Genomic DNA, 72,089 nt, shown 5'->3' with positions numbered 1-72,089 from the left:
CGATATGGCCAAACAGAACAATGGAAGCAAAACAATATAAGTCAATGCCTGTATAGGAACCTAGAGAAAAACACAAAAATGTACATTACCAGAAAAAATATGCAGTGAGGGTCAGTAGTGCATCCTAGTTAAGGTTGAGCATGGAGAATAACAGTCTGGAGACACACAGGAGCAAGATATGCTCTGAGAGCAGACTGCAATACCAGTCGATCGACACATAATGTGCATACTATTAGCAGGGAGAAACAGTGTAAATGAATAATTAGCACAGACATGGAAAGAAAAACAAATAACATGGCAGTTCAAAAGTCTCACCCCGATGAATCAGAACTAGAGAGAGTAGAATAATCTCAGGAGAAAGCAGACTGGAAACAGTACCTGAAAATCAGTCAGCAAACCTCACATATTGTGTCTATGCAGCCACTGGCAGGGGTCCAAGGAGCAGCATAAACTGGGAGTAGGAAGATGTTCTCTGAGGAAACACCTGAGAGAAAAGGAAAAAGATCAAATGTCACGGGCACTAGGAGTCTTTACCCAGGTATCACCAGATGATGGACTTACCAGAGCAGTATAGGTGGTAATATGGTACTCTGGTAGCGGGGTGATCACGGAACAGGAGACAGCAGATGTTAAGAGAATGCTCGTGGAAAGTCTATGACTAGCAGCACTGGTAATATATAGATAACAGTACACGAGGAACTGGATGGACAAGGAAACGTGAGGGTAGTCAGTGGTCTGCGGGTAGCAAGTTGTACCACTGCTATAGTGAGGAGGAATGTCCAGAAGTAACGAGGAGGTGATGAGAGTCAGCGGTCTGCGTATAGCAAGTTGTACCGCTGTCTAGGTGAGGGAATGGAATCCAGGTGAAGGTATCCGGGAAGTCAGTGGTCTGCGTTAGCAAGTTGTACCACTGCTATGTGAAAGGATACTGGAAACAGGTGACTCAGGAAACAGGGAACAGTGGTCTGCCTCTAGCAAGTTGTACCACTGAAATATATATGTGAGGAGGAGCACGGGGAGATAAATGCAATGCAGAGTATACACGGGCACACTGAACTTGATCCCACGATGATATGCACAAAATAGTAATAACTGAGCAGCACTGCACAAATATACAAAGTCACAAGAACTATCCAGGCTAAAAGGTAACACAGTCAAATGATGGCAATAGTCTCAGTGGATAGGAAACTCCAGAAGAGAATAACTCAGTCCAGCTAGATATGCAATACACCAGCACAGTCAATGAGAGGTATGCATACCGTGGTTCAGGAGAGCAGGCTGTCAGAAAGAAGTGCAGGGATCAGGAGGCCGGCAGGATACGAAGTCCCAGGAGGGTGGAAGCGGTAACCAAGTAGGTGCAGCGCACAGTAGGTAGACCAGCAAGGATATAAACAATACTCAGGAAGCAGTAGTATATAGAACTGGACACCAGGAGAACACAGGAGAGTAGAGGCGGTCTAGCCGAGATGAAAGCAGCGGAGCGTTGATCCGATGCAGACAGGCGAGTTGACACAAGCAGGAACACTGTAGAAGCACGGGACAGCGGATCGGCTGGCTGCAGACACGAGGAGTACTGGAGGGTTGTGATGAGCAGGACACTGCAGATACACGGAGGCAGCGGATAGGAATCAGCTGGTGCAGTCACGATGAAACACGGGAGAGTTGAGGTGAGCAGGATACTGTAGATACACGGAGGCAGCGGATAGGAATCGGCTGGTGCAGTCACGATGAAACACGGGAGAGTTGAGATAAGCAGGATACTGTAGATACACGGAGGCAGCGGATAGGAATCAGCTGGTGCAGTCACGATGAAACACGGGAGAGTTGAGGTGAGCAGGATACTGTAGATACACGGAGGCAGCGGATAGGAATCAGCTGGTGCAGTCACGATGAAACACGGGAGAGTTGAGATAAGCAGGATACTTTAGATACACAGAGGCAGCGGATAGGAATCAGCTGGTGCAGTCACGATGAAACACAGGAGAGTTGAAGTGGTCTGGAAACCACAAACGAACAACAGGAATCAGCAGGAGCTGAATACACGAGGAAACACAGGAACACCTTCAGAGGCTCATGGGGAATTACACTCCAAGATCAGGCAACGAGGTATTGACCACAGGTGCTTTAAATAGGGAGTGTTGCCTGATCAACCAATTAACTAAAAGGAACATGTACTGAAGGAATGAAAGGGCTGCACATGCGCAGATCCTCAGGATGGTGGACGGCCACTGTTCCTAAACACACGAGAAGTAGCACTCACAGTCCGGTGAGTGACATCAAAGAGTCTCAAACAACCACTAATCATGGTAAGTCTTTTCCCACCGTCGACCACTTAGGATGGATCCAAAGTGACGCTTGAAAGTACTAGGGGCACAGATAATGTCCCAACTTTTCAGGATTTGTGCACTCTCCTCCGAGGAAACAATAATGTGTGTAGAGTTGTTCTTCTGTATGATGAACTTCACTGGGAAACCCCAGCGGTAAAGGATGTCATTCTCCCGCAGCACTGTGTTGACCACATGGAATATTCTCCTCTTGAGGATACTGGCAGTGGAGAAATCAGGGAACAATTAAATGTCAGAGAACCTCTGTGTTCAGCTGCTATAGCTGCTCTCAAAAACTTCTTTCACATGTCAAAAATGCATCCTAAGGAGTGTATCTCTGGGGAAGGATCAGTATCTTGGAGGAACAAGGCTTAGAATTATAGTGTATGAGCTGTTAAGGAATCAGGCTGCCATCGTGGGCAGCAAATCTTCCTAAATAGTGTAGTAATTGAAGCAGTACAACAACTGTAATGAATGTGATGAGCAATCTCCAAGCATGGTACCTAAGATGTCCACAGTGGGCCACATCTATAACCAGTGTCCAGAGGGCAGTGTGAGCTGCTGGATAGTTGTAATGGCGCGAGGTCAGGGCACCTGAGAAGCAATCTGTGGCCGACAGCAGGCACTCAAAAGCGTCCACTTCTACACTAAGAGTGACACAGCTCTGTGAATGCAATTGTACAGGCCACTGGGTGTCCAAAATGGTGGCTGGCAGTGGTGGCAAATCTCCTTAGTCTGCAGTATAGACGTCATACCTGGACAAGGCCGCTGAGAGGGGGGGAGGCGGTTACATTTTACCCGGGCCCTCGCTGCTATTTTAAAAATTTTCTTTTTCTTTTTCATTTTTTATTTTGCGATCTTTTCCCGTTGGTGGGGGGAGCTGGAAGAAAAAAAAATCCATACTCACGTGATCGCGGCTCCACATCCTTCCTCTCCTCTCATCTCCATTCACACTGACTGTCGGGCTTGACGTCATCAAATCACGCCCGACAGTCAGTGAGGAGCGCCGCAGCCAGGACAAAGCATGAAGAAAGAAGAGAAGACAGAAGAGAAGAAGAGAAAAGAAAGAAGCTAACAAAAGGTAAGTAAAGAAACGGAGAGGCAAGGGGGGAAACAGAAAGGGACAGTACTATAAAGAAAGGGCACAGAGAGGAAAAAGGGAGAGAGGCACAGAGGGAAAAAAAAAAGGGGAGAGAGGCACAGAGGAGAAAAAAAAGTGGGAGAGAGGCACAGAGGAATAAAAAAAAAGGGGGGGAGAGGCACAGAGGAATAAAAAAAAAAGGGGAGAGAGGCACAGAGGAGTAAAAAAAAAAAGGGGGAGAGAGGCACAGAGGAATAAAAAAAAAAAGGGAGAGAGGCACAGAGGAATAAAAAAAAGTTAGAGAGGCACAGAGGGAAAAAGGAGGGAAGGCAGCATGGAGGGCGCAGTGTGAGCATCAGGGTGCACAGTGTAGTTGTGAAGAAGGGGCACAGTAATGTGTGTGTGTGATGGCACAGGGGGCTTGTTGCAATATAGTGAGTGTGAGGTAGGTGGTGGCTAATTAATGGGTGCTATTTTGTTTGTAGGGTGATGGTGAAGCAATTTCATAGTGGGGACTATTAATTTAAGATGGGGTGGTTTGGGGGCTATTGAATGTTGGGGTGAGTTTGGGGAGAATGAGGTCTATTTATTAAATGTGACTATGAATTATTTAATGGCAGTGATGGTTTGGGGAAATAGGTATTGCTGGAGCTGTTTGCAGGAAGGGAAATAGGTTTATTTATTAAATGTGAATACTATTATTTTAATGTTGGGGCTGGAGAAAGGCCTAATTATTAATCGTGGGTGCTATTGATTTAACGCCGGGGCAGGCTGTAATCTTCTAAATGTAGCCATCTTTTTTCCCAAATAGGTCCTCCAACATTCCAGGATCCGGACAAGCCACAACTAAAGAAACCAGCAGCCACAGTTGGTGAAAGTGAGAAGAACAGGTAGGACAGAGCAGTGTATGAAATGTTGTGATTCTAGTAGGGACAATGCCAATGTTTAGTGAGTGTTTGGTGAGCCCAGTGGGCGCAGACCAAGACTGAACTCTTTCTGTACACACTGCATTCTTCCTATACTACACAAGGGTGCTAGATGTCCTAAAAGTTAGGAGTGCTTTGAAAAATGTCACGCTCCAGTGAATTCAGGACCTAGTGATTTTGATGTGCTAGCCACTCCCCAATTGCGCATTGGCACGCCCCCAATCGTGTGACCACACCCCTAAAAAAATTGCTTACTCAACTATAAGGGGGCCCCATGAATTTGTTATACCGGGGCCCTGAATTCCTCTTGGCAGCCCTGCACCTGGAGACAAGTGTGCTGGTAAAGGAGTGGGCAAGGAGTGTGGCAATGAGGCATATTTGTCACAGTGCCCCTATAAGATAATAGGTACAACCACAGCTAGTCTGCAGAGATCCTCTTTCAGCACATACACATACAGGTGTTCCACATGGATGTAATTGGTTTGTTTTGCTGTGATTTGATTGTAGTGCTTGGGTGGAGGATAAAGACACTGGGCCTGATTCATTAAGTATCTTAAATGAAGAGGTATCTTATTTCAGTGTCCTGGACAAAGCCATGTTACAATGCAAGGGGTGCAAACTAGTTTTCTGTTTTGCACATAAGTTAAATATTGACTGCTTTTTCATGTAACACACAGATATCAACTTTAAATTTCAGTGTGCAAATAAGCTATCAAGTATTTGTGTGCTACATGAAAAAACAGTCAGTATTTAACTTATGTGCAAAACAGAAAACTTGCATTGTAACATGGTTTTGTCCAGAAGACTGAAATAAGATACCTCTTCATTTAAGATCCTTAATGAATCAGGCCCACTGTTTGTATTTGTGGGTGGGACAACCGATGCCAGTAAGTGGCCGGCTAGTAGTCAGGGAACTATTGTTAAGCCAGATGTAGGTGGTGGGAGATTTTGTGATACTTTTGCTGGGTATGACTGCTGTACCATCGCTGAAACTGTTTAGCCATCCTGACAACTGTTAATAAACAATGAAATAGTTTAGCAAATCTATGTGAGGCTCCAGTGAATGCCGCAGTTTATCACTATATATATATATATATATATATATATATATATATATATAAATAAAATATATTCATACATAAGCAATATAAAATGTGGCATTGTTGCGCCAGATATATAGAACAGAGAACATATCTGTGTAGCAAAACACAATGCACTTTACAGCAAACTTCACTCCTGACACCAAGCAGCAGAGGAGGCTGCAGTTAGCTGACAAATTCCGGCATTCTAGAAGTTCTGGCTTTTACCTAATCAATGGCATTTCTAATGAGTACCATCCTTATGCCCTGTTCTGTAAAATCTTACCTTTCTGTATGAGCTATCCTCCTGTGAAAACGCCTACAGACATTTGTAACAGGCGATCACACAGGATCTTTGGAGATCCACTGAGCATGAGGGAAATTTTGTTTTTAGGCCATCATGAGCTGACATTTGCCTAAGTAGAGACCCTCCTACAGAGTTTTCATCTGATGTTTTTGTCAGGAACCCCTCCAGCCAGTACAACAACACCCGGAGCCTGCTCTGACAGTCTGGTGTTCACTGGAGCCCCTAGTGGTGGGGACAGACTTGGCCACAGACTACAGAGGGTCATGTGATGTGTACCAGCTGTGGAGAACCCAGGAGCAGAGGGTTATGGCAGACAGCAAATCCAGAAAACAGGCCGAGGTCAGGGGTCACTTGCTAGATAGAATCGTCAGTAAACACGCCAGGGGTCGGGGTCACGGGCAAATCAGCAGAAAAGGAGATACAAGCCAAAAGGTCAAGGGCACAGACAAAAAGACAAATCCAGGGTACAGGCAGGGGTCATACACGGCAAACAGAGGTCCAAAGGTTTAACACCAACCGCACAGCAGCAGGCAGTAACACAGAGGTCTGGAAGCTATAACCGGCAGAGAGGCTAAGCCCTCCCTGCCTTAAATAATAAGTGTGACCAATCATAGCCTAGCTCTGAAATTACCCCCAGCCTATGCCTAATAAGTAATGAATTAATAATCAGCCCACAGGCTGGTAAATCTACTGCGCACGCGCCCGGCTGCCCCACAGTGCTGGGACGTGGCGCTGGAGTGATTAGAGTCCGACCGTTGCTAAGGCAACGGTCGGGCTGGCCCCGGAAGGGACGTCCCAGTCGTCATAGCGACGGCCGGGACGGAGGAAGGAGAGTCGCGGCGGCTGGGCACCACCACGGCTCGTAACAGTAGTCCCCCCTTGAGGAGGGGTCAAGGAACCCGGACATCCAGGTTTTCCAGGGAATTGTTTGAAGAATCCCTCTATGAGATTGCGAGTGTGCAGGCACCTCCATGGAATCCAGGATCTTTCCTCCGGGCCACGATCTTTCCACTGAACTAAGAGATGGATCTGCCCCTGGACCTTTTTGGAGTCCAGAATCTTCTCCACCAGGAATTTCTTGTGACCTTCCTGGGATGACAGGTTGAGATTTCCATAAGTAATGGAGCCTAGACTTGCGTGCAGGGATAGCAGACTTCAGGAAAGAACAATAAAAGGTGTTCGGCATCCTAAGTGAACGAGGAAGTTTTAGTCTGAAGGCGACAGGATTGACCTGTTTGGTGATCAGGAATGGACCAATAAATCTAGGGCCCAGTTTTTTGCAGGGATGCCTGAGCTTAATATTGCGGGTGGATAACCAGACTTCTTTCTCCACCTTAAATGAACAGTCCTTCCGATGACGGTCTGCAAATTTTTTAGACTGGAAAGAGGCCCGTACTAATGCAGCATGCACTTTTTTCCAAACAGACAAGAGGTATGAAGCCGTGGAACGGATCTCCGGAAGGCCAGAAGAGTTGAGCAAGGACAAGGAATTGGATCTTGGATGGAAGCCAAAATTACAGAAAAAAGGAGAGGTTTGAGTGGAGGAATGAGAGGTGTTATTATATGCAAACTCAGCCAATGGAAGCAATGATGACCAATTGTTTTGAAACTCAGTAGTGTAGAAACGTAGAAACTGTTCCAACGATTGGTTCACTCTTTCAGTCTGTCCATTGGATTGAGGGTGATAGGCTGAAGAGAGACTGATGTTAATCCCAAGGATGCTACAGAAGGACCTCCAGAACTGCGCAACAAATTGGGAGCCCCGGTCCGAAACGATGTCAATGGGTAAACCATGAAGACGAAACACATAATGTACAAATAGCACAGCCAGATCCTGAGCGCTAGGGAGCTTGGTCAGAGGAACAAAATGGGACATTTTACTGAAACGGTCCACTATTACCCAAATAGTGTTGTTTCCTGAAGAGTATGGCAGATCCACAATAAAATCCATTGACAGATGTGTCCAGGGTTTCATAAGTGTAGACAAAGGCATAAGTGGACCTGAAGGAGAGATTCTGGAGGTTTTGTTTCTTGCGCAAGATTCACAAGTGCGGACAAAGCTCTCAACATCCGAGGACAGTGAAGGCCACCATACAGAACGTGCAAGAATTTCAAGGGTTCTAGAGATACCCAGGTGCCCAGCCGATTTGTTCTCATGGGCCTCAGAGAGAACAGCTCTACATAGATGCACCGGCACAAAAAGACGTCCCGCGGGTGTTTCAGAAGGGGCTTTTTTCTGAAATTGACGTATGGTGTTTCCTAAGTCCTGAGTCAAGCCGGAGTGAATGATAGAAGCCGGAATGATAGGTGGTGGTTCACCAGTGGGTAATTGATGAGGTAGAAAGCTCCTGGACAAAGCATCCGCCTTAGTATTCTTAGAACTAGGTCTATAGGTTAGGACAAAATTGAAACGGGTAAAGAATAAGGCCCATCGAGCTTGTGTGGAGTTTAACCGTTTGGCAGAATCAATGTACGACAGGTTTTTATGATCGGTGAAGACTGAACTGTGAACTGCTCCCTCAAGCCAGTGACTCCACTCCTAGAACGCCCACTTAATTGCCAGGAGTTCCCGATTGCCCACATCATAGTTGACTTCGGCAGCCGAAAACTTGCGTGAAAAGAAGGCACATGGATGTACTTTATGATCACCGGGGTTCCTCTGGGATAAGAGAGCACCAGTGCCTACTTCCGAGGCATCCACTTCCAGAATAAATGGCAACTGCGGATTAGGATGCTTGAAGACCGGAGCAGTAATAAACGCATTCTTAAGAGCTTCGAATGATGCAATGGCCTCCGGTGACCAATTACAGGGATCCGCCCCTTTGTGGGTAAGAGCAGTGATGGGAGCCACTAGATCAGAAAAAGCCTGAATGAATCTCCGATAGTAGTTTGCAAAGCCCAGAAAACGTTGGATCGCTTTCAGATTCGTGGGACGTACCCACTCCAGGATGGCTTGTACTTTACTAGGATCCATAGAAAATCCATCGGGAGAAATTACGTATCCTAGGAATGATACTTTCTTGACATCGAATTTGCACTTTTCAAGTTTGGCGAAAAGATGATGCTCTCTGAGTTTAAGCAGGACCTGTTTGACATCTTACCCGGAAAGTGGCGGATCAAAGTAATTGGTCACCGGAGGCCTTTGCATCTTTCGAAGCTCTTAAGAATGCGTTCACTACTGCTCCGGTCTTCAAGCATCCTAATCCGCAGTTGCCATTTATTCTGGAAGTGGATGCCTCGGAAGTAGGCACTGGTGCTCTCTTATCCCAGAGCGACCTCGGTGATCATAAAGTGCATCCATGTGCCTTTTTTCACGCAAGTTTTCGGTTGCCAAAGTGAGTTATGATGTGGGTAATTGGGAACTCCTGGCAATCAAGTGGGCGTTTGAGGAGTGGCGTCACTGGCTTGAGGGAGCAGTTCATACAATTTCAGTCTTCACTGATCATAAAAACCTGTTGTACATTGAGTTTGCCAAACGGTTAAACTCCAGACAAGCTCGATGGGCTTTATTCTTTACCCATTTCAATTTTGACCTAACCTACAGACCTAGTTCTAAGAATACTAAGGCGGATGCTTTGTCCAGGAGCTTTCTATCTCATCAACTACCCACTGGTGAACCACCGCCTATAATTCCGGCTTCTATCATTCACGCTGGGTTGACCCAGGACTTAGGAAACACCGTACATCAATTTCAGAAGATAGACCCTGCTGAAACACCTGTGGGGCGCTTTTGTGCCAGTGCATCTTCGTAGAGCTGTCCTCGCTGAGGTCCATGAGAACAAATCGGACGGGCATCTGGGTATCTCTAAAACCCTTGAAATCCTTACACGTTCTGTATGGTGGCCTTCTCTGTCCTCGGATGTTGAGAGCTTTGTCCGCACTTGTGATGATTGCGCAAAAAACAAAACCTCCAGAATCTCACCTTCAGGTCCACTTATGCCTTTGTCTACGCCTATGAAACCCTGGGCACATCTGTCAATGGATTTTATTGTGGATCTGCCATACTCTTCAGGAAACAACACTATTTGGGTTATAGTGGACCGTTTCAGCAAAATGTCCCATTTTGTTCCACTGACCAAGCTCCCTAGCGCTAAAATTCTGGCTGTGCTATTTGTACAGCATGTTTTCCGTCTTCATGACTTACCCATTGATATTGTTTCGGACCAGGGCTTCCAATTTGTTGCGCAGTTCTGGAGGTCCTTTAGTACCATCCTTGGGATTAACATCAGTCCCTCCTCAGCCTATCACCCTCAATCCAATGGACAGACTGAAAGAGTGAACCAAACGTTGGAATAGTTTCTACGTTTCTACACGACTGAGTTTCAAGACAATTCGTCATCATTGTTTCCGTGGGCTGAGTTCGCATATAATAACGCATCTCATTCCTCCACTCAAACCTCTCCTTTTTTTTGTAATTTTGGCTTCCATCCAAGATCCAATTCCTTGTCCTTGCTAAACTCTTCTGGCCTTCCGGAGATCCGTTCCACGGCTTCATACCTCAAATCTGTTTGGAAAAAGGTGCACACTGCATTAGTACGGGCCTCTTTCCAGGCGAAAAAAATTTCAGACCGTCATCGGAAGGATTGTTCATTTAAGGTGGGGCAAAAAGTCTGGTTATCCACCCGCAATATTAAGCTCAAACAACCCTGCAAAAAACTGGGCCCTAGATTTATTGGCCCATTCCTGATCATCAAACAGGTCAATCCTGTTGCCTTCAGGCTGAAGTTTCCTCATTCACTTAGGATGCAGAACACCTTCCACTGTTCTCTCCTGAAGCCTGCTTTTTCTGCTCGCGATTCCAGGCTCCGTTACTTACGGAAACCTAAGTCTGTCAACTCTGAAGGTCATCGGGAATTCATGGTGGAGAAGATTCTGGACTCTAAAAAAGTCCAGTGCCAAATCCATTTCCTAGTTCAGTGGAAAGATTGTGGCCTGGAGGAGCGATCCTGGATTCCGTGGAGACGTTTGCACACCCGCAAACTCATTAAAGAATTTTTCAAGCAATTCCCTGGAAAACCTGGATGTCGGGGTTCCTTGACCCCTCCTCAAGGGGGGGGTAGAGGTACGAGCCATGGCGGTGCCCAGCCACCGCGACTCTCTCACAGGCGTCCCGGCCGTCGCTATGACGACCGGGACGTCACTTCCGGGGCCGTAGCAACGGTCAGATGCTATTCAGTTCAACGCCGCGTCCCGGCACTATGAGACAGCTGGGCGCGTGCGCAGCAGTCCAGCAAGCCTGCGGGCTAAATAATATAATTATGGCCAGTCTGAGCACAACAAGGCAGGGAGGGCTTAGCCTCCAGATTTCTGTTTGCTACCTGCTGTTGTGTTTTTGGTGTAAAATCTTTGGACTTTCGTTTTAACGTGTATGACCCCTGCCTGTACCTTGGATTTGCCTTTTTGCCTGTGCCCTTGACCTTCTGGCTTGAACCTTGGATACTGCTGATTTGCTCGTGACCCCGACCCTTGGCGTGTTTTCTAACTATTCTACCAAGCAAGTGACCCCTGACCTTGGCTTGTTCTCTGGATACGCTCTCTGCCATAACTCTGTTCCTGGGTTCTCCACAGCCAGTACACATCTCACGACCCTCCGTTTGTCTGCAGCCAAGTCTGTCCCCACCACTAGGGGCAACAGTGAACACCAGACTTTCAGAGCAGGTTTTGTTGTACTGGCTGGAGGGGTTGCTAACAAAGAATACATTACATGCTCACATAGCTCACCTTTTTTACAGTTCTGACATAACTCCTAGCACAGGTAAGCCAGCTCCTTGGACCTAGCTGGTTACAACCAGTCTAGAATATTCCCTCAGATCTCAGGATGTAATCTAATTTTGCATCTAATAATTAAACTTCCATATCAACTTGATTTCCATCAGATCTCAGGATATAATCTAGTTTTGCATCTAACACAATTTAACTTCCACATCCCCCCTTCAGATGTTCTGTCTCCATTGGTTAGTGTTCCTGTCTGTCTAACAGGACCTGCGTTCAACAGGCCCCCCTGTTGTGCATTCAAGTGTTTGTCACTCACATTGAATAGACTTAATTAGCCTTAATGAGGACATCCTCCAGACTACACAACAGACTTACAAATGCTTATCAGAAATCAAACATATATCTTAGACACTAATGCATTTCCAAAGACAGGTACAACAAAGCATTTCCTTGCACCAAGATATGCAAAAGGCTTTCAAAACAAAGACTTATTGTATCAGATACACATCAGAAATAAGGTGTTTGCTTTTGAAAGGTTACAACAGGAAAACCAAATTTTCTACCCTGGTCTCAGAAATAATGATTTCCTACCTCACAATATACACAATATCAAAAGTAAGTGCACATGCAAATACATAAATAAGTGCCCTGCGCTATTTGCTTTAAATAAATTTTTACCAAAAGTTATTTAATAGTGATCCAGTCACACTACTCATATAGCCGAATTGTCAAGCAGCTGCAATATAAGGTGCATGCAAACCAAATGGAAAAAAACCCAACACATACAAATAAAAAAATAAATTGTAGTGCTAGAAACCTCACAGGCTGTAATAAATAAAATAGTACATTATATAAATAAATTATGAAAAGTAGTCACAAATCACCGTAAAAAATGTTTATTAATAGCAATATATAACCAAAGATTATTGTAGAATGGATGTTGATATACCTACAATAAACCAGCTAAAACACACAGATATTATGTAATGTAAAACACTTCAAATAAATAACGACTACTATAGTGGTAATTGGCACAGTGCACTGTGATCGAACTAATCACATATCATATAAATACATCGATCCCCTCTACTCGCTACCATGTAAAAAAAGATATCTTACTTCCCCTCCGATAAAGTTACTTTGTAATGAAACGCGTTAGTTTTTTGCTACTTTTTATGACAGCTATCTATTATGAGAAAGTTTTGTTTGTGTTAAGGCATGTGGAAAGTGAGGTTTCTGGGGGTTTTTCAGTCTTATTTTGTTTAGCTGCCCTTGTCTTTTAAAGTGAACAATATAGGACGAATGCAGTTAATATCATGTGGGTGAGTGACAGAAGTACTCATCCAATCAAGCTAGGTCTTCAGCCATAGCAGCCAATAAGGGGGAGTTTACTAGGATTCAGTTTTATAACTCCTCAGCTCCAGCAGAGAACCCTCTGATGTCCTGTATCAGGTTTGCTGACTGGTCTCCATGTGCAGGCTTAATATCCTTGTCTTTTACAAACCTTGTCTTTAAGCCATTTTTTCTCTTTTCAGCTTTTCATCCTTCCTAGAGTTTCATTTTTCCCCTCCTTCGCTTTACCCTCTTCCCCTTTTTTATTTCATTTCCCCCCTCTCTTCCTTTTCCCTCCTCTACCCCCCTCCCTCCCCCTCATTTTCTGTATTCGTCAGTTTTACATCTCTTCCTCTCCCCCTCTCCATCTTTACTCTTTTTCTCTCCTCCCTCCCCTGCCATTTTGCACACTTACCTGTTCTTATGTCCCGTCCGAAGAGAGCTAGGACTGTGCCAGCCCGCTGCTTAGATCCCCCCTCCACTATCCCTTCCGTTTGTTCCGCGTATCTGTCCCCATCATTTCGGTTCCAACTTTACTACCCCCCGGTACATCGCCCGTACCCATGGCCAGGTGTAGCTAGGGAACTTGCGCTCAAACCCCTGTCCATTTTGAGTTCCCCCAAGAGGTTGAGACCTCAAACTCCAAGGTTTTTACCCCATGCATTAGTTCCAGCACAGGGGCCGCCTGCGCCCCATCCATCTTTCCCTACTTCGCGCTCGCGTCACATTCCACCATTTACCGCTAGCATGTCTTTGTCTTCAGATCTCAGGTGCCAGCATCCAATCTCGGGGATCGTGTTCTTCATAAGGAAGGTACCCTCCAGATATCAGAAAACATACAGTAGGAGTCTTCTTGTCCAGCAGCAGCAGTTTCAGAGCCCATGCAGGACGTGCAAACCTCTGCAGATGGTGCTAGTGAGTATGCTGTTACTTCTTACACACCCATCCCTACTTCCCCGATATACACCACTAGCGGCGACTCCTCCTCTTCCTCAAGACAGGGCCCATGTAAGCTCATAAAAATCCTCAACTCACACTTTTGGCACAATAAGAGTCAGAGATCCAGGCGGTTAGGGCACAAACATCCTCCTCAGTTCACATGTTTCGATGTGAGAACACGACCCTTCTGTCCGGCATTAGAGCCAGTGTTAGGGATAAAATTAACAGGGGGTTGTATGTAGACATGTTGAACTCACGGTTTCAGCAAAGAAAGATTTAGATGCAACCTGCGCCAAAAGTGGCGTAGGGGAAGAGGCCCATAAAAACTTTGCGAACTGGCTCAACAGATATTGCGTATTTTCAGCATGCTATCTCAAAACTAGACCAGAAGAATCAATAGATGTGTGAAAATATCTTAATTTTATTAATTAAATGCACAATTGCGATCACCCTGGGAACTGGCACTCATATGATGAAAGATTGAAGGAGTAAGTCAGCGAGTGTAAGTCCCAGGGCTGGATTTACCGCTAGGCAACCTAGGCATCTGCCTAGGGCCTAGTGGCTCTCAGGGGGCCCAGAAGGGGGGGGCAACAGAAAATAGAAAAAATAAATAAATAAATAAATAATAATTTTGTGGCCCCTCCCCCGACTCGCTGCAACCTCGCGCGGGAGGGGGGGGTGCCACGATTCGGGGAAGGGGGGAGGGTCGGGTGCCACGAGAGGGGGAGGGGCTAGTGTGGTGGCTGGTCTCCTCCCTCCCTTCTCTGTGTCACATGGGACTTGTACCACATGACAGATGCCGTCCCATGTCAGAAGACTGCAGAGCGCGGCGCGGATTGAACAAGGTAAGTGCGGGGGGGTTGGAATATTGTGTGTGTGTTTGTCAGTCAGTGTCAGTATATTGTGTGTGTCAGTGTCCGCATAGTGTGTGTGTCAGTGTCCGCATATTGTGTGTGTCAGTGTCTGCATATTGTGTGTGTCAGTGTCTGCATATTGTGTGTGTGTCAGCCAGCATATTGTGTGTATATATATACCCTATTTGCTGGCGTATAAGACTACTTTTTTGCCCTGAAAAACATGCCTCTAAGTGGGGGGGTCGTCTTATACACCGGGTCCAGTATCGCGCGGTATCCAGTGCGGCCGCGGCGGGTCATCAGCGTGGCTGCGGCGAGCATCAGCAGCGATACAGGGGTGCCAGCCTTTTCGGCGTGACCAGCCCGTTCTGCTGACAGGGAGGGCAGACAGGGAGCAGGGACCAATTCAATCAGGCTTTGTATACAGCCAACAGCCAACCACAGTACTGCACCATTGTACAGTACAATACAGCATAGAAAATGTCCAGCAGTCAAACCCCTATCAACCCTATCATGGCACCAGCAAAAAGAAAAAAATATGATGCAAGTTTAAAACTTTGCCATGGAACATAATGATTGTGCTGCTGCAAGACAATATGGAGTAACAGAAAAGATGGTTGGGACTGGAAATCAAATGAAAAAGCATTAAAGATTATGCCAAGGGGTAAGTGTGCACTTGCTCTCTCCCTCTATTTGTTATCTCCCTTCTATCATTGACTAGTGAATTAAGTTTAATAAACTTGCACTGTTTTATGTTTACTGTACATGTTTGATAACATACAGCCTTGTGACAGTTTTCCTGCATGTCATAGGCATTCGAATATAAATGAACATGTTAAAAAAATCTAATTTGATGTTCTTTTACGTTTTATTTGGTGTGTGGAAGGTGTGCGGAAGAGGGGGTAGTCTTATACGGCGAGTATATAACAAACTCTATATTTTGAGTGGAAATGTTGGGGGTCGTCTTATATGCCCAGTCGTCTTATACGCCGGCAAATACGGTATATATATATATATATATATATATATAAGTATGGGGCCAATATATTGTGTGTGTAAGGGGCCAATATATTGTGTGAGTGAGGGGTAAATATATTGTGTGCGTGTCAGCCAGCATATTGTGTATATATATTGTCGAAGTCAGCAAATTGGATAAAGTCATTTCAATTAAAGTCTAGCAAACTTGGTTGTCTTTGTCTGAAAAGATGCGTACGGTATGCTATGACGTACAAGGGCACGCTACGGCGTGAAAGGGCGTACGCATCCACTACACGTGGCAGCAACAGTAATCGGTCTTTTACCGTACATTCGCACAAACACGCATACTTATAAAATAGTACACATTAATGGTAGTTGCAACACATAGTCAGTTATGTCGAAATATAGTAGTATTTATATGATATATCAGAGTTACATGCATATTAGTGAAATACACGGAATGGGTTAAAGGAATAACATCATGAGTGGTATCATAATGAACCTTATTACATATCCTACTGTTTGGTTCACTCTGCGAGGGAATCGCAGCGTGCATACGCAAGTTATGAATGATAGGAAATTATGAACTACTTAAGACTAAGGAATCCGGGCGGGAAGAGCAGAGCATACCCCCTGCAGAGATGACCCCCTCCTTTGGATTCCTTAGGATGAACCAGCCAATGATTGACGACCCCTTGGACATTCCTGAGACCCGGACCAATAGATGCAAGCTATACCATCTTCATTGTATTACTGTATTTGATTGTGTATATAAGCAGCAGCTTGTGATCCAGAGTGCAGACATCTTGTCCCCAGACTTCAGGATTGAATGACTGCACTGGATCCAGAGCGCCTGCGATAAGTAACGGCTGTATTTACTATTACTTCGCTTGAGCATATTATTCTACTTATTTGCGAATAAATCTTTGTGCTTTGGAAACACAAATCGAGGTTCGACAATCGTTATTGGTTAGCGACAATACGCACATAACAATTTGGGGGCTCGTGAGCTTTGGAGGTTTCGTTGCCGATGATACGCAAGACCAACGGATTTCGGTTCCTCAACAAAGGGTGGAGACGCGTCATAAACGGGTAAGAACGCATGGTGTTCAAAACCTGAATTTTACTCTGTGTTGCGAAACCGAATGTCCGTTTTGCATTATCTAGGGCACGCTAACTAGAACCTAGGGACAAAAGAGAAAACTGTTTCTTTTTTTTCTGTCATTGTGCGTTTTAACTGTATTACATTGCTTAGCGTATGTGTATTTCCTGCTGTGCGTACGCGAACTTCCGGTAGATTTGCCACGTGGTTAAACAATCAATTTGATAGTTATACATGCATAGTATAAATCACTTGTGAAAGTCTCTGAAACACTATCACTATTGTTGGGAATATTGTTGATTTTCTGCGCAGAAAACTAAGGTGTATGTGTTTTGTGATTGTATGATTTTGAAATGTGAAAGTTGATTTACTGTCAAAAAGACAGGGATATCGGTTGCCGCTTGACGAGGCGGAAGTAGGCGTGACGAAAAGCGCGCGCAAGGCGGATGTAATCGTTGCGAAGCGTGGCGAACTCAGCGCAAGCGCGCCCCCGCCACCTTATGTGGCGGGAGGGGTAAGTACAGCCGTTGTTAAAACTGAAAATAGAAAGATTGCTAAGTTGTACCCTGTTTTAAGCCAGTTTCAACCAAGTGTATCTGAAACTGAAGATGAACCCACTGTGATTTCGGCCATTGCCCATGCTGTTAGTGTACTAGAGGCTCAGCGCAAGTATGAGAAAATGGCTGAGATAGGTGAGAGTAGCGTGATCACTAGAAGTGAAAGCGTTTTAAATCTAGAACTAGCAAATCCTGTAGTGTCCCCTGAAGTCAGTGTACCAGAAGGTGCGTTCCCAGTCCGCACAATATCAGTTCCCAATGGGAAACCGGACAAGGATGGTGTAGTTCCTTTAAGAAATGTTACAATGCATTGTCCCTGGACTAGATCAGAATTACGTTCCATTATGACTGAATTCCCAGATCCTAGAAAAGAGTTGGCTAAGTGTCAGAAATTTGTTAAAGACTTAGGAAATGCCCACGAACCAACCAATAAGGATTGGCGTGTAGTGTTGAGGGCGTGTCTTCCTCCCAATACTAACATACAAAAATTCATTGAAGATTGTTTGTTGAAGGAAGATGACACCTTGACTGATGAGATTAACCAAAAGAATATAGAACAAATTGTCAAACATTTAGCCATCTATTTTCCAGTAGTAGTAAATTGGAGTAAGATTTTCACCATTAAGCAAAAGGATAGTGAAACAGCAGCAGACTATTTTTCTAGGGCGCTAGCATCAATAACACACTTTACCGGAGTAACTGACATAAGAGAGGATCCACATCACAGGGAAGTAGCTGTAGGAGTGTTAATGGATGGTCTTAGGGAAAATTTAAAAACAAGGGTACAAACCTCATTACCTAACTGGAGAGGTATCACAGTAGACTCTCTTAGGGAGTCTGCTGTGGAACATGACAAAAATATCTTTAGGAAAAAAGAAGAGAAAGGTGATAGGTTGATGACGGTGAGTATTCAGGCTTTAGAAGGAATACACACACAACCACAATCATACCAAGCATACAACTCAAGTAAAAAGGCCATGGTATGTTTTCGCTGTAAGAAAGAGGGACACATAAGGAGATTCTGTCCAGAAGCAAGGAAAGAAACATCAAGGGGAGAATCACTTAGGTATCCTCCACGAAGAAACACACATAGGCAAGAGAACACACAGCTACCCGCGCATATTATAGCAGCAAATGCTGCGTGAGAAAATAATAGTCAGCGCTAGGGGTCAGGTCATACCTGTAGTCTACAGCCAGTGAGGTTAACTGAGAGTCAGAGTGAAGAACCAACAATGATAGTTGACATAGCTGGTAGGAAACAAACTTTTCTTGTAGATACAGGGGCGGCCCGATCTGTGATAACCTCTCCTTTCAATCTACAGGTGACCAGTAAAACCATTCCAGCTATGGGGGTAACGGGAAAAGTGTTACATTATCCTCTAACTAAACCCGCTGAAGTTACTATCGGCCCTCTGCATACTAAGCATTCGTTTCTCTTAGCTGCAGCGGCTCCTACTAACTTACTAGGGAGAGACTTGTTATGTAAAATGGGATGTGTCATATACTGTACTTCAGATGGTGTGTTCCTAGATATACCCGAGAAGGTTGCACATGAGGTACAGGACATATTGGACACCCCTCAAAGGTTAATGTTACACTCTCCTGTTATAGAACAAAGTCCACCTCAAGTAAAGGGGATGTTGCTGGAAATACCAGGTTCCCTATGGACCAGAGATGGACAGGACACTGGACTGATGGCAAACGTAGCCCCTGTCATGGTCAATCTAAAAAGTGGTAGGATAGCTCCAAAAATCCCACAGTATCCATTAAAACGGGAGGTGGAACTAGGGGTATATCCTGTTATTGAGAGGCTGTTACAACAGGGGATTTTAATTCGTACAGCCAGTACAGCAAATAGTCCCATTTTCCCTGTGAAGAAGAATAGGGGGAGGGGCTATAGATTAGTCCAGGACTTAAGGGGAATTAATAAAGTTGTTGAGAGCCAATTCCCCGTAGTGCCGAATCCAGCTGTCATCCTCATGCAGATTCCACCGTCTGCCAGTCATTTTACTGTCATTGATCTATGTTCTGCTTTCTTCTCAGTCCCTCTTCACCCTGACTGCCAATACCTTTTTGCATTCTCCTACAGGGGAGTGCAATACACATGGACCAGACTACCCCAGGGGTTCATTGACAGCCCCAGTATTTTCTCCCAAGCCTTACATGACTGTTTGCAATCCTTTCAACCCCACAATGGGTCTGTTCTAATTCAATATGTGGACGATTTGTTGTTGTGCTCTGATTCTTTTATGTCATGTTTACACGATACTAAATTGTTGTTGCTTCATCTTTCACAAACAGGGCACAAGGTGGCAAAGGATAAATTACAGCCATGTCAGACTAAGGTCAAATACTTAGGACACTGCCTCACTAAGGGGCTAAGACACCTGACAACCGACAGAATTGAGGCCATACAACACAATACCCTGCCGCAGAGCCAGAAGCAGATTCGTACTTTCTTGGGGATGTGTGGATACTGTAGGTCCTGGATCCCAGGTTTTTCTATTCTGGCATTACCATTGCAGGAGCTAGTCTCTTCCTCAAAACCAGAACGTGTCGTACACACAGAAGAGTCAGAGCAAGCGTTCTTTAATCTTAAAGATAGTCTGACAAGAGCACCTGCATTGGGAATACCTGATTATGAAAAGCCTTTTGAGCTATATTGTACAGAAGCTGATGGCTGTGCAGCAGGTGTCCTCGCACAGAAACATGGTGACGCTAGCAGACTGGTAGCATACTACAGTGCACAATTAGACAATGTGGCAAGATCACTCCCAACATGTCTCAGAAGTGTAGCAGCAACGGCCCTTCTAGTAAGTAAGAGCGAGGATGTAGTATTAGGACATAATTCAACCATCTATACACCCCATGCTGTATCAGCTCTGTTAAATTCAGCCCAAACCAGACATGTTTCTTCAGCTAGATTCACAAAGTGGGAACTAGCCCTGATGGCACCCTCAAACATCACCATCAAACGATGTAACACCTTAAATCCAGCTACATACCTTCCGTATGTGTCTCAAGAGACACAAAGGGTGGGAGGTGAGGAGACCCTGGTTGATGATGAGTTAGGCAAGAATACTGACACGCATGACTGTATGGAACACCTGAATCAGACCTTTACTGCAAGGCCCGACATACGTGACACCCCCTTAGAAAATGTAGATTTTACGTTTTATACAGACGGAAGTTGCCATAGACAGACAGAGACAGGAGAGCTATGTACTGGTTACCCTGTTGTAGACGATCAGGATGTGGTAGAAGCTGAACCCCTTGGTCCACCTCACTCAGCCCAGGTGGCGGAACTAGTAGCACTAAAGAGAGCGTGTGAACTGGCAGAGGGTAAATCAGCCAATATATATACTGACTCTAGGTACGCCTTCGGGGTAGTGCACGATTTTGGGGCCCGTTGGCGTCTTAGAAACTTTACGACAGCAGCAGGTACACCAGTGGCACACTCACAACACATAAAATGACTTCTGACAGCGATACAGTTGCCCATACCTTTGAAGAAGACCCAGTGTCATTGGGCAACAACAGGGCAGACGAAGCTGCTAAATGGGCAGCAGGGCAACCTATGACTGTATCGACCGAGACTATGATGGTTTTTCAGACATTAGACATGCAGAAATTAATTGAAATGCAAGATTTGTGTTCCCTGCAGGAGAAGGCGGTCTGGAAGGCGAAGGGATGTGGTCAAGAGTCCTCAGGACTCTGGAGGGATGGACAAGGTAAGCCTGTAGCTCCCCGAACATACTATCCAAGCCTGGCTGAGGCAGCACACGGCCTGACTCACCTGGGTAAAGAAGGTATGTGCAAACTGGTGAGAGCATACTGGTGTGCTCCCGGATTTTCCTCTCAGGCTGGTAAGAAAGCAATGTCATGTCTTACTTGTTTGAGGAAAAATGTTGGGAAAACTATTCCAACTGAGCCATCCCACATCCCTCCTACCGACGGACCTTTTCAGGTAATACAAATTGACTATATCCAATTACCACCGTGCAGGAATCTAAAGTATGTGTTAGTGTGTATTGATGTGTTTTCCGGTTGGGTAGAAGCATATCCGGCAGCCACTAATACTGCTGTGTTCACTGCAAAGAAAATTGTACAAGACTTTGTGTGTAGGTTCGGTATCCCTAGAATCATTGAAAGTGATAGGGGTACCCATTTCACTGGTGATGTCTTCCAAAATATGTGTAAACTCATGGGAATCAGTAGCAGACTTCACACCCCTTACCGACCACAAGCCAGTGGTAAGGTGGAAAGAGTAAATGGTACTATCAAGAACAAACTAGGTAAGATAATGGCTGAAACTGGGTTGGCATGGCCTGAGGCTTTGCCGTTGGTCCTCCACAGCATTCGAACCACTCCTAGACCTCCTCTTAATCTGTCCCCCTTTGAGATACTGTTCGGACGACAACCTCATTTGATCGTGAGTCCACAAGACGACTTAAAGTGTAATAATTAAGTGACTGTACAATATCTTATAAGAATGAGTAGACAGCTGAAACAACAACAACAAAAACTAAAAATGCTGTCACCTGGCATGCCAGAAACGAACTGTCATGATGTTGAACCTGGAGACTATGTTATGATCCGCAATTTCTTACGTTCAGGTTGTTTAACAGACCGTTGGGAAGGCCCGTACCAAGTGCTGCTGACCAGTACTACATCACTGAAGGTTGCAGAGAGAGACACTTGGGTCCATTCCACCCTATGCAGGAGAGTCCATAATCCGGAGAAAGTGCAAGACAAGACTCAGACCGACGACATAGAGCTGTCACTTGTGAGCCTGTTCCGGGAGACCTAAAGCCTGCAGTTGAGACACCTGAACCAGAGACGTTGCCTCAGAACTATCTTTCCAGCGATGGAGTGGCGGTTTTTGTTTTTCTTTTGTTCCAGGATTTTCCTTGTTTTTACTTTTTCTAGGACATTCTATTTTTGTGAAGGAGGATGGAGGACGGAGGAGAGTTCTGGGAGTGATACGGATGAAATAGAGGCCGAAGAAAAGTTAATAGGATATCCTGAGCAGCCCATTATCAAACTTGGTCCAGGGGTTATGAAAAGGTCTGCTAGCTCAGGAACTCGGAGGTAGTGTGAGGGGCTATTGTCTGATGAGTATTGTATCTGCAAGTTCTGCAACTCCCTAGTTGACGAGAGATGCATCCAACGATGCCAGTCCCCCAGTACTCTGAATATAGGCGGGCATCCTTTGGAGGATTATCACTCCCTGGTGGGTAAGGTGCTAAACCAAACTGAGTGTTGGGTGTGCTCTCATGTGCCTCAAGGGCAGCATAACATAGGACTAGTGCCATTCCCGCTAAACATATCCGAAGTACTCGAATTAAGGGGTGGGAGGCCCATAGAAGGGAGGTACAATAACACTAGGTCCCCTAGTCTGACGCTTCGACAATACTCCATAGGCAGATCTTTGCTGTGCCTAAATATATCTCATGCAAAGCGCCTGGAGAATTGGGAGGCTGACCTATCAGATCAGACAATGGCTCGCCACACTCATTTTAGAGAGAGACTCACAAGGTCACTACTAGGCAGGAATGCTGATGGAAGTCACAAGTTAGGGCGTATAACCAAACATAAGAAGGTATCTATTGGAAAAGTCTCTACAGATAAATGTGAAAATATCATTAATGCCGACACGTGTCTAGAGCAGATGGAGACACTAGGCATGGGTAGTTTTATCAAAACTCTGTGTGATATAATTCATGGGCATACTGTTCCTTATGTTCTCCCTGATGATGTGTATTTTGTTTGTGGGAGGAAAGCTTATTCCTGGGTGACTCCGAGTTCCAAGGGCTTGTGTTTCTTAGCTAAACTAGTTCCTGAAATCATGACTATTACTCATGAAGAAATGGTAGATATTCACAAGACTACATCACCACCATACATACACACACAGTATGAACACCGTGGCAAGAGAAATATGATTCCTGGTGAGGAACCCATAGCTACAAAATTGATTAGTGAAACTGCTGGTTTCCAAGTTATGGTGGCTCTAGATCTCACCAGGACCGCTCGGGGAACATTAAACTTTAAATATATCCAAGACCTAGCTAAACTAATAGATAATATCACCGAGATGTATGATGACACTTTCAGGTATACTGGAAGGGAGCTACAAGCATACAAGAAGGAGTTGGTGCAACATAGACTGGTACTAAATTATCTCACCTCTATTACTGGTGGGTACTGTGTGACACTGGCCACCCAGTTCGGTGTCAAATGTTGCACGTACATTACTAATAATACGGAAGACCCTAAAGAGGTTATAGACCGGAAGATGGATGAAATTTTGCAGCTGAAATGGGAATTTCGAAAGAGCCATAATTCTTCGTTATATGAGGTCGGGGAAAAGGTGGCGGGTTGGTTCTCATGGTTGAACCCAGCAAAATGGTTCTCCGGTCTGAGGGAGTGGGTACAGGAAATGATTGCGAGTGTAGGTAAGCTCCTTCTCCTTATACTGGGTGTCATCTTAGCAATTGGTTTAGTTGTCAAATGTGTTCCTACTGTGTTGAAGTGTGGAAAACGGTCTCATGGGAGTAACACTGAGAAAGAGACTGAAAGGGTGGTACCAGATACTGAGATCATGGTCTGTGAAGAAGTATTGTATAATCCTGAACTTGAAACGGTGATTGGGTGATAGTTTATTACACTATCAAAGGGTGGAACTGTCGAAGTCAGCAAATTGGATAAAGTCATTTCAATTAAAGTCTCGCAAACTTGGTTGTCTTTGTCTGAAAAGATGCGTACGGTACGCTATGACGTACAAGGGCACGCTACGGCGTGAAAGGGCGTACGCATCCACTACACGTGGCAGCAACAGTAATCGGTCTTTTACCGTACATTCGCACAAACACGCATACTTATAAAATAGTACACATTAATGGTAGTTGCAACACATAGTCAGTTATGTCGAAATATAGTAGTATTTATATGATATATCAGAGTTACATGCATATTAGTGAAATACACGGAATGGGTTAAAGGAATAACATCATGAGTGGTATCATAATGAACCTTATTACATATCCTACTGTTTGGTTCACTCTGCGAGGGAATCGCAGAGTGCATACGCAAGTTATGAATGATAGGAAATTATGAACTACTTAAGACTAAGGAATCCGGGCGGGAAGAGCAGAGCATACCCCCTGCAGAGATGACCCCCTCCTTTGGATTCCTTAGGATGAACCAGCCAATGATTGACGACCCCTTGGACATTCCTGAGACCCGGACCAATAGATGCAAGCTATACCATCTTCATTGTATTACTGTATTTGATTGTGTATATAAGCAGCAGCTTGTGATCCAGAGTGCAGACATCTTGTCCCCAGACTTCAGGATTGAATGACTGCACTGGATCCAGAGCGCCTGCGATAAGTAACGGCTGTATTTACTATTACTTCGCTTGAGCATATTATTCTACTTATTTTGCGAATAAATCTTTGTGCTTTGGAAACACAAATCGAGGTTCGACAATCGTTATTGGTTAGCGACAATACGCACATAACAATATATATATATATATATATATATATATATATATATAAGTATGGGGCCAATATATTGTGTGTGTGAGGGGCCAATATATTGTGTGAGTGAGGGGCCAATATATTGTGTCAGTGTCAGCCAGCATATTGTGTATATATATAAGTATGGGGCCAATATATTGTGTGAGTGAGAGGCCAATATATTGTGTGTGTGAGTGAGGGGCCAATATATTGTGTGTGTGAGTGAGGGGCCAATATATTGTATGAGTGAGGGGCCAGTATATTGTGTGTGTGTGAGTGAGGGGCCAATATATTGTGTGTGAGTGAGGGGCCAGTAAATGAATGTAGTGTTTGTGTGTGTGTGGGGGGGGGGCAGTAAATGAATGTAGTGTGTGGGGAGGCAGTAAATTAATGTAGTTAGTGTGTGGGGAGGTTCTTAATACAATGTGGGAGGTAGGCTATTAATTTAATTGTGGAGTGCAGGTGGGGACTAATTATTGGGTGCTATTTTATTTGTGGGGTAATGGTGGGGCAATTTAATTTAATAGTGGGGCCTATGAATTTATAATGGGGTAATTAGACCTTTAATTTAATGCTGGGGTGGTTTGGAAGTTATTTATTGATTGTGGGTCTGTTTGTGGAAAATGAGGTCTATTTATTAAATGTGATTATGTATTTTTAATGCCTGTGATTGTTGTGGGAAATGGTAATATTTGTTAAAGGTAATTGCTATTTAAATTATTGCTGGGTCTGTTTGGAGGGAGGGAAATAGGTTTATATATTAAATGTGTGTGCTATCTAATGTCAGGGTTGGTCGGAGGGAAAGAGATCTATTTAGCAAATGTGAATATTATTTTAATGTTGTGGCTGGAGGGAAGCCTAATTATAAAATGTGGGTGCTATTGATTTAACACTGGGACTAGTTGGAGTTTTCTAAATTTTATGTACCCATTTTTTCCAAATAGGGCCTCCAATATTCCAGGATCAAGACATCCAGCAAATGAGCCACAAGTGGTGACCATGACAAGAACAGGTGGGAGAGAGCAGGACAGTCTGCCAACTGTCCTGAATCTGGTGGGTCAGTCCCGAATTTGGGTGACTGTTTCACTTAGGAGAGTTGGGAGGTATGTCCCGCTTCACCGTGTACTGCTTGTGAAGACAGAACTGTGTACACCTAACAGTAGTACACACAGTATTGCCTGTGTATGTGTCTAAAATGATAACCATGTTACATCATAGGGAGTTAACCTGTCTAAAGTGCCCAAGCCCCCCAGAGCCTTAATCCAGCTCTGGGCCTGGGCATAAATATATATATATGGATTAAGTAACACTAAAATAGTCTCTTTTTATATAGATAAATATATATTGTACCAAAAACCACCCTTTAAGGATGGGCCGCTACTTATGGGCCAGTGCTATGTGCTTCCCCCCCCCTTGGCTAAAGTCTGCCAGCCCTCCCCTGCGTGTGGCCACTGTGTGTGTGTGTGTGTGTGTGTGTGTGTGTGTGTATTATGTGTGTGTGTGGCCACTGTGTGTGTATTATGTGTGTGCAAGGGGCCACTCTGTGTGTGTATTATGTGTGTGTGAGGGGCCACTGTGTGTGTGTGAGGGGCCACTGTGTATGTGTATTATGTGTGTGTGAGGGGCCACTGTGTGTGTGTGTGTGTGTATTATGTGTGTGAGGGGCCACTGTGTGTGTGTGTGTGTGTGTGTGTATTATGTGTGTGTGAGAGGCCACTGCGTGTGTGTATTATGTGTGTGTGAGGGGCCACTGTGTGTGTATTATGTGTGTGTGAGGGGCCACTGTGTATGTGTATTATGTGTGTGTGAGGGGCCACTGTGTGTGTATTATGTGTGTGTGTGTATTATGTGTGTGTGAGGGGACACTGTGTGTGTATTATGTGTGTGTGAGGGGCCACTGTGTGTATGAAAGGGGGGCCCAAACCAATATCTTGCCTAGGGCCCCATGAGGTCTAAATCCGGCTCTGGTAAGTCCATACCATGAGGTTTCAAGGATGTAGAAATTTGGATGGCACTTAACTGTGCATCCTTGTACACTTTACAAGTAGGTCACACATCCAGGTTTCAGTAACTGGGAAGGCGAAGCGCTCCCCAGTACAAAAAGAACAGATGCTTCGCATTTAATAATGCATCTTGCGACAGGGGGTAGTCCTGTCTGTATCGTCACACCTGCTCCAATAGTCGGGACCACACCCAGTGAAAGAATGTCCAGAAATGCACACTCCGCTATCAACCTCTCTGTGCTCGAAAGATGGGTCAATTTTTACCCTGATGCTTCCCAGGCTTCCTTCCTCCGCGAAGGTTTGTGTTCAGGTTTTCGTCTTCCCATCCAGTCAGAGGTCATAGCCAGCGCTACGAAGAACCTTCGTACAGCTCTTACTCGCACTGATATACTGCTCAAAAAAATTTGTAAAGAGGTCAGCCTGGGTAGCATGGTAGGACCTTTCCCTTCTCCTCCCATTACTAATTTAATCATCTCTCCGGTAGGGGTAGTTCCAAAAAGCACCAGGTAAATTTCGGCTTATACAACACCTATTGCACCCTTTAGGTAGTTCAGTTAATGATAATTTTTATAAAAACGTCATTACAGTAGTATACCAATATTTGGAAGATGCCCTATCACTAGTTAGAGAATTAGGACCAGGAGCTCTAATGGCAAAATTTGATATAGCATCTGCTTTCAGACTCCTTCCTCTTCACCCAAAATCATTTAGTTTCATGGGTTTCAAAATACAAGATGGATATTATATTGATAGATGCCTGCCCATGGGATCTTCAGTCTCTTGCGCCTTTTTCGAGGCTTTCAGCTCGTTCCTGCACTGGTGTGTACAGGCGGGGACCTATCTTGATGACTTTTTGTTTCGTGGGTCCCCCGAATTCAAGCATATGCCTCGACACATTGTTTGCTGCTAAAGCACTTTTTTCCATGTACGGCGTTCCAATAGCTCAAAAGAAGACAGAAGGGCCTTTAGCGCAAATATCTTTTCTCTGGAGAAATTGATACGGTAGAAGGTTGTTGTTGTTTACCAAAAGATAAAATTAAGAAATTAGAATTCCATAAATACTGTCCTCCCGCTCCAGCAAATTACGGCGGGTTCAGTCGCTTATGGGTTCTTTGAACCTGTAGGGTAATACCCAGGGGTAGGATATTCTGCAGAAAATTGCAACTAGCCACATCAGGTGTGAATCGCCCATACGCCCACGTACGCCTAAACGAGGAAATAACACGAGACTTGAGGGTTTGGCTATGTATCCTTCGAGATTTTAACAGTAGTAGGATCTGGCCCATCCCCAAAATATTTACCAAAGAGATGGACTTAAACACAGACGCATCAGGAACTGAAGGTTTTTGGGGCATTCTTCCAAGGCAAGTGGTGTGCCTCACCATGGCCTCAGTCGTGGAGGGTTAACGGCCTGGTATGCAACCTCCTAACTCTGGAGTTATTTCCCAACATTGTGGCCTTGGAATTGTGGGCTCACCGACTCAGCGGGCACAACGTAATGTTCTTGTGCGACAATCTTGACGTATTTCAGGCAATAAACAAGCAGAGCTCCTCATCACCACCTGCAGTTAACTTGCTCCGTGTGCTGGTACTTCATTGCCTTGAACACAACATAAACTGCTGCGCCCGACACGTTCCTGGAGTAGACAACGGTATTACGGATGCGTTATCAGGTTTCAATTGGCGTCGCTTTAGAGCACTGGACCCTCACACACGGCCAAACTGTATTACACGTCCATTTTGCTTTTGGCAGATGGTCGAGCCAGCTTAATTATCCTTGCATAAACGTCCTTGGCCCCGTCTACCAGAAAAAATTACTGCTTGGTGTGGCAGTGATGCTCCCTTTTCTTATTATCTCAATTCAACAATGCTTTTGTTCAGTCTTCCTGCATGATGGAATTTATGTGGAGGCAGTATGTAGAAGGGTTACCAAAACATCTATGGCATCCATGCTCGCAGGCATCTCGTTTATGGCAAAATTGCAGGCGGTCCAAGATCCAACAAAGTCCTTCCTTATAACAAAAGCTCTAAAAGGTTGGGCCTTCTACCGTGGGTCTCAACCCACGGTAGAAGACCGATAGACCCCAAGCATACCACGGCATTCCATGGCATACCACAGGGCTTTCAGAGTTAGCAAAAAGGGACGCCCAATCCAGTGATTTCACGGGTTCCCCTCCTCTAGCTAAACATACCGTGCTCCACTCTGAGTCCAAACAGTGTAAAATCATCAAGTCTATCCCCTCAAGCTGAGAAGTCCATTTGCCCCGTGTCCCTGTGTCAAAGATTGGCTAGCATACATCCCAGAAACGGTGATCTGTGGCTGGTACACTTAGATGGTTCTCCTTTAACGAAATTCCAATTCCAACCTCTGCTCAAATGTTCACTAGTTCAGGTAGGTTTAGATCCCACATTATATGGTACACATTCTTTCCGAATTGGGGCAGCTGCCGCTGCAGCAGCCGGAGGCGCCTCTGGTACAGAAATTCAAAACCTTGGGAGGTGGAAGTCGGGCATTTACAAGAAATACATTGGACCCGATAAATAAGCACTCTATGTTTCATTTCCTTTCTTTCCCTACACACTCCTCCTCCTCATCTCCTTTCCTGGCGGTGGACATAGAGCTCTGCTGCTTACCGCTTTTAGCGGAGACATGAAGGGATTTTCTCCTGTATTCCCCACGGATCAAGGCCTGATTAGTGGTGTGCCTCCAGGGTTCTGCGGGTTTTTTACCTTCACCTGGGTTGCCGCCTTTTCCCCTCCTTTGGTTCTTATTGTCTATCTTTCTCTACTTGTATGTCTCATTATGTACGCATGTGTTAACATTTGGTTATACATTTGACTGCTGTCACGGGCACTAGGAGTCTTTACCCAGGGATCACCAGGTGTTAGGCTTACCAGAGCAATGTAGATGGTATTAGAGTACTCTGGTAGCAGGGTGATCACGGAACAGGCAATGGTAGATGATGAGATGCTCAGGAAAGTCTATGACTAGCAGCACTGGTAATATGGAGGTATTAATACACGAGGAACTGTATGGACAAGGACACGTGAAGGTAGTCAGTGGTCTGCAATAGCAAGTTGTACCACTGCTATAGTGAGGAGGAATGTCCAACAGCAACGAGGAGGTGATGAGAGTCAGCGGTCTGCGGAGAGCAAGTTGTACCGCTGTCTGAGTGAAGGAATGAAATCCAAGTGGAGGTATCCGGGTGGTCAGTGGTCTGCGATAGCAAGTTGTACCACTGCTATGTGAGAGGATACTGGAACAGGTGATACAGGAAACAGGGATCAGTGGTCTGCCTTCAGCAAGTTGTACCACTGAATATATATGTGAGGAGGTGTACGGGGAGAGACTGCAACACAGGATGTACACGGGCACCTTAAACACGATCCACAATAATATGCACAATATATATATAAATGACTGAACAGGTCTGCAAATATAGAAAGTCTCTTGAAGTAATCCAGCACAAGATAACACAGTCAATGATGGCAATAGACTCAGCGGATAGCAGACTCCAGAGGAGAACCAACACAGTCCAGCAAGGTATGCAATACACCAGCACAGTCAATGAGAAGTATGCATACCGTGGTTCAGAAGTAGGCAGTCAGATAGGAGTGCAGCGATACCTGAGCGGCAGGAGGCCGGCAGGATGAGAAGTCCCTGGATGGATGAGGAAGAGTCTAGTAGGTGCAGCGCACAGGTAAGCAGACCAACAGGGACACGAATCCACAGGAATCAGCAACGTGGAACTGGACTCATGGAGGACCCAGGAGAATGGAGATGATCTAGCAGAGGAGTAGCTGATGAGATACGAATCCAATGCTGACAGGAGGGTAGAGACCAGCGGGACACAGGAAGGCGTGGAGAGCGGATCAGCAGCGGATGGACGATAGCGCTGGCAGCAGCAGCAGGGCTCTGCGGACACACGGAGGTAACCGGTAGCAACCAACAGGTACCAATAGCGATGGAACACGGGAGAGCAGAGTAGACCAGGAGCTGTTGATCACGAAGAGAAGCAGATGGTAAATAATAGCAGCAGTCTCGAGGAAACACGGGAGAGATGAGATGAGGCTGAGGTGCACAGGAGCAGCGGATAGGAATCAGCTAACAGTCACGATGATGAACACAGGCGAGTTGCAAGCTGGAGACTGTAGTGCACGGAGGCAGCGGATAGGAATCAGCTAACAGTCACGATGATGAACACAGACGAGTTGCAAGATGGAGACTGTAGTGCACGGAGGCAGCGGATAGGAATCAGCTCACAGACTTGATGATGAACAGGTGAGTGGATGTGGAGAGAAGGCTGTAGTGCACAGAGGCAGCGGATAGGAATCAGCAAACAGTCACAATGGAATATGATAGCGTTGAAGTGGTATAGAAGACTGTAGTGCACGGAGGCAGCGGATAGGAATCAGCAAACAGTCACAATGGAATATGATAGCGTTGAAGTGGTATAGAAGACTGTAGTGCACGGAGGCAGCGGATAGGAATCAGCAAACAGTCACGATGACACAGTTGATGGTAGAAGTGGTATGGGAACCACAGTAGTAGAAGTGGTTTGGAAACCACAGGAATCAGCAGCGCTGAATACACGAGGAGACATAGGAACACCTTCAGAGACTCATGGGGAATGAGACTCCAAGATCAGGCAACGTGGTGTTGACCACAGGTGCTTAATATAGGGAGTGTTGCCTGATCTGCCAATTGGGTTAAAGGGACATACACTGAAGTATAGGAAAGGGCTGCACATGCGCAGACCCTCAGAATGGAGGACGACCACGGTTCCTAAATGTCCGGGAAGAAGCACTCACAGTCCGGTGAGTGACAACTGCTTCTTTACATGGCGTAGGTGACGTGGTTTGGCTTCAGGGACCTGGGTAATTTCTAACGCAAACAGTACAGTGAGCTACAAGGATTATATAGACGCAGTGCCTGTTTATTTAATTTATTTGTTATATGACATGGCCTCTCATATGTTTCTATTTTAGGTGTTATTAAAGTAATTCTATCGTTTTCAAATAAGCATTGCATATGCGATTGTATTGTGTTTCTAAAGCACAAAGTGATTTATTTTAGCAGATGTAAATAGTCAACAATTCAATACATTATTATATAATGATACAGTACAGTACAGCCAATACCAAAAGATACATACATACCGCTGCGCTAAACACAGGCCCAGTGGACAGTAATTCAGCCTTGAATACTGGTTCAGAGTAGACTGAGGCTGGTGGGGGGTGCAGCTATGATTATATATACAGTACAGTGTTACAGAGTGAACAATAGAGATGACGTAGCTTGTTTCTATAGGTCCAGACGTTGGGTGGGTCCAGGGTAAACAGGTCATAGGCTGATTCAATCTAAGGAATCCAAAGGTGGGGGTCGTCTCTCCAGGGGATGTGAGCATTTCATAACCAGCATCATACAAAGGTTTATTCCCTAATATCAATAACTAAAGTATGCAATGTGCGATCTCTTCGCCGACTGCACCGGACAGCTGCTGTCAGGATATCATTTTCCTCACATTCTCTTAATCAAGATAGGACGTTGCCGTCCTACTAGCTTGAGACAAAATGTCTGGTGCACCCCAATATACTCTTACCAGCTTGCACATACCTTCTGTACCCAGCTGAGCCAGACCATTTGTTGCCTCCTCTGGGTCTGGGAGATACACTCTGGGAGCTACTGGTGCTCCATCTCTCCAGGGTCCGCCAGACTCCTCACCACATCTCTTCACCTTCCAGACAGTTTATTCCTCAGGTAACACAAATCTTCATATATTAACCAATATTTGTATGTGTGCATGTGTGTGTGTGTGTGTGTATTCACATTTTAAAACTAAAACAATACAATGAAAAACAAAACAAAACATAGATTTGTTAGCTGTCACATAAAACCCTGCTGTCTATTTGGCTGTACTAGACTAGAAAAATGCTGAAGATCACTGTATATCAATAAATTTTCCCTCTACCAACTCACATGCCATTCTCACTACCTCACATTCAGCTACTTGAGTATGTGAGAAAGACAAACGGGTCTATTTCTATAACATTTTCTTCAAATATAACAGTATCCAGTACATATCTGTCAAACAGTGAAAAATATAAAACACGAAAATTCTACATTTTCTAGGGTTTCACATTATGTCGTATCTTGTGGTAAAAATCCTACTCCAATTTTCTATACAGAGATGCATATCTGTATGCCTATCCTCTAGCAATCTTCTGTCTCCACCCTTTGTGCATCCATATAAAGGCACATTTTTGTACAGGAGGCACGAACCACAAAAACAAAGAAAAAAAAAACAAAAAACAAAACAGATATGCAATCTATAAAACATGAATCGTATTTTCACAACAGAACCTTTCTGCTTAAAATCAGCAGTTTCTAAACAAAACCCCTGACTGTTTCTGTGACTCATGTCAATCTAGTGTGTGTATCCCTGAATTTGTCTTATGTAAAAAAAATAAAAAGAAATATGTCTCAGCCCCATTGATGAGACTGTGTCTGTTTTTATCTCTACCAGAGCAGAGAGAGAGAGAAAGAGAGAGAGAGAGAGAGAAAGAAAGAAAGATAGAGAGGTACTAGCATAGATGTAAAGAATGAGAAATAAGAAAGCAATGAATAATAGGAATACAAAGATTTGAAGACAAACATACATGCAGAAAGAGAGATTTTACAACACAAATGACAGCTGGATTGGACTCTATGGGAAAATGGCTGTATTCAACCCCTTAGCTATTTGCTAACTATGACCCCTCCCCATACTTGACTAGGGGGTCTTAAACCAACCGTGCAATCCAGTGTCGTCCGTCATTTGTTCATTAAGAACTAGGTATCACATTGACTACATACCTTTTCAACGGACTTCCTAATTTATGGCAGAGAAATATAGAAGTTAACTCTTAATGATTCATCTGAGATACATAAAACGATATTTTTGGAGAAAAGTATGTACATACTTCATTTTTGGATAATGATTCTCAGCCAAACAAATTATCATGAGTCACTGGAGCCTGAAACAAAGAGTGTTCCAATGATCCATTGTTAATTAGTCTTTCAAGAGTAATCTTTCTATATCTCTACCTCACCCCTTTAAACACTACGTCTATATTTCTTCTGTGTACTCTTTATCTGTGAGAGGGAAACAATAAAGATTACCTTTTAAATCAGTTTTTTTTTTCTTTCTAAACCTGCTCACCAATACTTACCACAGATTAACTCTAGAGTCGGCTATAGTTCTCCCCCAAAGTATTAGTTGCTATGGGGTGTGCAATGAATTGTTGGGGAACCTCTGAAACTTGTGTACTCCTCCTTTGTGGGTGTCTATGTGGTTTCCAACCCAGGTATCCCTTTTTCTCTCTACACAGTTCCTACTCATGTGTCCCTTAAGGCAGTAAAAACACGTCCTTGTCATGTCTGCACAATCTTTTGCTAGGTGTCCTATTTTATTGCATTGAAAACACTTCCTCAACTCATGTTGTTTCTTTTCCTTAAACCAGGTGTTATTATACTGTGGTCGTGTGTGCAGTCCCTCTGGTGCTGAGTTACTTACCATCCTTAGCCTATCACTTAGTGTCTCTTTCTCTTTACATATATTTTTATCATGTCCTATAACTGACTCCCTGAGAACACTTACAGTAATTCCTCTCCAGTGTGGTAATGAAGTTTGCACCCTTCTTTTTAAGCTTTCCCTGAGGCCATCCATTAGAACTTTAACAGCAACCTCTCTGTAGTGTACATTATCTTTTATGTCTGATACCCCAGTATATTTCGCCATCGCTATTAGAGCCCTGCAAAAATAGTCTGTTGCATTTTCATTGTCCTTTTGTTTGATAGTAGAAATTTTACTCCAGTCCACTATCATGGGAAAGTATATAGCCAATTGTGTGATTATTTGTCTAATATTGTCCTGATTATCATCCTCAGTTAAGGATTCATCCTCCTCCAACATACAATCCTTAATGAACTTTTGTATGTCAATATTGAGAGGAAGACAAGCTCTAAACAACACTCGCCAATCTTTATTAGTAGGGTCATGTGCATTACCAAAATGTCTAATAAATTTCTGACTCTTGGCCAAATTATTTCTAGGATCAGGGAAACCAGACATAATTGAAAATATTTCAGACCTAGTCCATGGATCATGTTTTACTAAATCACTACATTCTGAACTAGTTGCTGGAATGGCTGTTGCAGCCTAAAGAATGTCCCCCTTTCTATTAATTTCCATATTATTCTTCACCGATTTCAGACGCTGCCCCTGCTGGTGGGATTGTTCCTTTTCCTTGTCCGTGTGGTGCCCCCTACATATTACCAGCATGAGCAATGACCGAAATGACGGTGGGTACATTTCTTTCTTCTGAAACATTACTCTTAACATTACTCTTAACATTACTTAAAACAACATACAAGTTACTAGTTTCAGTATTCACATTTTTGGTTTCAGTTCTCCACGCTTTGCAATGCACACTTCCGGAACGCTCATTTCCGATACGCTGATATCCGCTGTGTGCGTACTTTTCGCCACACTTACTTCCACTGTGCATTTGCTGCTCTGCCACGTGTTACCTTCCATTTGCCACGACTTTAAACAATCATCATGTTTATTTTTCACTTCCGTTGACTTAATCAACCATACTTTATCTTTTAAGTTATTTATTACCTCTGCATTAAAACTCCCTATTTTTGGGAAAGGTCTAACACACTCTTTGGTCATCTCGACCCCTGTGTCGCAATAAGCCGTTGCGTATGCACCATATTTATTACACATACAAAACCTTGCTGCATCCCTAAGGCCTTCTTTAGGCAGTACATTGGCCATCTCTAGCGTATGCTTAGCACCCATGTTGAACAGTAGGGTTTCAGGAATATCACACTATCCTGCCACAATATAGGGTCCCAGGAATATAATAATATCCTGCCACAATATTGGGTCCCAGGAATATAATATCCTGCCACTACTTTCAACACTCTGCCACCCGCAATCTACCGCTAGAGATATTTTACTGGCCCGTGGACGTATTTGCTACAAGCCGCGTCCACTCGCTTCCTCTTGTCTTAGACAAAAACCCCTAATACAGAAATATCAACGGACTAAAGGGTTATCAGCTCCTCGATTACCCCTGACTCTCCAACAAAATCTGCTGAGTTTACACAATTTTAGACAAGGACCCCTAATACAGAAATTATCACTGTGGGACCCAAGGGCTATCAGCTCCCCGATGCCCTGGCTAAACCACAAAAATCTGTTTAGTTTATTATAACTGGGAGAACAAAGTCGATACAATCAACCAGCCTTTCCAACATAATTCCTCCTAGCTGCTTCACCAATTCGCACTAACGGTTGTCGTGCGGTTAGATCGCACCGCCTACCAATACTAGTTATTAGCAAACCTTGCGATCTATTGGTAGCGCTTTGCGAAAACCCAGTTTTCGCATTCGGTATACCTGCCCTGTATACCGTCCTTCAGTTGGGCAACCCGCCTCGTCAGACAGCAACTGAGCACAATGAATAATAAACAGTGTATCTAAGTTATAAAATCACACACCATACACCTTTTCTGCGCAGAAAATCAAAAGTTCCCAACAATAGTAATAACGTCATAGAGGCTTTCACAAGTAATTATACTATGCACATATAATAACTATCAAAACGATTGTTTAACCACGTGGCAATATTACCGGAAGTACACATACTCAATGCAGGAAATACACATACTCTATGCAATGCAATACCCTTTAAAATGCAAAACGACAATAAAAAGAAACATTTTTCTTTCTTGTCCCTAGATTCAAATTAGCGTTCCTTCACTCTATGAGAGAACGGACATTCGGTTTCGCAACACAAAGTAAACCACAGGTCTTAAACACATTGCGTTTTTTCCCGTATGAGCTACGTCCATCAACCCACCCTTTGTTGAGGAACCGAATATCGTAAGCATTGCATACCTGCCGATAACGTAACTCACCTCCGAGCCCCCAAATTATTAAAGTAATTCTATCGTTTTCAAATAAGCATTGCATATGCGATTGTATTGTGTTTCTAAAGCACAAAGTGATTTATTTTAGCAGATGTAAATAGTCAACAATTCAATACATTATTATATAATGATACAGTACAGTACAGCCAATACCAAAAGATACATACATACCGCTGCGCTAAACACAGGCCCAGTGGACAGTAATTCAGCCTTGAATACTGGTTCAGAGTAGACTGAGGCTGGTGGGGGGTGCAGCTATGATTATATATACAGTACAGTGTTACAGAGTGAACAATAGAGATGACGTAGCTTGTTTCTATAGGTCCAGACGTTGGGTGGGTCCAGGGTAAACAGGTCATAGGCTGATTCAATCTAAGGAATCCAAAGGTGGGGGTCGTCTCTCCAGGGGATGTGAGCATTTCATAACCAGCATCATACAAAGGTTTATTCCCTAATATCAATAACTAAAGTATGCAATGTGCGATCTCTTCGCCGACTGCACCGGACAGCTGTTGTCAGGATATCATTTTCCTCACATTCTCTTAATCAAGATAGGACGTTGCCGTCCTACTAGCTTGAGACAAAATGTCTGGTGCACCCCAATATACTCTTACCAGCTTGCACATACCTTCTGTACCCAGCTGAGCCAGACCATTTGTTGCCTCCTCTGGGTCTGGGAGATACACTCTGGGAGCTACTGGTGCTCCATCTCTCCAGGGTCCGCCAGACTCCTCACCACATCTCTTCACCTTCCAGACAGTTTATTCCTCAGGTAACACAAATCTTCATATATTAACCAATATTTGTATGTGTGCATGTGTGTGTGTGTGTGTGTATTCACATTTTAAAACTAAAACAATACAATGAAAAACAAAACAAAACATAGATTTGTTAGCTGTCACATAAAACCCTGCTGTCTATTTGGCTGTACTAGACTAGAAAAATGCTGAAGATCACTGTATATCAATAAATTTTCCCTCTACCAACTCACATGCCATTCTCACTACCTCACATTCAGCTACTTGAGTATGTGAGAAAGACAAACGGGTCTATTTCTATAACATTTTCTTCAAATATAACAGTATCCAGTACATATCTGTCAAACAGTGAAAAATATAAAACACGAAAATTCTACATTTTCTAGGGTTTCACATTATGTCGTATCTTGTGGTAAAAATCCTACTACAATTTTTTATACAGAGATGCATATCTGTATGCCTATCCTCTAGCAATCTTCTGTCTCCACCCTTTGTGCATCCATATAAAGGCACATTTTTGTACAGGAGGCACGAACCACAAAAACAAAGAAAAAAAAAACAAAAAACAAAACAGATATGCAATCTATAAAACATGAATCGTATTTTCACAACAGAACCTTTCTGCTTAAAATCAGCAGTTTCTAAACAAAACCCCTGACTGTTTCTGTGACTCATGTCAATCTAGTGTGTGTATCCCTGAATTTGTCTTATGTAAAAAAAATAAAAAGAAATATGTCTCAGCCCCATTGATGAGACTGTGTCTGTTTTTATCTCTACCAGAGCAGAGAGAGAGAGAAAGAGAGAGAGAGAGAGAAAGAAAGAAAGATAGAGAGGTACTAGCATAGATGTAAAGAATGAGAAATAAGAAAGCAATGAATAATAGGAATACAAAGATTTGAAGACAAACATACATGCAGAAAGAGAGATTTTACAACACAAATGACAGCTGGATTGGACTCTATGGGAAAATTGCTGTATTCAACCCCTTAGCTATTTGCTAACTATGACCCCTCCCCATACTTGACTAGGGGGTCTTAAACCAACCGTGCAATCCAGTGTCGTCCGTCATTTGTTCATTAAGAACTAGGTATCACATTGACTACATACCTTTTCAACGGACTTCCTAATTTATGGCAGAGAAATATAGAAGTTAACTCTTAATGATTCATCTGAGATACATAAAACGATATTTTTGGAGAAAAGTATGTACATACTTCATTTTTGGATAATGATTCTCAGCCAAACAAATTATCATGAGTCACTGGAGCCTGAAACAAAGAGTGTTCCAATGATCCATTGTTAATTAGTCTTTCAAGAGTAATCTTTCTATTTCTCTACCTCACCCCTTTAAACACTACGTCTATATTTCTTCTGTGTACTCTTTATCTGTGAGAGGGAAACAATAAAGATTACCTTTTAAATCAGTTTTTTTTTTCTTTCTAAACCTGCTCACCAATACTTACCACAGATTAACTCTAGAGTCGGCTATAGTTCTCCCCCAAAGTATTAGTTGCTATGGGGTGTGCAATGAATTGTTGGGGAACCTCTGAAACTTGTGTACTCCTCCTTTGTGGGTGTCTATGTGGTTTCCAACCCAGGTATCCCTTTTTCTCTCTACACAGTTCCTACTCATGTGTCCCTTAAGGCAGTAAAAACACGTCCTTGTCATGTCTGCACAATCTTTTGCTAGGTGTCCTATTTTATTGCATTGAAAACACTTCCTCAACTCATGTTGTTTCTTTTCCTTAAACCAGGTGTTATTATACTGTGGTCGTGTGTGCAGTCCCTCTGGTGCTGGGTTACTTACCATCCTTAGCCTATCACTTAGTGTCTCTTTCTCTTTACATATATTTTTATCATGTCCTATAACTGACTCCCTGAGAACACTTACAGTAATTCCTCTCCAGTGTGGTAATGAAGTTTGCACCCTTCTTTTTAAGCTTTCCCTGAGGCCATCCATTAGAACTTTAACAGCAACCTCTCTGTAGTGTACATTATCTTTTATGTCTGATACCCCAGTATATTTCGCCATCGCTATTAGAGCCCTGCAAAAATAGTCTGTTGCATTTTCATTGTCCTTTTGTTTGATAGTAGAAATTTTACTCCAGTCCACTATCATGGGAAAGTATATAGCCAATTGTGTGATTATTTGTCTAATATTGTCCTGATTATCATCCTCAGTTAAGGATTCATCCTCCTCCAACATACAATCCTTAATGAACTTTTGTATGTCAATATTGAGAGGAAGACAAGCTCTAAACAACACTCGCCAATCTTTATTAGTAGGGTCATGTGCATTACCAAAATGTCTAATAAATTTCTGACTCTTGGCCAAATTATTTCTAGGATCAGGGAAACCAGACATAATTGAAAATATTTCAGACCTAGTCCATGGATCATGTTTTACTAAATCACTACATTCTGAACTAGTTGCTGGAATGGCTGTTGCAGCCTAAAGAATGTCCCCCTTTCTATTAATTTCCATATTATTCTTCACCGATTTCAGACGCTGCCCCTGCTGGTGGGATTGTTCCTTTTCCTTGTCCGTGTGGTGCCCCCTTCATATTACCAGCATGAGCAATGACCGAAATGACGGTGGGTACATTTCTTTCTTCTGAAACATTACTCTTAACATTACTTAAAACAACATACAAGTTACTAGTTTCAGTATTCACATTTTTGGTTTCAGTTCTCCACGCTTTGCAATGCACACTTCCGGAACGCTCATTTCCGATACGCTGATATCCGCTGTGTGCGTACTTTTCGCCACACTTACTTCCACTGTGCATTTGCTGCTCTGCCACGTGTTACCTTCCATTTGCCACGACTTTAAACAATCATCATGTTTATTTTTCACTTCCGTTGACTTAATCAACCATACTTTATCTTTTAAGTTATTTATTACCTCTGCATTAAAACTCCCTATTTTTGGGAAAGGTCTAACACACTCTTTGGTCATCTCGACCCCTGTGTCGCAATAAGCCGTTGCGTATGCACCATATTTATTACACATACAAAACCTTGCTGCATCCCTAAGGCCTTCTTTAGGCAGTACATTGGCCATCTCTAGCGTATGCTTAGCACCCATGTTGAACAGTAGGGTTTCAGGAATATCACACTATCCTGCCACAATATAGGGTCCCAGGAATATAATAATATCCTGCCACAATATTGGGTCCCAGGAATATAATATCCTGCCACTACTTTCAACACTCTGCCACCCGCAATCTACCGCTAGAGATATTTTACTGGCCCGTGGACGTATTTGCTACAAGCCGCGTCCACTCGCTTCCCCTTGTCTTAGACAAAAACCCCTAATACAGAAATATCAACGGACTAAAGGGTTATCAGCTCCTCGATTACCCCTGACTCTCCAACAAAATCTGCTGAGTTTACACAATTTTAGACAAGGACCCCTAATACAGAAATTATCACTGTGGGACCCAAGGGCTATCAGCTCCCCGATGCCCTGGCTAAACCACAAAAATCTGTTTAGTTTATTATAACTGGGAGAACAAAGTCGATACAATCAACCAGCCTTTCCAACATAATTCCTCCTAGCTGCTTCACCAATTCGCACTAACGGTTGTCGTGCGGTTAGATCGCACCGCCTACCAATACTAGTTATTAGCAAACCTTGCGATCTATTGGTAGCGCTTTGCGAAAACCCAGTTTTCGCATTCGGTATACCTGCCCTGTATACCGTCCTTCAGTTGGGCAACCCGCCTCGTCAGACAGCAACTGAGCACAATGAATAATAAACAGTGTATCTACGTTATAAAATCACACACCATACACCTTTTCTGCGCAGAAAATCAAAAGTTCCCAACAATAGTAATAACGTCATAGAGGCTTTCACAAGTAATTATACTATGCACATATAATAACTATCAAAACGATTGTTTAACCACGTGGCAATATTACCGGAAGTACACATACTCAATGCAGGAAATACACATACTCTATGCAATGCAATACCCTTTAAAATGCAAAACGACAATAAAAAGAAACATTTTTCTTTCTTGTCCCTAGATTCAAATTAGCGTTCCTTCACTCTATGAGAGAACGGACATTCGGTTTCGCAACACAAAGTAAACCACAGGTCTTAAACACATTGCGTTTTTTCCCGTATGAGCTACGTCCATCAACCCACCCTTTGTTGAGGAACCGAATATCGTAAGCATTGCATACCTGCCGATAACGTAACTCACCTCCGAGCCCCCAAATTATTAAAGTAATTCTATTGTTTTCAAATAAGCATTGCATAGGCGATTGTATTGTGTTTCTAACTCACAAAGTGATTTATTTTAGCAGATGTAAATAGTCAACAATTCAATACATTATTATATAATGATACAGTACAGTTCAGCCAATACCAAAAGATACATACATACTGCTGCGCTAACCACAGGCCCAGTGGACAGTAATTCAGCCTTGAATACTGGTTCAGAGTAGACTTAGGCTGGTGGGGGGTGCAGCTATGATTATATATACAGTACAGTGTTACAGAGTGAACAATAGAGATGACGTAGCTTGTTTCTATAGGTCCAGACGTTGGGTGGGTCCAGGGTAAACAGGTCATAGGCTGATTCAATCTAAGGAATCCAAAGGTGGGGGTTGTCTCTCCAGGGGATGTGAGCATTTCATAGCCAGCATCATACAAAGGTTTACTCCCTAATATCAATAACTAAAGTATGCAATGTGCGATCTCTTCGCCGACTGCAGCGGACAGCTGCTGATGAATAGGGTTTTAATATGATACTAGATATGCCACCTTTCCTATTATCTGAACCATATATATCACTGAGTGCAATCGGCCAATAAAACAATATTAACCAATATACTTTCGTTCATCCAATTATACGAGTTCGACAGTGTACACAACAAGAAGACCCAAATATGGGTAGTGGGACATTCCTACATTGTTTGGGTGAGCAAGCACGAATTGGCCCATATTTAGTCTTACTTTTCACACCCGGTGCATGTTCGGTAGCTAGGAAAAAGGGGTTTGAAATGGCCCTCCCTTTTAACACTGCTGACACAGGAGATAGAGGCCCATGGCATCCCGGATATATTGGTCATACACCTAGGTGGCAATGATGTGCGGGTGGGCAAATCGCTAGATTTAATTATACAAATAAGAACAGACATGAACAGGATGATGCAAAGTTGGCAGCCAGTTAAGTTATGTTAGTCCAATGTAGTTTCCCGTTTGGCATGGAAGACTTAGCATTTCCATGGTGTCCCTTGTGAGAAAAATTAACCAGTCAGCTGAAAAGTTACAAGATCATTAGGAGGTACAGTCATAGATCACCCTTTGCTGAAAGTAGACGCAACACACTTGCTTAGACCAGACGGTGCACATCTAACTGAGGAAGGCTTAAGGTTTTTCATTGATCAGATATTGTGGAAATTAAAAGCTAAAGTCAGGTGAGTTAGTGGCGGGTTGTGAGTCTGTTAGAGGATCACAGCGGTGGGTGGGAGAGCATCGCAGTCAGCAGCTGATTAGCATGTGGTGCCGCCATAGAATCTCTGAAATCAAAAGGAGAGTGAAGGAGAAGATGGCAGAGGAGAGGCAAGCGGCTGCAGAGACTGATGGTGGGCCCGCTCTAGTGATAAGATCAAGCAGCTCACCTCAATTGAGCTCCTCAAGGGAATTAACAGACAGAACTGTGTGTCAAACTCAGTCTGGTGAGTAATGTATAATGGTGCAAATGTTAATCCTTTATGTTCAAAAAGTAGTCCTGCAGCATGTAAATGTTTTATTTTTCTGCACATTGCAAACAGAAACCTGAACAGTTTACTATTTTTTGGGGGTGAATATTTTTTGCACATGAAAAATATATTAATATCAGACATTGCAAATTCTTCTTCACACAGCCTCTGCCCAAAAGCAGACACCACCAGCACAAGCAGTTGCAACCCAGAAGGAGGATAATCCAGCACAAGATAACACAGTCAATGATGGCAATAGACTCAGCGGATAGCAGACTCCAGAGGAGAACCAACACAGTCCAGCAAGGTATGCAATACACCAGCACAGTCAATGAGAAGTATGCATACCGTGGTTCAGAAGTAGGCAGTCAGATAGGAGTGCAGCGATACCTGAGCGGCAGGAGGCCGGCAGGATGAGAAGTCCCTGGATGGATGAGGAAGAGTCTAGTAGGTGCAGCGCACAGGTAAGCAGACCAACAGGGACACGAATCCACAGGAATCAGCAACGTGGAACTGGACTCATGGAGGACCCAGGAGAATGGAGATGATCTAGCAGAGGAGTAGCTGATGAGATACGAATCCAATGCTGACAGGAGGGTAGAGACCAGCGGGACACAGGAAGGCGTGGAGAGCGGATCAGCAGCGGATGGACGATAGCGCTGGCAGCAGCAGCAGGGCTCTGCGGACACACGGAGGTAACCGGTAGCAACCAACAGGTACCAATAGCGATGGAACACGGGAGAGCAGAGTAGACCAGGAGCTGTTGATCACGAAGAGAAGCAGATGGTAAATAATAGCAGCAGTCTCGAGGAAACACGGGAGAGATGAGATGAGGCTGAGGTGCACAGGAGCAGCGGATAGGAATCAGCTAACAGTCACGATGGTGAACACAGGCGAGTTGCAAGCTGGAGACTGTAGTGCACGGAGGCAGCGGATAGGAATCAGCTAACAGTCACGATGATGAACACAGGCGAGTTGCAAGCTGGAGACTGTAGTGCACGGAGGCAGCGGATAGGAATCAGCTAACAGTCACGATGATGAACACAGACGAGTTGCAAGCTGGAGACTGTAGTGCACGGAGGCAGCGGATAGGAATCAGCTCACAGACTTGATGATGAACAGGTGAGTGGATGTGGAGAGAAGGCTGTAGTGCACAGAGGCAGCGGATAGGAATCAGCAAACAGTCACAATGGAATATGATAGCGTTGAAGTGGTATAGAAGACTGTAGTGCACGGAGGCAGCGGATAGGAATCAGCAAACAGTCACAATGGAATATGATAGCGTTGAAGTGGTATAGAAGACTGTAGTGCACGGAGGCAGCGGATAGGAATCAGCAAACAGTCACGATGACACAGTTGATGGTAGAAGTGGTATGGGAACCACAGTAGTAGAAGTGGTTTGGAAACCACAGGAATCAGCAGCGCTGAATACACGAGGAGACATAGGAACACCTTCAGAGACTCATGGGGAATGAGACTCCAAGATCAGGCAACGTGGTGTTGACCACAGGTGCTTAATATAGGGAGTGTTGCCTGATCTGCCAATTGGGTTAAAGGGACATACACTGAAGTATAGGAAAGGGCTGCGCATGCGCAGACCCTTAGGATGGAGGACGACCACGGTTCCTAAATGTCCGGGAAGAAGCACTCACAGTCCGGTGAGTGACAACTGCTTCTTTACATGGCGTAGGTGACGTGGTTTGGCTTCAGGGACCTGGGTAATTTCTAACGCAAACAGTACAGTGAGCTACAAGGATTATATAGACGCAGTGCCTGTTTATTTAATTTATTTGTTATATGACATGGCCTCTCATATGTTTCTATTTTAGGTGTTATTAAAGTAATTCTATCGTTTTCAAATAAGCATTGCATATGCGATTGTATTGTGTTTCTAAAGCACAAAGTGATTTATTTTAGCAGATGTAAATAGTCAACAATTCAATACATTATTATATAATGATACAGTACAGTACAGCCAATACCAAAAGATACATACATACCGCTGCGCTAAACACAGGCCCAGTGGACAGTAATTCAGCCTTGAATACTGGTTCAGAGTAGACTGAGGCTGGTGGGGGGTGCAGCTATGATTATATATACAGTACAGTGTTACAGAGTGAACAATAGAGATGACGTAGCTTGTTTCTATAGGTCCAGACGTTGGGTGGGTCCAGGGTAAACAGGTCATAGGCTGATTCACGCTAAGGAATCCAAAGGTGGGGGTCGTCTCTCCAGGGGATGTGAGCATTTCATAACCAGCATCATACAAAGGTTTATTCCCTAATATCAATAACTAAAGTATGCAATGTGCGATCTCTTCGCCGACTGCACCGGACAGCTGTTGTCAGGATATCATTTTCCTCACATTCTCTTAATCAAGATAGGACGTTGCCGTCCTACTAGCTTGAGACAAAATGTCTGGTGCACCCCAATATACTCTTACCAGCTTGCACATACCTTCTGTACCCAGCTGAGCCAGACCATTTGTTGCCTCCTCTGGGTCTGGGAGATACACTCTGGGAGCTACTGGTGCTCCATCTCTCCAGGGTCCGCCAGACTCCTCACCACATCTCTTCACCTTCCAGACAGTTTATTCCTCAGGTAACACAAATCTTCATATATTAACCAATATTTGTATGTGTGCATGTGTGTGTGTGTGTGTGTATTCACATTTTAAAACTAAAACAATACAATGAAAAACAAAACAAAACATAGATTTGTTAGCTGTCACATAAAACCCTGCTGTCTATTTGGCTGTACTAGACTAGAAAAATGCTGAAGATCACTGTATATCAATAAATTTTCCCTCTACCAACTCACATGCCATTCTCACTACCTCACATTCAGCTACTTGAGTATGTGAGAAAGACAAACGGGTCTATTTCTATAACATTTTCTTCAAATATAACAGTATCCAGTACATATCTGTCAAACAGTGAAAAATATAAAACACGAAAATTCTACATTTTCTAGGGTTTCACATTATGTCGTATCTTGTGGTAAAAATCCTACTACAATTTTTTATACAGAGATGCATATCTGTATGCCTATCCTCTAGCAATCTTCTGTCTCCACCCTTTGTGCATCCATATAAAGGCACATTTTTGTACAGGAGGCACGAACCACAAAAACAAAGAAAAAAAAAACAAAAAACAAAACAGATATGCAATCTATAAAACATGAATCGTATTTTCACAACAGAACCTTTCTGCTTAAAATCAGCAGTTTCTAAACAAAACCCCTGACTGTTTCTGTGACTCATGTCAATCTAGTGTGTGTATCCCTGAATTTGTCTTATGTAAAAAAAATAAAAAGAAATATGTCTCAGCCCCATTGATGAGACTGTGTCTGTTTTTATCTCTACCAGAGCAGAGAGAGAGAGAAAGAGAGAGAGAGAGAGAAAGAAAGAAAGATAGAGAGGTACTAGCATAGATGTAAAGAATGAGAAATAAGAAAGCAATGAATAATAGGAATACAAAGATTTGAAGACAAACATACATGCAGAAAGAGAGATTTTACAACACAAATGACAGCTGGATTGGACTCTATGGGAAAATGGCTGTATTCAACCCCTTAGCTATTTGCTAACTATGACCCCTCCCCATACTTGACTAGGGGGTCTTAAACCAACCGTGCAATCCAGTGTCGTCCGTCATTTGTTCATTAAGAACTAGGTATCACATTGACTACATACCTTTTCAACGGACTTCCTAATTTATGGCAGAGAAATATAGAAGTTAACTCTTAATGATTCATCTGAGATACATAAAACGATATTTTTGGAGAAAAGTATGTACATACTTCATTTTTGGATAATGATTCTCAGCCAAACAAATTATCATGAGTCACTGGAGCCTGAAACAAAGAGTGTTCCAATGATCCATTGTTAATTAGTCTTTCAAGAGTAATCTTTCTATTTCTCTACCTCACCCCTTTAAACACTACGTCTATATTTCTTCTGTGTACTCTTTATCTGTGAGAGGGAAACAATAAAGATTACCTTTTAAATCAGTTTTTTTTTTCTTTCTAAACCTGCTCACCAATACTTACCACAGATTAACTCTAGAGTCGGCTATAGTTCTCCCCCAAAGTATTAGTTGCTATGGGGTGTGCAATGAATTGTTGGGGAACCTCTGAAACTTGTGTACTCCTCCTTTGTGGGTGTCTATGTGGTTTCCAACCCAGGTATCCCTTTTTCTCTCTACACAGTTCCTACTCATGTGTCCCTTAAGGCAGTAAAAACACGTCCTTGTCATGTCTGCACAATCTTTTGCTAGGTGTCCTATTTTATTGCATTGAAAACACTTCCTCAACTCATGTTGTTTCTTTTCCTTAAACCAGGTGTTATTATACTGTGGTCGTGTGTGCAGTCCCTCTGGTGCTGGGTTACTTACCATCCTTAGCCTATCACTTAGTGTCTCTTTCTCTTTACATATATTTTTATCATGTCCTATAACTGACTCCCTGAGAACACTTACAGTAATTCCTCTCCAGTGTGGTAATGAAGTTTGCACCCTTCTTTTTAAGCTTTCCCTGAGGCCATCCATTAGAACTTTAACAGCAACCTCTCTGTAGTGTACATTATCTTTTATGTCTGATACCCCAGTATATTTCGCCATCGCTATTAGAGCCCTGCAAAAATAGTCTGTTGCATTTTCATTGTCCTTTTGTTTGATAGTAGAAATTTTACTCCAGTCCACTATCATGGGAAAGTATATAGCCAATTGTGTGATTATTTGTCTAATATTGTCCTGATTATCATCCTCAGTTAAGGATTCATCCTCCTCCAACATACAATCCTTAATGAACTTTTGTATGTCAATATTGAGAGGAAGACAAGCTCTAAACAACACTCACCAATCTTTATTAGTAGGGTCATGTGCATTACCAAAATGTCTAATAAATTTCTGACTCTTGGCCAAATTATTTCTAGGATCAGGGAAACCAGACATAATTGAAAATATTTCAGACCTAGTCCATGGATCATGTTTTACTAAATCACTACATTCTGAACTAGTTGCTGGAATGGCTGTTGCAGCCTAAAGAATGTCCCCCTTTCTATTAATTTCCATATTATTCTTCACCGATTTCAGACGCTGCCCCTGCTGGTGGGATTGTTCCTTTTCCTTGTCCGTGTGGTGCCCCCTTCATATTACCAGCATGAGCAATGACCGAAATGACGGTGGGTACATTTCTTTCTTCTGAAACATTACTCTTAACATTACTTAAAACAACATACAAGTTACTAGTTTCAGTATTCACATTTTTGGTTTCAGTTCTCCACGCTTTGCAATGCACACTTCCGGAACGCTCATTTCCGATACGCTGATATCCGCTGTGTGCGTACTTTTCGCCACACTTACTTCCACTGTGCATTTGCTGCTCTGCCACGTGTTACCTTCCATTTGCCACGACTTTAAACAATCATCATGTTTATTTTTCACTTCCGTTGACTTAATCAACCATACTTTATCTTTTAAGTTATTTATTACCTCTGCATTAAAACTCCCTATTTTTGGGAAAGGTCTAACACACTCTTTGGTCATCTCGACCCCTGTGTCGCAATAAGCCGTTGCGTATGCACCATATTTATTACACATACAAAACCTTGCTGCATCCCTAAGGCCTTCTTTAGGCAGTACATTGGCCATCTCTAGCGTATGCTTAGCACCCATGTTGAACAGTAGGGTTTCAGGAATATCACACTATCCTGCCACAATATAGGGTCCCAGGAATATAATAATATCCTGCCACAATATTGGGTCCCAGGAATATAATATCCTGCCACTACTTTCAACACTCTGCCACCCGCAATCTACCGCTAGAGATATTTTACTGGCCCGTGGACGTATTTGCTACAAGCCGCGTCCACTCGCTTCCTCTTGTCTTAGACAAAAACCCCTAATACAGAAATATCAACGGACTAAAGGGTTATCAGCTCCTCGATTACCCCTGACTCTCCAACAAAATCTGCTGAGTTTACACAATTTTAGACAAGGACCCCTAATACAGAAATTATCACTGTGGGACCCAAGGGCTATCAGCTCCCCGATGCCCTGGCTAAACCACAAAAATCTGTTTAGTTTATTATAACTGGGAGAACAAAGTCGATACAATCAACCAGCCTTTCCAACATAATTCCTCCTAGCTGCTTCACCAATTCGCACTAACGGTTGTCGTGCGGTTAGATCGCACCGCCTACCAATACTAGTTATTAGCAAACCTTGCGATCTATTGGTAGCGCTTTGCGAAAACCCAGTTTTCGCATTCGGTATACCTGCCCTGTATACCGTCCTTCAGTTGGGCAACCCGCCTCGTCAGACAGCAACTGAGCACAATGAATAATAAACAGTGTATCTACGTTATAAAATCACACACCATACACCTTTTCTGCGCAGAAAATCAAAAGTTCCCAACAATAGTAATAACGTCATAGAGGCTTTCACAAGTAATTATACTATGCACATATAATAACTATCAAAACGATTGTTTAACCACGTGGCAATATTACCGGAAGTACACATACTCAATGCAGGAAATACACATACTCTATGCAATGCAATACCCTTTAAAATGCAAAACGACAATAAAAAGAAACATTTTTCTTTCTTGTCCCTAGATTCAAATTAGCGTTCCTTCACTCTATGAGAGAACGGACATTCGGTTTCGCAACACAAAGTAAACCACAGGTCTTAAACACATTGCGTTTTTTCCCGTATGAGCTACGTCCATCAACCCACCCTTTGTTGAGGAACCGAATATCGTAAGCATTGCATACCTGCCGATAACGTAACTCACCTCCGAGCCCCCAAATTATTAAAGTAATTCTATTGTTTTCAAATAAGCATTGCATAGGCGATTGTATTGTGTTTCTAACTCACAAAGTGATTTATTTTAGCAGATGTAAATAGTCAACAATTCAATACATTATTATATAATGATACAGTACAGTACAGCCAATACCAAAAGATACATACATACTGCTGCGCTAACCACAGGCCCAGTGGACAGTAATTCAGCCTTGAATACTGGTTCAGAGTAGACTTAGGCTGGTGGGGGGTGCAGCTATGATTATATATACAGTACAGTGTTACAGAGTGAACAATAGAGATGACGTAGCTTGTTTCTATAGGTCCAGACGTTGGGTGGGTCCAGGGTAAACAGGTCATAGGCTGATTCAATCTAAGGAATCCAAAGGTGGGGGTTGTCTCTCCAGGGGATGTGAGCATTTCATAGCCAGCATCATACAAAGGTTTACTCCCTAATATCAATAACTAAAGTATGCAATGTGCGATCTCTTCGCCGACTGCAGCGGACAGCTGCTGATGAATAGGGTTTTAATATGATACTAGATATGCCACCTTTCCTATTATCTGAACCATATATATCACTGAGTGCAATCGGCCAATAAAACAATATTAACCAATATACTTTCGTTCATCCAATTATACGAGTTCGACAGTGTACACAACAAGAAGACCCAAATATGGGTAGTGGGACATTCCTACATTGTTTGGGTGAGCAAGCACGAATTGGCCCATATTTAGTCTTACTTTTCACACCCGGTGCATGTTCGGTAGCTAGGAAAAAGGGGTTTGAAATGGCCCTCCCTTTTAACACTGCTGACACAGGAGATAGAGGCCCATGGCATCCCGGATATATTGGTCATACACCTAGGTGGCAATGATGTGCGGGTGGGCAAATCGCTAGATTTAATTATACAAATAAGAACAGACATGAACAGGATGATGCAAAGTTGGCAGCCAGTTAAGTTATGTTAGTCCAATGTAGTTTCCCGTTTGGCATGGAAGACTTAGCATTTCCATGGTGTCCCTTGTGAGAAAAATTAACCAGTCAGCTGAAAAGTTACAAGATCATTAGGAGGTACAGTCATAGATCACCCTTTGCTGAAAGTAGACGCAACACACTTGCTTAGACCAGACGGTGCACATCTAACTGAGGAAGGCTTAAGGTTTTTCATTGATCAGATATTGTGGAAATTAAAAGCTAAAGTCAGGTGAGTTAGTGGCGGGTTGTGAGTCTGTTAGAGGATCACAGCGGTGGGTGGGAGAGCATCGCAGTCAGCAGCTGATTAGCATGTGGTGCCGCCATAGAATCTCTGAAATCAAAAGGAGAGTGAAGGAGAAGATGGCAGAGGAGAGGCAAACGGCTGCAGAGACTGATGGTGGGCCCGCTCTAGTGATAAGATCAAGCAGCTCACCTCAATTGAGCTCCTCAAGGGAATTAACAGACAGAACTGTGTGTCAAACTCAGTCTGGTGAGTAATGTATAATGGTGCAAATGTTAATCCTTTATGTTCAAAAAGTAGTCCTGCAGCATGTAAATGTTTTATTTTTCTGCACATTGCAAACAGAAACCTGAACAGTTTACTATTTTTTGGGGGTGAATATTTTTTGCACATGAAAAATATATTAATATCAGACATTGCAAATTCTTCTTCACACAGCCTCTGCCCAAAAGCAGACACCACCAGCACAAGCAGTTGCAACCCAGAAGGAGGATAACTCCTTAGAAGGTAAATATTTTGTAGTGTGTGTGTGTGTGTGGGGGGGGGGGGGTGCTATTAATCATTTGCTTGTAATGAAAAACACCTGTAACTTCTTTTGTCCAGATAATGGTAGTAATGGGGCTTGTTTTATTTTCAAAGGAAAATCACAAGCACAAGAATCCAGCGACACAGTTGGGGACACAGAGAATATTGAGGCATCAGATGTCCAAGGTGAAGTTTACCTAACCCTGTAAACTGTGCTGGACGTCATTGAAGTGCCACAGTGTGTTCAGTATGCATTACCAGTCTCTCCTGAAATTTCCCCATCAAGCCAAGGACAACAGCCATCTGTCCCTAATTTAGCACAGTCCTTACACCAGTTCAGAAAGGTGCAGGCTAATTTGGTCACCAGGGGCTAGATTTACTAAACTGCGCGTTTAAAAAAGTGGAGATGTTGCCTGTAGCAACCAATCAGATTCTAGTTATCATTTATTTAGTACATTCTACAAAATGACAGCTAGAATCTGATTGGTTGCTATAGGCAACATCTCCACTTTTTCAAACCTGCAGTTTAGTAGATATACCCCCAGGACTTTCTGAGGGGGGTCCAAAGGCAACTTACGAGAGGATTTTGTTATTTGAGGAACATACAAGACAATCAAATGAGGTTATGTACCACAACAGAAAGAATTGACAAATCATTGGAGCAAATGAACAGTGGCATCAATAACCTTACTGGGGCAGTCCATGAGTTATCCTCAAATTTAAATTCTATTTGTGGTCCAATAATGGCACTGCTACCGTGGCTGGGGGAGAGTCTGATCAGATGTGGTGCACAATTCCATAAGTGGGCAGTGGTGGTCTTGTAGGTGGAAGTAAGAGGTGGCTATTAGAGAGGAGCCGAAGTACAGGTCAGAGGCAGATATACGAGAGTGTGAGGGAGAGTATTTTGAGCTGAGGTTTGAAATAAGAAGGAATAGTGTTAGGGGCTTTGTAGGTGAGAGTGAGCAATCTAAATTTAATTCTGAAGGATTTGGGGAGCCATTGCAGAGATCTTCAGATTGGTGCATGGGTGGCAAGATAGGAAGTTCAGTCTTGCCCTGGAATTTAGGATGGATTGAAGCAGGGACAGATGAATGAGAAGAATGCTAGGACATGTTGAGTTTTAGGTAGCATTGGGACATCCATGTGGAAATAGAACAAACATTTGGTAAGATAAGATATTAGAGAAGGGGCAAGGTCGGGGTAGGAAAGGTAGATTAGGATATCCTCAGAGTAAAGGTTGTCCTTGAGTCTTAAAGATTGAGTTAGTTCACCAAACGAAGAGAAGTGAACATGCTGCAGCTTAGGAAAATAGCTTTAGTAAAAATGACTGGTGGATCAGGTTGAGAGCATTTAGGTGTTTCTTTGTGCATGTGGATTTCTGTTAAAGGGGGGTAAATTCAGTTTAGCATAAATAAAGAGTTGGAGAAATGGAGACAATTTGGGAGAATGTGAGGTCCAGGGAGTGTACATCTTAGTGGGTGGGAAATGACGTCCACTGAGAGAGACCAAAGAGGAAATAAGTGAAAAACAATTTGTGGTGGGAAAGATAGTGTGGTTGTCAATTCAAATGTTGAACTCACCCAGTATAAGAGTAGGTAGGTCAAAAGATAGGAAATATATGAGTGAGGCAGCAAAGTTGTCATGGAATTGGGAGACTGTTCAGAGGGGTCCATAAATTAAAACAACAAAAAGATGGAGTAGACGGAAAAGGGAGAAAAGGAGAGGAAATGTTTTGGGAGTATGAATCAGAAGGTGTAGCATTTTTGGCCACCTTGCTCTCTCTATGTCTGAGTGTGGCTAAGGGAGAGACCCCATAGAAGAAGGCTACATAGGAAATAAAATGAAAATGAATTAGTGATGGGACAGGAATAAGGTCTAGCTGGCAAATTTCAGTACCGGGGGTGAGACTTAGCTCAGCAACCTATTAGGAACATTTTAAAGGAAAAAAATGCAGCTAGCCTTGTGACCCAGCCCAAAGTAGCCCACTATGGGACCTGTCCAAGGAGCAGATGCCCCCCTGACCCTCGGCCCAGTCAGCCACAGGAAAGGGAGGAATGCATAATTGGAATGAGAAGATGAATTTGGAGAGAAGTGCAGTGGAAGTGATTAAGGAAAGTAGAAGATAAATTGACTAGGTGCATGGTGAATTTATGTGAGAGATGTGGATCAATGTGAATTAGAGTAGGTATTGAGAGAGTGGGGAGGAACAGTCGATCTAGATAGTGCTGGGAAGTAGAGTATTTGAGGCTTTGACACCCCGTGGCTTGGATAAATGGCATAGGCAGGGCAAAACTATCCCTGTCCCAAATGGCGCAGAGGTGAGGGGGTCCTGGTATTGCTGGTTCAACCAACTTCCAGTACTGAAAGCCAAAACAGAACTTCAATGCACTTGTGCCGGCCCCCTCTCATACTCAACAGAGCAGAATGGAGGCTTAAGAAGGGGATAGACATATTTTGCCAGACTCCTCCCACAAATACTTTGCTCTAGGGACTGGTGATTTTATGTTATGCCCCTGATCTTGGGAATCTCCACAACTTGGACATATGGTATGGGACACTAAGAGTTGGGCTTAGCTAGTATATCAGCTGAACAGAGATGGCAACAGCAACAGCAGCTGAGCTCAGTGCGTCCAGCAGCTGCACAAAGATCCTAATAGTAGATCATCAAAACAACCTTGCATTGGGTTGTATATGGTGGACTATGCACTTAGACTTGCATGGGAAAAATACACTGATCAGCCACAACATTAAAAACTAACAAATTACAGTAGATTACAGTTATTGCAGTAAGTTCTTGACACTGATGTGTTGGAAGCAGGAAAAATGATGGGCAAGCATAAGGATTTTAGTGACTTTGAAAAGGGACAAATTGTTATGGCTAGATGACTTGGTCAGCGCAGCGTTGTTTATCTGGGGAAGAGATGGCACCAGGATGCACTATGGGAAGAAGGTAAGCCAGCAGAGGCAGTGGGATGCTTTGGAATGTCATGCTGTGCTGGGAAACTTTGGCATTCATGTGGATGTTACTTTGACACATACCAGCTACCTAAACATTGTTGCAGACCAAATACACTCCTTCATGGCACCAATATTATCTGAGTGCAATGGCCTCTTTCAGCAGGTTAATGAGCCCTGCCATAATGCAAAAATTGTTCATGAATGGTTTGAGGAACATGACAGAGAATTCAAGGTGTTAACTTGGTCTCCAAATTCCCCAGATGTCCATCTCAATTTGATTGCATATCTGTGGGATGTGCTGGAAAAATAAGTCAGAGCTATGGAGACTCCATCTCGCAACTTACAGGACTTAAAGGATCTGTTGCTAATGTCTTGGTGCCGAATACCACAGGACATCTTTAGAGGCCGTGTGGAGTCCATGCCTCCATGGGTCAGAGCTGTTTTGGTGGCACAAGGGGGACCTATATAATATTAGGCAGGTGGTTTTAATGTTGTGGCTGATCATTGTACATGCTGGCCAAAGGGCATACCGTACCATATGTAGTTGGCATTGAGTTGCATATGATGGACTATATGTAGAGGGCACTGGGCATATATAGATGGCACTGGACATATCAGAGTATATACACGGAAAGGCACAACTGCAATGGGCATGTGGAAGTTATGATTTCAGTGGTGTATTAACATTGGCTGCTGCGTAAGAATGTTGAAGACAATTGGCAAGAACAGGCAGCGCTCAAATATGTTGGTATGTTGGCTGCAAGGCAATGACAGTCTTACAATTGGCAGCTAAAAAGAATGAGCACTCCCTTTGCATGCTGTTTGCTCTATTTCTATTTTATTTATGTGCTTAATAACATAAAATATGTTCTTGCTTAAAAAGATATACAATATTGAAAAACTGAAAAGCTTGCTCTTACAGAATGGGAGTCTCAGTTTAAAATTTTCTTTTGCAGACAAGGCGTGAAGATACCGGGTCTTCTGGCCCAATCAGGGCCACCTTAACTACTTTATGGGCCCCCGGGCAATGCAGTGCACCGGGCCCCTAAAAAAATAAATAATATATATAAATATATTTATATATTAGTGTGTGTGTGTGTAAAAAAATATATATGTATGTAAAAAAAAAGTGACTATATATATAATCACTTTTTTTTTACATATATATATATATATATATATATATATATATATATATATATATACACAAGTTAACCCGTGCATGATACTCATGCATTCTAGTCAAATCAAGCTACTTAAGGTGTTAAAAAGGTTCTTGTCATCTTCATCGCCACACACACACGCCGCTAGGCTTTTATATATTAGATAATGCTAAGAATTTAGTAGGTCAGTGTAGTATATAACTCCATCTAGCAGGTGGCGCTGCAGTTTGAGCACTCTGTCACCCGGTAGTTTTTTACACACACACACAAACACACACACTAACACAGCATGTGTGTTCATGAGGTAAAATTACCTCACGAAAATGAGTTTGAGCCCTCAACTCGTAAATTTAGCCTTTACTACCCTGCTGCAGCTTGAGCACTCTGTCACCCGGTAGTTTTTTCCACACACACACACACACACTAACACACGCCGCTAGGCTTTTATATATTAGATATAGATATATATATATTGTGGCAAGAGCCCGCTACTGCAGAAGCACACGCTTACAACTTCTTCCTTTTTATGGTTCTTTATTGTCAGGATGGACAGCAATGCACAGCAATTATGGAGACCCTCAACGCTTACTATACATAGTCCAGCTCTCTGTCCAGATCAGCCAGCTAGCCCTGCGTTGATCTCTTCCTGAACAAATGAAACAAACAAGCTTTTATACACGATGCTCCTCCCCAGCCTTAGCTTGATGGACAGGTGACACACCCACCTTCTCTTTAAAAGGAAACGCCCATCCCTGGCTCTGTTTAGACTATCAGACCCACCCTGTCTGTTTGCTGAGAGGAAGCAGCTTTTAAATCATGCAAGTAAACCAATTTTAAACTACACATATGTTTTTAACTGGTTTAATCTCCACCTAGGTACATAACTGTGCCAATGTTTTACTCTACTTCCATGCTTTCTCTGCATATTGCCAGCTAAATGCCTCCTTTTGTTACATATCCCTCCCCCTAGCGTCTCCAAGTAGGGGGACGCGGACTTTCCGAGGAGCGCATATTTTCGTGACAACGCATCTGCATTTTTGTGTAGAATCCCAGGCCTATGTTCTACTGAGAACTTGAAAGGTTGTAGTGCCAAGAACCAGCGGGTTACCTTGGCATTTACCTCCCGGTTGTTCTGCATCCATCTTAATGGTGCATGGTCTGTTATTAGGGTGAACTCTCTGCCTAGGAGATAATAGCGCAGAGCTTCTGTAGCCCATTTTATGGCGAGACATTCTTTCTCCACAGTGGCATATTTTTGTTCCCATGGAAGCAACTTACGACTTAGGTACAGGACAGGATTTTCTACTCCATTCTTCTCCTTTGACAAGACTGCACCTAAGCCAACACCAGAAGCATCAGTTTGGAGGAAGAACCTCCAGGTAAAATCTGGTGCTTGTAGAACTAGGGAGGAACAAAGAGCTAACCGAAGATCAGACCAGGCGGTTTCTGCAGAGTCATACCAGGTTAATCTATCTGGACAACTTTTTTTTAACATGTCCGTAAGTGGAGCAGCTCTAGTGGTGAAGTGGCTTACAAACTGCTTGTAGTAACCTACTAAGCCTAAAAAGGTTCTTAACTGTGACTTTTTCTTGTCCAATTTTTGACTGCCTCCACTATGTCTAGCTGGAGTTTTACATGCCCTCGACCAACAATGTACCCCAAATATTTGGCTTCTCTCATGGCTATGGCACATTTCTCTGGGTTAGCTGTTAACCCTGCGGACCGTAATGAAGCTAAGACCGCCTCAACTTTGGCTAAATGTGATCCCCAGTCTGGGGTATAAATCACTATATCGTCCAAGTAAGCAGCTGCATAAGCTGTGTGAGGTCGTAGCAATTTATTCATAGCCCTTTGGAAGGTGGCAGGTGCCCCATTGCAACCCAAAGGGTAGGACTTTATATTGATAGAGACCATCAGGGGTGGAAAATGCAGTCTTTGGCTTGGCCGTGGAAGTCAGGGGAACTTGCCAATAACCCTTTGTTAGATCAAGGGTTGTTAAATAATTGCTACCGGCAAGATTTTCCACTAGTTCATCTACACGTGGCATCGGATAGGCATCAAACTGCGACATACTGTTTAGGTGCCTAAAGTCATTGCAGAACCTAATTGTCCCATTGGGATTTGGGACAAGCACAATGGGACTATTCCATTCACTAGTGGACTCTTCAATTACATCTAACTGGAGCATCTTCTCGACCTCTTTTCTCACGTCCACCCGTCTGGCTTCTGGAATAAGATATGGCTTCTGCTTGACAATGACTCCTGGCGCAGTGACAATGTCGTGTTCGATTAGGTAGTGCGCCCAGGAATGGAAGAGAAGACATCCCTGTTCCAGCGAATCATTTCTTCAGTCTGTTGTCTCTGCTGAATGGACAAGGCTGGCTCTATGGGCACTTCAGACTTTTCAATGGCAGTACTCACTACCTGAGGAGAGGTTTCCTCATCATGCCAGGGTTTAAGGAGGTTCACATGATATATTTGCTCCTCCCTTCTCCTACCTAACTGGTGGACTCTGTAATTGACAGGACCGACAGCCTCTAGAACTTCATATGGACCCTGCCAATGGGCGAAAAGTTTGCTTTCCTGGGTAGGAACCAGGACTAGGACCTTGTCCCCAGGCTTGAAAGATCGAACAACAGCACTTTTGTCATAACTTTTCTTCTGTCGTTCCTGAGCCTCTTTTACATGTTGCTGCACAATGGGCCCTATCTTTCCTAGCCTTTCAAACATTTGGGACACAAATTGTACCAGATTTGGCTCCCTGGGACCTTGCAGCTCCCACCCTTCTTTTAACATATCCAAGATACCCCTGGGCTGTCTCCCAAACAATAACTCAAAGGGACTTAACCCTGTTGAAGCTTGAGGTACCTCACGGATGGCAAACATCAAATAGGGAATAAGAGTGTCCCAATCTTTTTTCTCTTGAGCCACTGCTTTCCTGAGCATGTGCTTTAATGTGCGGTTAAAGCGTTCCACCAAGCCATCTGTTTGTGGATGGTATACAGAGGTGTAAAGCGCCGTAACTCCTAGCAACTGGCACATGTCCTTCATCAGTTTAGACATGAATGGAGTACCCAGGTCTGTGAGAATTTCTTTGGGTATTCCCAAGCGTGTAAACATCAATACAAGTTCTCTAGCTATGATGCTGGACTTTATGTTTCGTAGGGGAATTGCCTATGGATACCTGGTTGCATAGTCAAGCACCACTAGTATATATTGGTGCCCACGTGCGGATTTTTCCAGGGGCCCCACAAGGTCCATAGCTATCCGTTCAAAGGGAACTTGTACTATTGGTATTGGAATGAGAGGTGCCCTGTATATGGGTTTGGGACAGGTTCTCTGACAAATGGGACAGGACCGACAATACTTTTTCACTGCCATGTGTACACCAGGCCAGTAAAACCTAAGCAGAACTCGTTCCCGTGTTTTATCCTCCCCTAGGTGTCCCTCACAGACATGTGTATGTGCTGCTTTTAACATTAGGGTTACATGGACCTGAGGAACCATTAATTGTTCTACTTTTTCCCCCTGTACATTAGCAACTCTATACAGGAAATTATTTTTAACAATAAAATATGGTATATCTTCTGCAGGCTGGGCTGCTTTCGCTACCCCATTTACCTCAGTCACACTTTTAAAGGCATGTTCCAAAGTGGCATCATTAAGTTGGTCTCGAGCAAAGTCCTGCAGAGGAAACAAAATTGGTATTGCGGACCAGTCCGTATCCTCACTGACAGGCGGGGTGGGCTCATCTGCGACATCACCGACCAATGCTAGTTTGGACTGTCCACGTTTCCCCGCAGGTGGATGCTTTTGTGGAACTCCTGCTGTGACTCCCAGGATGGCATTCCGGTTTGGCGGTTCCCAAAGATCGATGTCCAGATGTTGTGGATTCTTAGGCAGTTCCTTTAAGACCGGGCTTCCGACCGTTGCATCAGTTGCCGGCATGTCCGGCCGAATCCGCTCACCGAGAACATCATTATCATTAAACAGTGGGAAGTCTCGCCCCAAAATGAGTGGATATGGGAGTTTAGGTGCTATGGCAGCTACCACCATAACAGTTTTGTCTTTGAGTGTGACTGGTAGTATTGTTCTTTCATACTCCTCTGTCGTGCCATGTACGCAAAGAACCTTCACCTTAGGCAACCGAGAAGTTATGGATTCGGGTAAGGCAGAGCTGGAAACCAATGAGAGTTCACTCCCCGAGTCAACCAAGGCCAGAACAAGGTTTTGGTTGATTAGCACAGTCACCCGGATCAAACAAGGACTTCCTGATGTGGGAGTCATGGTAAAACAGCTTGGAAAAGCTGGCCCAATATGTGCCACGGAACAGTCCATGGGTTCCTGTAGTTTAGGACACTCTGCCTTAAAGTGGCCTAGCTCACCACATTCAAAACACTTCAGATTAGACAGCTTTGCACCTGGCCCTCTGTCCGTAGCAGTTTTGCCATTGGGCCCTGTAGCAATGATTGTCAAACCTGGCTTTTGGTGTGGCAGCGGCTTTGGCACAAATGCAGGTTCTTTAGTCATTTGCTGTAGCGCACAAAATCTTTCTACCACGGTGGCAAGCTCTTCATAAGTTTGTGGGTCTGATTGCAGAACCCACCTTTGCAAATCGCAGTTCAGCCCCCGGATGCAGTGATCTATCGCCAGAACTTCAATAATCCGAGAAGCCGAATTCTCCTCAGGCTGCAGCCATTTCTTTAAAATTTTAGAAAGCTCAGCCACTTGCGCTCTGACCGGTTATCAGAGCCAATATCTCAGACTTTTGGCACAAATATTCAGAGGCCCGGTCCTCATCTAGATCCATATAAGCTCGCTGAGCTTCCCCAGTCAGATATGGCGCCAGTCTCTCAGCCCAATCTTTAGGAGGCCATTTTGCCCTTTTTGCAAGTCTCTCAAAAGACACCAGATATGCTTCTACGTCATCACCTGGCGACATTTTCAGGAGAACAGGACCAGGTGGTTCATTTCTGTCATGCCTCACCTGGCTTAACTCTTCCCTTAAGAGCCTTGTGTTTTCCACCTGTGCCTCGGCAACTCGTAGCATCTGAGCTTGCTGCTGTTGCTGCGCAGCGGCCACATTCACAAGGGTTTTCAGTACTTCCTCCATGTTGACGTGTGCGCGGGTTGGGTAGCGGAAACTTGCTTCCCGGAGCATCCCACTCCTGACACTACTTGTGGCAAGAGCCCGCTACTGCAGAAGCACACGCGTACAACTTCTTTCTTTTTATGGTTCTTTATTGTCAGGATGGTAATAATGTTTTGACACCGTATACTTGCACAGCAATTATGGAGACCCTCAACGCTTACTATACATAGTCCAGCTCTCTGTCCAGATCAGCCAGCTAGCCCTGCGTTGATCTCTTCCTGAACAAATGAAACAAACAAGCTTTTATACACGATGCTCCTCCCCCAGCCTTAGCTTGATGGACAGGTGACACACCCACCTTCTCTTTAAAAGGAAACGCCCATCCCTGGCTCTGTTTAGACTATCAGACCCACCCTGTCTGTTTGCTGAGAGGAAGCAGCTTTTAAATCATGTGAGTAAACCAATTTTAAACTACACATATGTTTTTACCTGGTTTAATCTCCACCTAGGTACATAACTGTGCCAATGTTTTACTCTACTTCCCTGCTTTCTCTGCATATTGCCAGCTAAATGCCTCCTTTTGTTACAATATATATAGGGGCCCCCTTAAGTCCGATCCCCTTCTCCTTTTTTCCGTGCCGCTGAGTTTCTTCTGCGCTCTTCCGTGCTGTGCTCGCAGTGAATGCTGGGCATGACATCACGCCCAGCATTCACTGCGAGCACAGCACGGAAGAGGGGACCAGGGAGGGAGCCGGATCGCCACTGACGTGACCGCAAGGTAAGTATTTTCATTTTTATTTGATTTTTTAGTTGTTTTTTTTTTTACAGAGCTGCCTCGGACGAGCCCCCTTGCCCGCAGGAAGAGACGGCCCTGGGCCCAATGCTACCTACTTCACGCTGGCTGGCCACCCATGGGTGTCTTCCTATGCCAGGGAAGTCTACCCAGTACCTTCTAGGATTCGTATAGTCACTCAGGCAAATGCAGTTATAAAAATACAACAGTATATTTATTGTCATACAAACAACACTAGAATATTATGTACATACAGTAAATAAATGACAGGCAGGTTTACCACATCATCTCTCCCTTACCCCACTAGTTTAAGGAGTTATAGTCACCTGGCTGTCCAGACTTCACGACCCATGGATCTCTGTCAGCTGCATATAAAATTAACCTCTTACACTTCTTTGTGATGTCACAGGGTCCCCAGCTGTTCCATGTTTCCTGTAGAGGAAGGAGGAGGGAGAATGAATGCAGCTCCAGCCCGCTCCCCTGTATCCTGGACACAACCTGATCTTTACCCATAACCGTCCTGGCTTCAGTTTAAGGACAATAAATAACATTGCTGCAAGTCATCAATATATAATACACAATATACATATTTACACTGAACTACAATGTCCCCTTAACCACATGTAATTGGACAATGCAGTTGTAGTCTGGTGAGCTGGGGAACAAAAGCAAGGGCTATAACAAGTATTATAATCCACATTATGTGAGAAACGAGAAACAGAAGGGTCACAGGGTCATCACACTCGTTTCGTCACACAGGGCTTTTGCCAAAAGTATTGAATATTGTCCTATAGCCCTGTCATTTGCAGTAAAGATCAAAATTTTAAAATTGTTTCACAAAATATTTGCAATATTCCACTTTTGACTGCGATGTTTGTGATGCTTCGCTGCTAGTTTTGGCCTTAAAAGTTCCGAGACCTACCCTAGCCACACCACACAGCAAAGTAAATAACTATCATTGTGAAGTATTAAAGTAATACTATTGTTTTCAAATAATCAATGCCCAAGCGATTGTGTTCTGTTTCCAAGGCACAAAGTAATTTATTTTAGCAGATGCAAAGTTTAACAATTCAATACATGATAATAATACCGCCAATACCAAATGATCAATACATACCGCTGCGTTCACATGCGCTAGCTGCGCTCCCACGGGCACCAGTAGACAGTATTTCACTCCAGAATACTGTGGTCAGAGAATGACTGAAGCCAGTAGGAGTACAGCTATAATTTATACACTCAGTGTTAAAGAGAGAACAATACAGATGATGTGGCTTGCTTCTATAGGTCCAGGCTTCAGGCGAGTCCAGTGTAAACAGCTCATAGGCTAGTTCAAACAACCCCCTCTAAGGCTGAGGGTCAACATTCCAGATGATTCTCCCGCCCAGAAACCAGTGTAAGCTAGTCTATGTACACATTACAGTCAGTATAACTTTAAGTATTTATTCCCTAACATCACTAACTAGAGTAAGCAATGTGCGATTTTTACGGCGAAAAAACCGGACAACTACTGATGAAAAGGGGATTAAAAGGATATCAGACATGACACATTTCCTATAACCTAAACCTTAAATAACACTAAAGTGTACATATAATCATAATATATAAACTAATAATAAACTAAATACTATCTAATCATAAATCACTGTGGATTGGAATCAATATAAATATGAAATATATAAATAACTAAATGTTGTAGTGCGAGTGTGTGCGTGCGTATTTTACCGCGTGATCGCGCTATGCCACGTGTAGCGTGGCATACTGAATGCAATCGCACGATAAAACAATATTAACCAATATACTATCGTTCATCCAATTATACGACTTCGACAGAAGATACGTGGTTCCCAAATCACTCAGACACGGTATGTGACTGGATTACGTATAAATAACTTATGGTAAAAATGTATCTAAAAGAAATAGCGCAGGGCGCTTATTTATATAATTGCACATGCACTTAATTTTGATATTGTGTATATTTCGGTAAGGGAAAACTTTAATTTCTGAGACTAGGGGAAGAAATTAATTTCTTGGTTAGCCTTGCTACAGGAAATGTATTATATCTTAAGGTATATATCTGATACAATAAGCCTTTGTGGATGGAAGCCTTTTGTGTATTGTGATGTGGGAAAATGGCTTGTTTGGGGTTTGTGATGTCTTGTGTGAATGTGTCTGAAGAAAGGCCTATATGATAATCAGGCCTTTTGATGTGTGAGGCCTTTTGAAGACAGGAAGGGTTAATTAAGACCTTGCTACTAGATTTCCTGTGTCACTGAACTTGTAAGATATCATAGATAAGTGTAAATATTGATAGCTTTGTAATGCATGTAAATCTATGTTTTGGTAAATAGGTTACATCCTGATTCTAAAATAGCCTGTGTCCAAATCTGTGTAAAAAGCACTGAACACTGAAATGTACAGTATCATTCTGATGCTCCATCTGACCGGACCACTGGTACCTTTTATTCAGTGGAACTGTCCTTGTCATGGCACCTGAGCAAAATAAAACATCACTCTTTGCTTCAAGACCCTGCTTGACAACTTCTTCAATATTGCTGTAATCCTGTGACCTGCAGATTAGACCCTAAATATAATCCGTTCACCAGCTGTTCCTGAGGTTGGACACAGCTCTCCAGTACCACCACTCTGTCGCTACCCTGCAGCTCTGGTTAATGTGATAGGCCAGGGGGATCCATCCACAGCAAACCTGATCCATAGTAAGAGGTCTGGAGTTACCAGCCCAAGTGTACCAGCACAGGAGTACACTAGCAGTGATAGTTACCCAGAAGGAATGTGGTTCTAAGCGCCATAAAGGAGCTCAGTGGTGGCAGCATTGGAAGCCCCTCCTACTGCGGCAAGAGGGCGCATTTGGGATAACGTAAGGGAATGGTGGCAAAGTAAGCCCAGCTGGTTCTCAGCAACAACAGACAGGGTGGCATAGGTGGTCCTTCCTGTCACACGGTAATAGAGGAACGATAGAAGGATGATTTATTCTGCAGAACAGGATTAAATACAGTATGGCCCCTTAACAATAGCAAGTTCAACAAGTGAGGAAATCCGTTCAAATAAATCCAGTGAGATAGGTTCCACAGCACATCTCTGGCAGAGCATCACCTCTTAACCAAAGTCAGTCACATACATGTCCAACTCCCAGGGTTATCACTCATAATCCCACCTTGGGAACTGCCTGCCCAGGGGAGTTGCAAAAGATCTTGATTGGTGGGCTTCTTACATTATTCAGCCCCCTCCCCTACCTCCCCAGGTGTCTTCCCTCAGGTGACCCCTGCTGGGTCTGACTCTTGGCTGCCTGTAGAGCTCACTAGTGCACAATAGAGAGCAAACAGAAATAACAATGGTAGTTTAATTCACTCAAATCCTAGGTGTTTTCCCTGTGGAGGTGGAAAGTAACCCTTGAAGTACTTTTCCAAGGAGATGTTATAGTTTCATCACTGATACTTCCTGATAACAACATGGCTAAAAAGTGCAGTTCAGGTATGAATTAGATTAAGGGGTTGTAACACCATACACCATGTCTGTTGCTTTACAATCATCATCTCAGCCCTAGTCATAGGCTACAAATTTTGTGAAAATCCAAATTTACAAATACAGTGAGGAATGACATTCTGTGGAACTCGAAGATTATGAAATGACATGTTCCGCCTTGACAAACGATTAGTGCAAAATTGTTCCATAACTCCTCTTTAATTTACTGATTCTTGACACGTGCACTTTAAAAAAAAAAAACATTTTGAGAGCTACTTTTACTTTATTGTAAATTGTTACATCATGATTTTTTCCATGAACATTACGTCTTGAACAGAACTAGCTCTGATTAGTAATGACTCTCTCATACAAAGTTAAACAGCATCATAAAAACTCGGTAGGATCAGTTTCTATTGGGCTCTTATAGAAAAATCCAAAAAGGGTTAATTATCAAGTGGTATGTTCCCAACCTCTCCCCCTTGCAGGATTCCTTGCGTAGTATGTTGCTGAGTAAGACAAATAATATTGCATATGCAACTGTGACAGGAGCAGAGTGTTTATACTGTGCAGAATGGTCCTTATATGGCTGCTCAGGGATTTAATGAACATTGCCAAACTCCAGGTTTGGTATATAATGCTGATGAAGTGTGATAATGAAACTTTGGTGAAACATAAGTTTTACAAAAGATGGTACTATGTATTTTTAGCTATAAACTTTAGCTAAAGTATTATGTATCTTATTCATTTTGTAACAATCTTTATCGTTTAACAGCTCTATATTACCACCAGGTGGATTTTTGGGAAACTGTCACTCAAAACCGGTTTACATACTGGTTCAAACAAAACTGAACCACCCATTTCAAACCTGTAACAACCTGCTGACTCTCTTACTCATGGAGAGGTGCTTGCAGAGTATGCATCTGGCAGAGTGCAATCTTCTTCAGTATTATATGTTAAATATTGTCCAAGATGATTGTTATGATAAATATATGACTAAAAGTGTGATTTAGTATCTTGTTTTGCTCATATGGATTTTAATAGACTTATAGCCATTTTACTAGAACTTCTATGAAATCAAGTGACAACAAATTGGAATATGGGGGACTTCTATAAGGTACACCCCATTTAATAACAAAACACACAATAACAAACAATGATAAACTCACTGCAGTTGCACAGATGTTACATGTGCTGTGTGACACTGTTATTTTTTTGAACACTGCAAGAGCCACACTGTACACCAGCAATGCTCAAATAATCTATGCAAGGCCCACATTTACGCTCAGCTATAATAGGTTACTGTAGAGTCCAACTTAAAAATTGTATATAGTACACATTATTAGTATTATGATTCATTTATTTTGCATAGCTTCACTTTTGTGCCTGACACATATGGAAGCAAGGCTGCCAGCTCGTCTCACAAAACATATATGCAGTGTCGGACTGGGGCATAAAGGGCCCAAAGGGGGAATACAATGGTAGAGGCCCACCAGAGGGGGTGTGGCAAGCCCTAGAGAGACGTAACCAAACTACTAGAGGGGGGTGTAGCAAGCCCACGAAGGACAGCTAGCACCATAGTGTAGTATATAAAGAATGCACTGTGTATGTAAAGAGTACACAGTCCCTTAGATTGGGCAGAACAGTCACCAAAAATCAGGATTGTCCCACTAGAATCAGAATGTTTGACAGACTGTCCTACTCTCTTCTACCTGTTCTTGTCACTTTCACCACCTGTGCATGCTGATTTCTTTAGTAGCGGCTTGTCTGGATCCTAGAATGTTAAGGGCCCTATTTGGAAAATAAAAATGGGCACATTTTGAAAATGCCAACCAACCCTGGTGTTAAATAAATAGCACCCATGATTAATAATTAGGCCCAGCCCCAACATTAAAATAGTATTCCCATTTAATAAATAGGGGCCTGATTCATTAAGGATCTTAAATGAAGAGGATCCTTATTTCAGTCTCCTGGACAAAACCATGTTACATTGCAAGGAGTGCAAATGAGTGTTCTGTTTTGCACATAAGTTAAATACTGCCTGTTTTTCATATAGCACACACATATCAACTTTAAATTTCAGTGTACAAATAAGCTATCAAGTATTTGAGTGTTACATGAAAAAACAGTCAGTATTTAACTTATGTGCAACACAGAACACTCATTTGCACTCCTTGCAATGTAACATGGTCTTGTCCAGGAGACTGAAATAAGGATCCTCTTCATTTAAGATCCTTAATGAATCAGGCCCTAGATCTATATCTCTCCAACGAAACCCAACATTAAAGTATTAGGTTTATTTATTAAATGGGAATATGAATTATTTAATGGCAGTGATGGTTGTGGGAAATGGGTATATTTATTAAATGTAAATACTATTAATTTATTGCTGGGGCTGTTTAGAGGGAGGGAAATAGGTTCATTTATTAAATGGGAATACTATTTCTGCATTGATTCCCCTTCTTCATCACTCTGTGCCTTTCTGCTTTGATCCCCCTTATTCATCACTCTGTGCCTTTCTGCTCCCTCCTTCTTCATCACTCTGTGCCTCTCTGCTTTGATCCTCTTATTCATCACTCTGTGCCTTTCTGCTCCCCCCATTCTTCATCACTCTGTGCCTTTCTGCCCCCCTTCTTCATCACTCTGTGTCTTTCTGTCGTCGTCCCCCCTCCCTCTTTCTGCTTTCTTCCCTATGCCTCTGTTCCACTTACCTTTCTATTGGCTTCTTTCATCTCTTTTCTTCTCTTCTTCTCTTCTTGTTTTCTGTCTTCTTACTGGTTCCTCTCTGTGCAGCTCCTCACTGAATGTCGGGCGTGACTTGATGACATCCCGTCCGACATTCAGTTCGAACGGAGCAGGAAGGAGGGAGGAGGGGCGCCGCGATCATGTAAGTTGTTTTTTTCATTATTATTATTTATTTTAAAGTACCTTGCTCCACCACACCAACGAAGAGGGCGAAGCCATCAGGCATAGGGGGCCCACTGGGAATACTCTGGCTCCTCGGCGGGACAGTCCAACCCTGAATATATGTGTATGGAATTTAAATCTTCTCAATACTTTATTTAGAAGTGGTCGTACTCCAAATTACTGGCACCTGAAGAGAGGAGAGGAGTCCCCATGTCTATAAACATGTCATGTCAAATAAACTAGCTTGCAAGAGCTCTTCTGAAACACTGGCTGTCTGGTCTGAATGAGTCAGAAATTTAATGAATGAAAGAAACTTATTCCCCATGTTGTGTTTAGGTCCTCACACAGTCTTCAATGTGTGTCAACCTGTTTACTCATCCCTTTCACAGTTTTATATACTCCCCATTGGTTTTGGACAGGAAATTGGGACTAAGGCATAAAATCCACCAATGGGTTAAACCAGGGTTTCCCAAACCCAGTCCTCGGGGCTCCCTAACAGTGCAGGTTTTCCATATCCCCTTGTTGAAGCACAGGTGTATTCATTACTGACTGACACATTGTAACAGATCCACAGGTGGTCCTAATTATGTCACATGTGATCCGGAAAACCTGCATTGTTGGGGAGCCCTTAGGACTGTATTTGGGAAACCCTGGGTTAAACACAACAGTGGAAGCATGTACATAGTCCCACTTTCATATTCTGACCATTTGTCACTGCACTGCTTTTCCTCAGGTCTCCATCTCACCCACATAGTACGGTCATTCCATGTCAGCTAAACCAGAGTTGTCCACCACCCATCTCAGATTTCTACAAAAAAATTTTAGTTAAGAGAGGATGTCAAAACAACTATATCTCGACTGTCTGACAATTAGTTGATTAAATATTGATTTTTCTATTTATTAAAGAATTTACTAATCGCGACTTCCTTATCCAGTTTATTTGAAGTATCGCGGGTGTTTATTAAGGAAACAACAGAAAATTTGGACCCCTAAGGTAACTCTTCCTCCCGAATCCAAAAATCTAAACCAAATTACTTTATCTGCCTCATGGTTTGCGTTACGGCAAAAATGCACGTTTTTCAAATAGAATTAAAAACGCTATGTTCAATTGATATTAGGGATCCCATTTTTTGGGGGGGTGTTTTAAAAAGATATACATTACTACCACAGAAAAAATCAGCAGGATACTCATAGTGGAGAAAAAAAATAATGAAGTTGATGTGTGATTACTGTTGTAATTGTGCATACATAATTTAAAAACTATACCAAAAAAGTGAACTAAACTGAGGCAATGGGATAAAACTTCGATACAGAAAATGAAACAAACAGAAACTGATGGGAAGGGGATTCCCTTTAGAGAGACCAAAACTGAAACTTTCCAGAGAAAGAGAGAGGGAGACACAGATCAATCATGGCAGCTGCTCATTTGGTAGTCTTTTAAATACGGACTGCCATATTACTATTTACTCAAAAAACATTAGATTACATAGCTGGGACTATTGTGAACATAAAGAGCTTGCAGTTATTTATAAGGGATAATTCATAACTGCATTGTAAATAGGTTGTATCAAATGAATCCATTGATAAGTGTAAAATTTAAAGACAGAGTCTGATGTAAATGTGTTTGATGGCTTTGCACATCCCAGTGTGAGAAGATAAGCCTGCCACCTTTAGCAGCTCCCAGGATCTCTCACTGTTAGCTTTAGACACTTGAATATACTTTGTGGGGCCAATCACAGCTGGAGATCCTCATGTTTGGTATTTAAATGTGCTGGGGATTATGACCGGTTTATTGAACGGGGAATTATTTCTCGGGGATAGATCTGTGAGGAATTACCCACAGGTCAAGACTTTGGGGATATTTGTGAGCAATGTATAGTGACACCCAGGTGACATCCCTGCCCCCTATTAGCATTAAACACTGCCCCTGTGAAGACCATCGAATGTCTTGTTGCTTAAAAACCTGTGTTCTGAAAGAACAAACTCAGTTTGTTCTTTCAGAAAGTCCCCAAAAGTCCCCAAAAAGTATTTTTGGGGAAATCAAGTTACATTGATAAGCTGTCCATCTTCCTAGCCAATTGGTACTGATTATGCAACTCACATCAGTGCTATTCTGAATGTAACCCTTTTTATTTTAAACTGTTTTTGCTTGTTATGTAAAATCTTTTAATTGTTTTTCATTATTTTTTTATCTGTATGCCCTGTATTTTTGTATATTAAATCTATAATTTAATAAGTTGCGTCCTTGATACTCTAATGAATCCATTAGCCTATTAGAAGAGATTTCTCGACCAAGTTAACCCTTGAATTGCCAGTGTGTGATTTGTTGATACATTTGATTAGCAAGCTGTGTGTGCTTGCATTTACATTTGTGTAACAGTCTGGAGGTGAAGAGTTAACCCTGTGCGTGCTGGTGTGGGTCTTGCTAGTTTGTGAATAACTAGAAGCCTGTGTGCCAGTGTGGGACAGTATATTGGGGTCCTATTGCCTGTACTCAATAGGTGGTGGCAGAACCTGAAGTATCTGGGGGCTTGAGAGCGCTGTGTTTGGGGGCGATTCCGTAGGTCTATAACCTGTGTGATAGGTAGTGAGAGACTGCGGGCTGAAATCGTGTGTGACCTCATACAGCGAACACCCCAAAGTCACGGCAGCTGGGAGCGTGTTAATGACAGGGACCACTTTACAAATGAAGAAAAATAATTTTTTAAATCTGAGAACTGAAGTTTCAAATGCAGTAACCAATAATCCTGAAATCTCAGTCTGCTACCATCATGAAAAGCTTCTGCTGCTAAGATAGGAAGAATTTTAGAAAACATGCTGTAATCCTTTCTTGTCTCACAAAAAAGGAGCCAGAAAAAGCTTAAAAGTTATGTCACTGAAGTAGACCAAAGAACATGGTGACTGTCAGCTTGTTGCATATTTTAGGCAAGATGATTGTGACACTTCAAACTGTATGAGCCTATGCGTTATTAGCGATACCCATGACCATGTAGCTATAACTATGCATGCCTTCATTACGGTAGTTATGAAACACTTAGCGAAACTATTGTCAAAATTGGAGTATGTTTACTAATTTAGTGATGGTGCTAGTGCACAATACAAGAACTGCAAAAACTTTTTTAACTTATGCCTCCATAAGGATGACTTCAACATTCAAGTAGAATTAAATTTTTTGACACATCTCATGGTATGTGATGGCATTGGAGGGATAGTTAAGCGTCTAGCCACACGCACCAGTCTGCAAACAGTGGAAACCCATAACATCTTGACACCTTTGGAGATGGGCAAATGAAAATGTACATGGCATAAAGTTTTTTTACGTGTCACAAAACGAAGTACCAGACTGCAAAACCAAGCTGCATAGCCATCTAAAAACAGCAAGCACTGTGACAGGAACACGTTCTCATCACAGATTTCGGCCTATTAGTAATGATGAGCTACACATATATCGATTGTCATCAGACGACATAAAGACAGGAGAAACCAAAAATAGTGTCATTATGACCACTGTCACAAAAAATGTGGACAAAAGTGATCTGCAACCTGGAACATACATAGCAGCAGTGTATGATAACATATGGTACATTGGGTATATCATTCAATGTAACGAGTAGGAACAAGATGTGCAGGTCCACTTCATGAAACGCAACCAATCAACAAATTTGCTGTCCTGGCCTTCAAAAGATAAGTGTTTTGTTCCTTTTATTCACGTCCTCTGTGTAACGGAAATTCCTACTATCCAAGGAAGTACTGAAAGGCAGTATACACTTTCTGCTGACACTTTAAGGAAAATTACAGACCGTTACAACAAGTTCCAAACAAGGGAAAAATAATGAGATTGTTGACTCAACTTCAGTTAAGGAGTTTAGTTATGTTAAAGGTTTTACATTTCATGGTTTCTTGTGTTAATTATGTATGTGGTACAACAGTAATCGAACATGAACTTCATCATTTTTTTTCTCCAC

Source organism: Mixophyes fleayi, chromosome 2 (genome assembly GCF_038048845.1).
Source record: "Mixophyes fleayi isolate aMixFle1 chromosome 2, aMixFle1.hap1, whole genome shotgun sequence".
Lineage (NCBI taxonomy): Eukaryota > Metazoa > Chordata > Amphibia > Anura > Limnodynastidae > Mixophyes > Mixophyes fleayi.
This window is presented reverse-complemented; position numbering follows the sequence as displayed.